This window comes from Nelumbo lutea, chromosome 4, assembly GCF_056320005.1.
Source record: "Nelumbo lutea isolate HS-2025 chromosome 4, American lotus-T2T, whole genome shotgun sequence".
Lineage (NCBI taxonomy): Eukaryota > Viridiplantae > Streptophyta > Magnoliopsida > Proteales > Nelumbonaceae > Nelumbo > Nelumbo lutea.
Window position 1 is genome coordinate 59,550,432 of NC_142687.1, and position 72,089 is coordinate 59,622,520.

General features: G+C 37.8%; 1 protein-coding gene and 1 long non-coding RNA gene across 3 annotated transcripts; both read right to left on the reverse strand.

Moving 5' to 3' along the window:
• Positions 1-440: 440 nt before the first annotated feature.
• Positions 441-4,096, reverse strand: LOC148860805 (uncharacterized). 2 transcript variants are annotated; one of them, XR_016112433.1, is made up of 4 exons: positions 3,728-4,096; positions 2,893-3,029; positions 2,617-2,759; positions 441-777 (listed from the first exon to the last, which is right to left on the reverse strand). It is a non-coding gene; the product is annotated as an uncharacterized LOC148860805 (long non-coding RNA). The 2 variants fall into 2 exon arrangements; XR_016112432.1 differs by lacking the exon at positions 441-777 and having other exon boundaries at positions 905-2,759.
• Positions 4,097-12,211: 8,115 nt separating this feature from the next.
• On the reverse strand, positions 12,212-35,298 carry LOC148860806 (protein PHOX1-like). Its single transcript, XM_088986557.1, has 3 exons — positions 32,392-35,298; positions 32,038-32,294; positions 12,212-12,660 (listed from the first exon to the last, which is right to left on the reverse strand). Exons 1-2 carry the CDS (start codon positions 34,325-34,327, stop codon positions 32,146-32,148), a joined length of 2,085 nt encoding a protein of 694 aa, XP_088842683.1. The 5' UTR covers positions 34,328-35,298; the 3' UTR covers positions 12,212-12,660; positions 32,038-32,145.
• Positions 35,299-72,089: the final 36,791 nt, after the last annotated feature.

Sequence of the window (72,089 nt, forward strand, 5' to 3'; positions counted from 1 at the left end):
ATATTTGGGTGACATCCAACTTCTCCCTTTGGGAGTAATAGAGGATATTGTAGGGGATCATAACATCCATAGTAATGCTTCACTCTATGCCTACTTCTTGAACATGCATGAACAACAATGTCTCTTTCTTCTTGACCGCTTCCATTGCTTCCCTCAATCCATATTGCTACAACTTTATCTGTTGATGGTGCATTATAAACCCTTTGATCTATCTTGACATCGCTTTTGATGCAAATATGATACTCTTCTAAAGAGTTAAGATCTTTGAGATTTCGAAAGAACTGGGAATATGTATTAATAGAAAGAAATTTGATGAGGTTCTCTATAGTTCCTCGATTTAATTCCTTGTCACCCACCTTACTCATTCTATTTTGGACTCCATTCTCTGTGTCATAGAAGTACAATTGCGAGAAGCATGGTCAATTATCTGAAGGTGTAAGTGATGGTAGATCATAGTATATTTGACCTTGAGCTCGAAATGTAAAAACACCTTTATTGGAAGTGGCCAATTCTTTATCAAGCTTTACACCAAATGATGTAAAGGAAAATATACTATTGTAAGCTCTGATATTTGACCGGAATTCAGCAGCATCATCATAATCTGAGGTGTATAACTTATATAATTCATCTGACACTAGATTGGATTCTAGAATAACTTGTCCATTGTAGCAGCAAAAAGTGGGAGGCTCATATTGGAATCCTTTGGCACCACAAAACTGACATGGACTGTCTTCAATTCAGGTATGGAAGATGTAGTTGAGAGATGATTAATTACACCTACATATTAGTTATTAAACATGAACATGCTTGTTGTATGTGTAAAAGTTTTAATGGAATATAAGATCATGAGTATAGAGAAATCAAGCTTTATACACTTCAAGAAGAGGAACCCAATGGGAGCAAGTTAGAAGCAAACAAAAATGGGGCTTGGTGTTTATTCTTTAAACAAATATGAACCACAATTTTTTGGGGCATCAATGTTAGGCTATCAATTTTTTTTTTTTTTTTCGGGGGGGGGGGGTGTATTACATATTAGAGTACAAAGGAATCAGGGTATAGCGTAGAGCAAGCCACAAGGTGCATGTGAAGCCCACTAGCCATACCATGGAGAGCCAGTTGTTTCATGGATTTGATCCCACACCAACTACTTTGAGGGCTGCCAAGTGACAATCTCAACAACTTGGAGGGATATTTTCATTTAAAATAGTAGTAAAATATGCAATTACACTACACCCAGCATATAGATAATAACTTTTCTATGGATAGACAAAAATATGGGAAATAAATAAACCTATAAATCCAAGAAAAACTATAGAACTTTGCAAGAGATTTGAATATGTCCATTCTTATAAAACCTAAACTACTATTGAAAATCCATCAAAACCCAAAAGAGAAAATATATATCCAGAAAAAAAAGCTAAGTTTCCTATCAACGAAGACACTTCAAACAACATCGCCGGAGTGAAAAATTATATCTTTCACTTTTCATAAACCTCAACAAATGAGATGAAACCCTTCACCATAATATGGTCCAAGGAATGGAATATCATCCTTAGACTGAATTGCATACTAGAAAGATCCTTCTTTCCTCCCTCCGCCCTTCTTTCCTCTGTTTTCTATTTCTTTTTCTTCTTTATTTTTGGGTGGGAGAGGGGAGGGTGGTTATTACTTATTGGGTGTATTCAAGAAAGCACAATCTGTAGTTAAATTTCCTACTTGGATTTCTGAGCCCTTTGGGCTATGGATTAAAAGCAAGGACTTATTATATATGGAGAACAATCAGGAGACAATCGGAGGAGGAATTTATGAACTTCATTGCTTTAACAATTTTCTGTATTACATAGAAGACATAGGACTCAGGCATGGAGATAGAGTAAGGTGCATGTGAAAGATACTTATCTTCAAAAAAATAAATAACGATGTCTGAAATGCCAACAAAGTGTATGGGTTTTTAACATAATTTCAAATTTTCTTTTCGGTGGTTAAGCTAGAAATAATATAGACATAACTAAATTCAGAAACCAGCACACAACCAAACACAAAGAACGAAGTACTTACCTTGCTATCTTGCTTATCTCTTCGATATTTCTTCATACACTTACCCTGCATCTTCAGTAACTATTTATGGATATAACCAAACAAATCAATTTGTATTTTTGTATTTAACCTGAACTTGAAGTCATCTACATGAACTCTTCCCAATTCCACATCCCTAACTTCATATTTTATTTTCTCCTTAAAACTTCTGTATAATGCCCACTTATGAAATATTCAACGATGATCAAGTTATAAAGGGACAATTTGCAATTAATATATTAATAATTCTATCAAATAACAAGTGATACACTTCTTCTTACTTCAGATACTTTGAACCAAGATTTTTTTAATCCTAAAAATGTATAATATAATATAATGAATAAATTAACATATAAATCATAACTTCTAGAATATGCCTTCTACCACTTCTCTGGTTTAAAGTGCATGTAAAAAGAATATGCCTTCTATTGATATATGTTGTAATGAAATCTATTGAGCTAGTTTTTCTCCTACCCAAAAAAAGGTTGGTTAATATAGATTAGAGTGGAAATCGAAAAGCCAGAAAAAAGAGATTCTCACTCAATAACATTGTGTCACTGCGAATAGAGAAGCTGCAAGACATCATTGGAGGAAGAGACATCAAGGGCTTCATAAGTTCATATTTTGCTTGGAAATGGTAGTGAAGCGTATGGATGTTGGTCAAGAGGAGACTAAGCAAGAGGCTGACATAGAGAAATGAACAAGGGGTGGAAAGTATTCTCAGAACTTCATTGAGTTAACCAACAACGCTAGAGAGAGAAATAAGTTATAGCAGTTCGAAAAGAGAGAGAAAGAAATAGAGAAATGGATTCTTACCTGAGGTTGTTGCTACCAATCGGTTTTAAGTTGGGATGTAAGCTCCAATCGAATGTAGAGTTGGCTTGAAGCTCAATATAAATGATCTGCTTTCGACTATTGCTTGAAGCATGACATAGATGGTGTCGGTGGAGCTTCTGAAAGGAGAAAAGAGGTTTGGCGTGGGAAATGAAAAGGAAAAAAAAGGTTGAAAATAGAGCTTAGCGGGAGAGAGAAAAGAGGAAAACTTTTAAATATATGAATTGACATTGGCTATTGCTACGTTTAACTAAAACTTGACCATGACAATCTCATTAGTGGTGCATATGAGTTGATTAATGGTTACAGACAACTAAAATCCGTGGCTGCAAACAGTTGTGTAGCCACATATCAAGTGCCCATAGCTAAGGATTACTTACTGAAATAAATTGTAGCCATGGACATAAAAAGTTTGTAGTTATATCTCATGTTTTAGCCACGGATTTTTATGTTCATAGCAAGATTGCAGTAGCTATATACCTATTTTCTTGTAGTGACTGAAATTATGAGATACCGGGATATGGAAATCCACCTTCGAAGCTATGTTGAAGTTCCAAACATGGATAGTGATCCTTTGGAGAGGTAGGTAGATGCAAAGGGGAGATGGTTTAGATTTAGAAGGGACTTCCATCTACAGGTGAGCACATACCGTCCCATTCAAGAATGATCTGATGTAAGTTAGGGCTTTAAAAGAGCTAAATGGTGAAAAAGAAAATCGCAAATTGAAGCAGGGGGAGATGCTTTAGCTTTAGGGCTGAAATGTAGCAAAGGATCAGCAAAAATATTGAATAGAATGGCAAAACAAGATTGTAGATACCTGGGGTATGACTCTTTTGAGTACCCGAAATCTCCTCTAGGCGACTCTGGGTTTGGCTCATCACCTCCAACATGAATGAACAGGAACTTACAACAACTGAAATCAATAAAGAGAATGTCAGCGGTTCAGCATCTCCGGCAATGGCTACTAGATGGACTAACAATGACAAATAATCATGTGAAAAAGCAAGGGACTTAAGAAAGCTTAAGAGTTTCAAAATTTATAGAAGAAATATATAACAACCCTTCAGTGCTAAAATCGAGAAAAAATGCTATAAAAAACTCAAAATGCTTAAACCCCTAAAACCCTAAACCATTGGTTACAAAGACAACCCTTCACTATGAAAAAATATTAACAAATGAGATACTTGAAAATAGGTAGAGTAACTTGCAAGTATTTAATAGCTTTGGATTGGGTGATGTATTTCGTGGCATTTCCTTCCTTTTTCTTTCCCTAAAATCCATAGAACAATAAGTGAGAGGCTTTATCTAAGAAGTTAAATGAAAGAAAAATATTACCACAGGAGGGAGGTATGTAAGGCTCTATTTGGTTTGTGGGATGCAGATGAGAAAAATGGAGTATTTCAAAAATATTCATTTTTCTTATATTTGTTTTGAAGGAAAGAGGGGGATGGGATGCGAGATCCCAAAATCATGGATTCGAGGTCGCACAAAAATAGTTCGACCTCGGTGAGAAAATTCGAGTTTCCATCTCCCTCCTCCCGTAAAGCGATCATGCCGAAGGTCCCACGTGCATTAACAAAGAAATCCGATAATACAATCCTATTCAATGGCACCAACGCAGGTGTCCGACACCAATGCCACCGCCAACATAGGGGAATCGACACAATGACCAAAATCCAAAGCAATCAGATAGAAGAAGTTGACACTGAATGGAAACTTACAAAGGAATCTGTTGGTACGCCACAACCGCTCTCATAATTTCTGGTTCGGTGGTGCCAGAGTAGTGGAGATGAAAAACGAAGAAGAAAAAGAAGCAAAAGAAGAAGATGAGAGAAAAAGAGAGATTATAGAGGGGATGCGTAGATCTACTGCCGCTGCAACTTGTAGCAGCGGTGACGAAATGAAGCCAAAGAGAAAATGGGGGAAGAAGGGAAGAAGAAGAAGAGAGAAGAAGGTCAGGGGGAGAGAGCGGGAGAGGGAAGCCGGAGATGGGTTCAGATCCGCCACTTCTCTTCTAGTCGCCGCTCTGTTCGATGGAGAGGAGGACGAGGGTGAATAGTGGGTTCCTTCTTAAACTTCTCCCCCTTTTTACATTTTCCCATCCCATCCCATCCCACCCAAATCTTCCCACAAACCAAATGGAGCCTAATGCTTCGACATCTTTAGAGAGAGACTAGCTCCAAGGGAGCAACAGCTCGCAACTCAGAGAGGGAAAGAGGCCTTTTAGCAACTTTTTCCAAATTCCTGCAATACAAGATAAGTAACTGTGCTAGAATAGAAGAAGAAGAAGAAAGAACACTACTTGTTTGTTTGATTATTTGGCTACACTAGAAGAATTCTTGTGCGGGACAAGAGAGATTCGTGGTTTTAAGAAAATGAAAGGATTTTCGAGCATGGGAGATGAACCTTTTTCATGAGTTCTCTTTCATTAAATCTTAATCGTTTGTTGTCATTTGATCATCTCTGTTAAAAGAAAATCTTAATGTATTAAATAAAAAATGTCTACAACAACGAATAGAAAACTGCCGCTGTAACCAATACACACTCTTGCAGTGGTTTTGGAGAATCCTACTTAAAAAGGGTTATATAGCGATGTTGTCTCTTGTGCTTCTAAGAAATCCATTGGTATTTGCCCATGTTGTTGTAGTGCTTTTTTGAGAATCTACCCTAATTTTCTAGAATGGAGCCCTCACCTACTATTCCTCTTCATTCTAATTTGGGTGATGTTTTTATTCCACTTTCAACCATTAAGGAGCCTCTTTGACCATTGATTCATAGAGTGTATTCTGGACGAGATCGAAAGTCCGCATAAGTTTCTATACTAGGTCCAACTCTAGCTTTTGATCATCTGCTGATGTTTTCACTATTGTGAGATCCCCTTAGTCAAACCTTTATCTTTCCATTGCTCTTTGTAATGGCAAGTGTACTTTCAATAATCATCCTATTTCACATTATGTTTACTTGGTTCATTTATCCCTTGCCCATCAGAAATTTGTTTCTCTCCTATATTTTGTTTCCATTCCCCATTCTATCTAGGAAGCTCTTGCCTCCCTTGACTAAAAGCATGCAATGGATGAAGAATTCCAACCATACTTGGAACTTTACATCCTTGCCCCATGGGAAATGAACAATTTCATTGTCAGTGGGTATATACAATCAAGCATCGATAAGATGGTAGTATTAAGAGGTTTAAAGCCCGATTGCTGTCCAAGGGCTATACGTACTACATAGACATATGGTGTTGACTACTCAAAAACTCTTACCCTTATTGCCAAAATAGGCCAAGTCCGGGTGCTTATCTCCTTGGCTGCTTATTTTGATTGGCCACTTTTTCAACTTGACGTCAAGAATGCCTTCCTCAATGGTGATCTACAAGAGGAAGTGTACATGAAGCAACCTCTTGGGTATGTTGCTCAAGGGGAGGTAGGAAATGTGTGTAAACTACGAAAAGCTATCTATGGGCTAAAACAATTTCTACAAGTTAGGTTTGGCCACTTTAGTAATGTGGTAAAGAAATTTGGCTTTAAAAATTGTAGTGTTGATTGTTCTATTTTTAGTAGAATTACTCCATTTGGGAAGATTCTAGTTGTGTATGTTAATGATATTGTTCTTGCAGGTAGTGATATACAAAGATTATTGAATTGAAAAGTTTTTTGTAACAACATTTTCAAATCAAGGATCTAGGTTCCTAGAAGTACTTCTTGGGTATTAAAGTTGCCCATTCAAAGTGGGGAATCTCTCTATTACAAAAGATGAGTTATATTTGTAACATGCTTGAGCTTTATGATATATATATTCTCCAGGTTGAAAGGGAGTGTTAAAGTCCAACAATAAGGGTATTTTTTTCTCTTCCTTATTTCTAATCTATTTGGTGCATGCAACTTATGGAGGGCATTTTTGTAAATTTTTATTCTTATTAGAAGTCTAATATACTTGGTTGACATGAGGGAAAAGTTTAGTTTTGAATATACGATCTTAGATGACTCTTTTCTTACTTTTCTTCTTCCGTCTCCTCTAGCTTCAAGCTTAACAGAACTAATTTCTTCATCTTTTTTCTTATGTATGTATGTATGTATGTATGTATGTATGTATGTATATATAATAATTGTGAAATACACCTCTAATAATTTAGACAATATAGAAAAGAGAAGAAAAGAAAAGAAGAAAGAGAAGTTTCAATAGAAGTTTGAAGGAGATGAGAGAAAAGAAGAAGGGACGAGAAAAGATAAGAGTTTGGTTTCTTTTTCTCTAGCCCCTATAGATCTCTTTTATTTCTTTTAATTCTAATCTAAGTACAATTCCATGAGTGCCCTTAGTGGGGTGGGAACAACAAGATGTAAGAAAAATGTTTGGAAATACAATGGGTTGTACATTGCCACTTACCCTTTTTACAACAATGGGAAGGCCAAGGTCTGGAAAAGGGGATGTTGGTGGTGGTGATGTTAGACTTGTCCTCACTTCAGTGATTGGAAGCACATGAAACTCAACTAAAGATGTGGGAACAACCTGTGTTTTCCTTAGTCTTTGTCGTTGGTACCACTTTTGGAGAATATGATGAGTGGTAAAAATAGGACTAATAAGAGGAGTGGGAGGAATAAGAATAAGAGACTTAAAAGGAAAGAAGCCCTCTATGGGAGTGGAAATAACTATGGAAGGCTCAATACAAGACTCGAGAACTTACAAAGGAAGGGATAAAGAAAACAGTTTAGGAGGATTCTCTCCCTCAAAATGATGACTGTAAAAGGGAATTGACTTTGTAAAGGTAACATCCATGGAATCAAATTGGGTGCCATTAATGGGATCAAAACAATGGTACCCTTTTTGTGTAGAGGCATAGTCAAGGATGATACATTTCTGAGCCTTGGGTTCAAACTTATGTTTCTTAGAACTGGGAATGTGAACATAGTAAATGCAACCAAAGACATGTAAAGTAATGGAAAAAACCTCAACACCAAGAAAGAATGTATCAAAAGGAGACTTTAACCCCAAGACTCGAAAAGGCATATGGTTAATAAGATAAGTGGATTTTAAAACTACATGACCCCAAAATTTTATAGGAACATGGGTAGCAAAAAGAATATTCTTTGTAACTCCCACAATATGTCTATTTTCCCTCTCGGCTACTCCATTTTACTGTAGAGTAAAGGCACAAGAACTCTGATAAACAATCCCAAAATTTTCAAGGTAGGAAGTACGATCACTCTCAAAGTATTCCTTAACATTGTTTGATCAAAATATTTTTATGTAGGTGTCAAACTGAGTGAGTATATATTCATAGAACTATTGCATAAGTTTAGGCATTTCAGGACGAGAGTGCATAAGGTAGATCCAAGTATATTATGAAAAGTTATCAATAAACAAGATAAAATACTTATAATCACCCATACAAGGTAAATGGTAAGACCCCCCCACACATTAAAGTGAACAATATTAGAAGGAATAGTCGATCTTTTATTACTTGCGGGATAAGTGTTCTGACAATGCTTTGAAAACTCACGAGACTCAGTGTAGAGTCGATGGACTTATTCCTTTAAATAGTTTTGAAAATAACTGACTAAATGAAGAAAAAGGCAAATGACTGAAATGACAATGACATAACATAATACAACTAATGGACTCTAAAACAAAAGCAGTTCTTTGAAGTAGTACTTGGCTCTACTTAGGCTACTCTCAATTACCTTTAATAGATATATTCGCTTCATGGCTACTCTCAATCACCTTCTAAGATTTCATGTCCTAAAAAACATAGTATAATATGAAAAAAATCACACTATAATTTAGGAATTTAGTTAAATTATTAATTGAAAGCAATTTGGTATTAAGTTTAGGTATACAAAGAACAAACGATAAGGTCAAGGCATGTGAGATTTTAATATCTCCCTTCCTGTGATAGTAGCAAGAAAGCCATCAACAAAAAATATTTTGTCTTGGCCAAAAAGGAGTTGGTAAGAGGTGAATAAGTATAAAACATAATTCATGTGATTAGAAGTATCAGAATCAATTATCCAAGGGATTTTATGAGTACCTAAAATAGTAGCATTTGTAGTGGCATGGATACTTGAATGTGCATATGCAGAGGAAGGAAATGTCTCTGATGAAGTAGATGTTGTACTAGTAGGCTTCAAATGATTGATTACTCGGCCATACATCTCATACTTAGCCATGGTGGCTGCAAGTTGCTTTTTCATTAATTTCTCATCACTTTGTCCATGTTCACTCTATGAAGAGGTGGTACATTTGCATTTCTACTTGTCTTAGATTATTCACATCATTCTTTAATTTATAAGCCCGAGAAACATTCAACTTTTGGGAATAACTAATTTTTCATATTAGTTAATGGAAATTGAATCGATACCTTCGGTTTTTTCAAAAATACCAAATTGATTGGTTTGATTAAACAATTTTTTTTGGTTCGGTTTCATCGGTTCAATTCGATTTTTGATGAACACCCCTATCAAGAATGAAGAGAGAAGGATGAAGGTTCTTTTTTTCCATCATTTCATTGAACTCTTATAAAACCTTAAGACAAATTAAGAATTCTATTTACCCTATTGGCTTTCTATTTTACTCTTTTTTTATTTAACCCACAATTACCAAAGTAGTTTTCCATATGTTTTAAGCTTTAATTATTTATTCTTGAGATTTATGTCTTTCTACACCTTATGCCTTGATGCTTGAGTCTTATGCCTCTTTCTAACAAAGTTATGAGGCTTAATCCTTGAGGCAAAATTTGTGTGCCTCGTTGCAAGGTATAAGCCTTTTAAAACCATGTCTAAAGGTGTCAATTAGAAAATGACCTAATAATTGAGATGGTCACTTAGCACCCCTTTGAATATGAAGGTGTGGGATCAAACCCACAAAGTTGCATGCTCTTTTGTTGTAAGACTAATGGACGTTGCACCCCTTTTTATCTCTACCTATTAATACCCTATAATGTGTATTATGCAATACGAAGAATTATGTATCGCCATTGTCTTTGGTTCACTTCCATCATGGTTGGGGGTTGTGGTTTGTAGGATAGGCTACTCCATTTTGTGGAATGATAGGGCCTATTAATTTTTTGATAAGACATTTACCACGCTTTTCAATTATTTTTACCCATAAAATGCAATTATTATAAAAGGCAATTTTGTCCTACAATGTCTTGTCACCTTTTTTCCCATGTGGGAAAGTTATTTACCCATTTGGGAGGTGGTTTCCCGGTAAGTGGTACTCATGAAAAAGTAACTTACCACAACACCCACAATTTACTTAATAGTGAAACACCAAAAAGTTGGTCAATGGGGACCATTTTCCCATTGGCCCACTTTCCCCTCCCATTTACTTAAAAAAGGGTCCTTAAAGGCAAAGAAAGAAAATTTTCATCTAGTGAAGTGGGATTAGGTATGCATGGACAAAATATATGGGGAGCTTTGGGATAAGGAGAGGAAGGCTAGGCATTGTTGGGAAAGTGGTTTTGGAGATATGAAATGCAAAGAAATTCTTTTTGGAAGAAAATAGTTGCTTGTAAGTATTGTGTGGTGAATTTTGGGTGGGACTCAAAAGAAGTAAGATCATCATAAGAGGCGTGTGTGTGGAAAGGAATAATGAATTTTTGGTTAGCATTTTTAAGTTCTCTTTCAAAGTTGGGGATGAAGCAAATATATGGTTTTGGGAAGATAATTGGTTGGGCATTGGCAAATTTTGTGAATTGTATCGAAGACTATGTATCTTGATTGGGAATAAAAAATTCAGAAGAACACTATTTGATTGGGAGGTTTAAGAGTGTGTGGATCTTTTAAAAAAATAACAATTGGAGTTGCAAGTAGAGAGAAAATGAGAAATAATGTGAAATGGTGGAAAGAAAGTTGGGGGTAAGTCCACAAATTATTATTATTAAGAAAAATTATTCAAAATGAACTGAAACTTCTCTTTTATTTTACAAAAAAGATTTAAACATGCTTTTTTAAATACAAACAGAAATGTGTAACAACAAAAGAAAAACCTTCTTACTCCTACAAGTAGATTGAACCAAACTAGCAATGTCAAAAACTGCCTTCTTGTACGCTAGAGAAAATACTTCCTTTCTCCTACAAGATCATCACCCTTTAGAGCCAAGCCATAAAAGTTTTGCAATGTTTGGGAGTGCTTATTGGGATAAGCACTTATCCCGAAAAGCAGCTAAAAAAGCTTGATTTGGTGTTTGGTAAATACTTCAAAGAACTTTCCCTCAACTTTCTGCTTCTCTATTTATTTCTATCACACCAAACTCATTAGGTCCTTTAGGCTGTGTTTAGGTTGATAGAAAATAAGCAGCAGAAAGTTGAGGGGAAGCTCACAAGGATCTTCTGAAAAATACTTCAACTTTCCCTCAACTTTACGTTTCTCTCTTCATTTTTATCAAACCAAACACATTATTCTCAAGATTTGAAGCCTATTTTGCTAAAGCGTGATAAGTGGGTTGTGATCAACCACTTTGTGCAGAAATTAAAGCTTATATGAAGGTTAGGCAGATCTACAAGAAAGGCTATTACTCATATACATACATAGATACATATACCTATCTATCTATTTATCTATTATATGCACGCACGACACACACACACACTACTAGGGATGTTCAGATTTGGTTTAAGTCAATTTGGTTCTGTTTATTTGGTTTTTGTTTTGGTAATTTTTAAAATACCACTTTTTGCATTTTAGGTTAGGTTTGAGAAAAGATTTCAACCGAATTAACCAAAACAAATAAATATATTTATATTAGTATATATAGTTTAATAGTAAATATTAATATAAGCATAGCATACATTTATATTTTAATAAACATAATTAACCAATTTAAAACCAAACTGAACCGTTTTCAATTCAATTCAGTTTTAAAGCCTAATGCAGTTCGATTCGGTTCGTTTCAGTTATGTTCCATTTCTAAACCGAACTGAACCAACCGAATGAACATGGGATCCACTTTTGCAGATGGTGTTAACCGTTGGGAGAAGTGGTTGTCCTTTGTTGTTTTTTTTCCTCTGGATCTAGTAACACTATAACAGGTATAAAATTTCTGTGAACCATCATCATCCAAACGTAATCATAAGAACAAGCGCCTCCAACATGGCCTTCGCTCAATGCATTGTTGCAACGGGTCCCAGAAAAAAGATGAGAGGGGGGGGGGGGGGGATCAAACTGTTGAACAAGCCATATATCAATGCAAGTATTGTTTTAAAAACAAATACAATCCAATCTTTTCTTTCTTCTGAATAGATAATAAAAACCTGTCAAAAATGGAAAAAAAAGTACAAAAAGAAAAGAATCATAGACCATTAAATAGGTCAAAACCCATTGAACAAGCCATATATCAATGCAAGTATTGTTTTAAAAACAAATACAATCCAATCTTTTCTTTCTTCTGAATAGATAATAAAAACTCTGTCAAAAATGGAAAAAAAAAAGTACAAAAAGAAAAGAACCATAGACCATTAAATAGGTCAAAACCCATCAGATATTATAATAAATAAAAAAATACAAAGAAACCCCCAAAGACTCTGGAAGAACTAAAAACCAATCTTTACCTACTGTTTGAAACTCTGTATGAAACTAAGGTAGATGCAGAAACCAGCAAAAGAAAATTCTTTATATGATCCTTACGGAATATAAAATAATTCAAATAACAATTCCTCAGCTCAACACAGAAAACTCTACTGCCAAACAGAAGACCCACGCTTCTTTATCTCCTTTGGTAAGTACAAAAATATGCAACCCACGTAGCACACAAACCTGCAGGCAGTAAACACAAAAATATCTTACCAAGGAAATACTTCCCAAGATGAAGTTGACATTCTAGTTTAGATAACAAGGATAAAACTTCAAATGGAACAAAATCAAGAATAACTGATTGTTATCCTTTAGTCCCAAAATGGATGGGTGTGCAATGGTATAAATTAGAAATTTTTATGATCAGCAATATAGATTTTAACTGTTGAAGAACATCAAAGAAAGAAGCAAAATAATGCTGAGAGAGATTCTAAACAAGGATTAAGAATATATGGAGCACCAAAGGACATGAAATACTGAATAGTAATCAAGAAATGTTCTGGCTTCTCAATGCAAGAGGTGAGAATGACTAATTTATTAGGGGCATCCAAAATCAACTTCATGCAAGGAAATCAAGAATATGATCAATGGCGTTGAAGCATTCAGATTCCAAGTTAACAAATTTCCATAAATTAAAAAGAAAAGCAGATGAGAACTATGCACCTGTTCCAAGTGTACCTTTTCCAAAACTACAACCAAGTATCAAATAATGAATTCTTAACTTGCATTAAATCCTCAATTATCTATTGACTAATATAAAAAAAATATGTTCTTAAAATACTTGCACAAAACCTAGAGAGAATGAATGTTACTGTGCTGACCTAAAAAGATGAAAGAAAAAGAGAGGGAAGAAGAGAGAAGAGAAGGATAGGAAGCAAAGAGAGAAGAAAAGGGAGAACAGTCAAGAAACGTCAAACTAGACTCACCTCACTGTCAACCAGTATGTATTACTACTAATCATTGACAGCTGAAATTATAACAATGCCCCCGAACAAGTAAAACTGATATAGGATAGAAAATAAAACTAGAAAATGACAAGTATACCCCTATTGACTAATTCTAACACTCCCCCTCAAGCTGGAGCATATATGTAATAAAGTTCCAGCTTGTTAGAAATATAATGCATCCTTGGATGACCCAAACTTTTGGTAAAAGATATTAGCCAGTTGGTCTTCTGACTTAACATAAGGAATAATAATATCTCCACTTGTCACTTCCTCTTTCACAAAATGACAATCAACTTCAATATGATTAGTTCTTTCATGAAACACTGGGTTGGAGGCAATTTGCATTGCAGCTTGATTGTCACAAAACAACTTAATGGGCTGACGAACTAAGATGCTTATTTCTTGAAGAAGATGTTTCAGCCAAACCAACTCATAGGTAGCATGGGCCATTGCTCTGTATTCAGCATCAGCACTATTCCTAGAAACCGCACTTTGCTTCTTGCTCTTCCAAATGACAAGGTTCCCACACAAGAAGGTATAGTAACCTGTAGTAGACCTCCTATCCATTAGAAACCCTGCCCAATTTGCATCTAAAAACCCTTCAAGGGACAAATCTCCCCTTTTCTTACAGCAACCCACGACTAGGAGAACCCTTTAGATACTTAAACACCCTCATAAGAACATGGTATTAGAATAGAGCAGAAACCTTGCTCTGATACCATTACGCTCTAATGTATCTTAAACACCCTTCTAGGGACAAATCTCCACACTAGAAACCCTACTCTGATACCACATAAGTGGTAATATACACACTTGTGGCGGAAAATTATTCTTGTTCTTTTCTCATGATGGATGTTTGATTTAGGACCGGAACACTGGGATGGTGAAAGGGAAGGGGCGTAGGTTGGGCCGTCTGTTTGCATTGGAGTTCGAGAAGTCACAAACAGTAGCATCATAAGCTTATTTCAGTTCTTCCACTAGTAGTTCCTTTCTGAGTCATAGAAATAATGTTTGGGACTTATGGCATAAACGTTTGGGTCATATACATGCTGAGAAATTATAATTTTTGTTTGATTCAAGTCTTATTAAGAATAGAGTTCCTTCCTTGCAGACCTTTGATACATCTTGTGTTTCCTGCTGTTTAAGTAAGAGTCGTACTTTACCTTTTCCTCACATGTCTGAGCATGCTACCTCTCCCTTTGAGCTTATACATAGTGATGTCTGGACTACATCCGTCACTTCTTGACTTGGATACAAATAATTTGTGTCGTTCATTGACGAATGTACCATGTACACGTGGATATACTTTCTCTACCACAAGTCAGAGGTGTTCCCAACATTTAAGTTGTTCTATGCTATGGTACGAGTTTAGTTTTAATCACAAGTGCGTGTTTTCTATTCGGATTCAGGGGGAGAATACACTGATGGAGACTTTATCCTATTTGAAGAATCATGAAAAACAAGTGCAACGAAATTGTCTAGATACTCCTCAGTAGAATGGTGTGGCCGAGCACAAGAATGGACATATCCTTAGTGTTGTGAGGACATTATTGCAAGAGTCCCATACTCCACCTTTTTGGGTAGAGGTAGCCAATACAATTGTGTTTTTTATCAACTATATTCTTTCCTCTATTCTTGGTAATATGTATCCCTTTCAAAAGTTGTTTGGTCATTCTCCAGACTTATCTATGTTTCATGTTTTTGGATGTGTGCGTTTTGTTCATCTTCCCTATTGTGAACATTCTAAATTGTCTGCACAGTTTGTCATGTGTGCCTTTATGGGTTACAGTCTTGACCACAAAGGATTTCTTTGTTATAATCTCTCTATTCATCGCATTCTTATATCACGTAATGTTGTTTTCCTTGAGCACATTTCCTTTTTTGTCAGTTGCTAGACTGTCTACGCCGCATATTTCCGTTTTGCCAAACTTTTATTCATAGGATGCTCCACCTCCTTCTACTGAGAAGGATCTTCTTGTCTTCTCTCGCAAGTGGTTACGTGCTCCAGTCACTGTGCCTGCAACTCTCCTTCCTCCCGGTTCAGATCATCATCTTACCACTGCTCCTGTAAGTGATACCTCTATTCCAGACATGGTTTCAAATGTCGCGAAATGTCGCTAATGTTGCCTGACATATGTCGATGTCAAGGCTCGCCAACATGAAAATGGATGGTAATATAAAAATTACATTATATCGGTCAACATTTCCTATATTTCGGAAATGTCGACCAAATTGGTCCAAATAACCAAAAAAGAAAGTTTTTCCTATTATGTCGATAGGATGTTGATAATGTCGACTAATGTACATTAATAATATAATATATTAGTATATTATATTATTATAATATAGTATATTAATATAAATTATTCCATTAATAATTTCTATTTAATATTTCAAATAAAATATTTATAAAAATAATTAACAAAATATAAAAACAAAGGAATAAATTAATTACTTCATAATATAAACCATAAAACATTTTTCAAGTAATAAAATATTAACTAGTTAGTATTTTTTAAAATATTTATTATAATCAGAAAATGTTTATTAAATTTTATAATAAATCATATTCTACATTAATATAAAAAAAAAGAATAAATTTATTAAATTTTATACTAAATCATAATTTATTATTTATAAGTTTACACTTTAGTATTAAAAATCATAATAAATTCATTAAGTTTTATAAGAAATCAGAATTTATCATAATCTTAATACTACAAAAAGGAGAATCAGTTTATTAAATTTATAATAAAACATAATGTATTATAACTTTAATATTTAAAAAATCAGAATAAATGTATTTTTATTTACTAGTGTGAAATAAATATATTAGAATTTATAATAAATCAGAATTAAAAATAAGAAAAGAAAATATCAAATAACCTTGTAAAAACATCAAGATGCATAATAAATCAGTAAATCGTCATTTACTAATTTGTTATTGATCTTAGTTTCTTAGCTTTATATAATGGTTGGGAATAAGATAATAGTCTAGAAATATATATTAATGCTTCTTTTATCATTTTACAAAATATCATTGCATATTTCCACATACTTCATAATATTTCCACAATGTCTCTAATTTTTACAATATTTCCCCTTGACATTTCCAACATTTCCGACATATGTCCTATATTTTGGTAAGTGACATTTCCATTGACATCGACATTTTAAACCTTGATTCCAGATACTCATACTTCTGTTCCTCTTCGTCGTTCTATTCATATCTAGACCTCCTGACTGCTATGGTTTTCCTTTAAACCATAGCTCTTTGTCTGATGTCCTATCTTCCACAGATATTCCTCACTCCTACCAGGAAGCCAGTAGTAGCCCTCATTGGAAGGAAGCCATGGATGCAGAGATTCATGCTTTACATGAGAATGACACTTGGGACCTTGTGTCTGCTCCTCCAGATGCATCTATTGTTGGGAGTCATTGGGTTTATAACATTAAGCTGAAATCTTATGGATCTCTTGATTGATACAAAGCAAGTTTAGTTTCCCAAGGATATAGTCAAGAGTATAGTATCGACTACTGAGAAACCTTTGCTCCTGTTGCAAAGATCACCATAGTCCATGTTCTTTTAGCATTGTTTGATGCTTAATCTTAGACCATATGCTAGCTTGATGTGAAGAATGCCTTTCTCCATGGTTAGTTGAAGTAAACGGTCTACATGAAGCCTCCTCCTAGATATTGCAGTGATACTTCTTTAGTATGTCACCTCAAAAAATCTCTATATGGTCTAAAACAAGCTCCACGGGCATGGTTTGAACACTTACGAGATGATGTTGTTGCTGGATATAGCCAGAGTTACTTCTAATCACTCTCTTTGTTAGGCAACAACCTCAAGGCATTACCATTTTCCTGCTCTATGTTGATGACATGTTGATTGTGAATGATGTTGAGGGTATTTGTGAATTGAAATTGTAACTTCAGAATTCCTTTTACATGAAGGACTTGGGCCCTCTCACCTATTTCCTAGGATTGGAAGTTCATCATAGTGATCAGGGTATTTTGTTTGTTAGCTGAAATATGCCTCTAACCTTGTTAAACTTGCTGGTCTTAATGATGAGAAGCATGTTGATACACCTATGAAGCTAAGTCATAAGCTATCTAAATCTGGAGGTCCATTACTTCTCGATGCTACATTGTACCACTAGCTTGTGGGGTCCCTCATTTATCTCACTATGACTCGGCCTGATATTTCTCATGTTGTTCAGGTTGTTAGTCAATTTGTTTCTGCTCCTCATCAGCCTCATATCACTATTGTTCATCGCATCATTTGATATGTTAGAAGCACAGCTTCTCAGGGACTGTTCTCCTCTTCGTCTCCTATTCAGTTGAGAGCATATGAAGATGCAAATTGGGTTGGTTGTCCTGACACTCGTAGGTCCACTTCTGGGTGGTGTGCCTTTATGGGTGATTCACTCATCTCTTGGAAGTGTAAGAAACAACAAATAGTCTCCAAGTCTTCCATTGAAGCAGAGTATAGGGCCATGTCTTTTGTTTGTAGTGAGATTGTTTGGTTACGATCTCTCTCTATGGATCTTGGCATTCAACTTCCTACTCCTATTCCTTTTTTTTTTTATCAATAACAGTGAAATTTTATTAATGATATAAAATCAGGATTACAAAGGGAGGGAGCCAAAAAGTCTTGACTCCAGCTACCCAAGAAACTTTCTGACCATGCAGTGATTACAAAACAGCCCAAAATAATCTCAGTTTACCCCTTGCCTAGCTAGACCGTTAGCCAATGCATTTGTACTTCTCTTTATCCATGCACATTGAATTTTTAGCCACTTAAACTTCCTCTTTTCATTGTTGTATTTCCACATCATAGCACTGTCCTCTTTTAGCCATTTCACCACAGTTTCAGATTCACCTTCTATAAGCACCTTTTTAATATTCATTTCCTTGACCCTTTGTATCCCTTCAATAGCTCCTAAAATCTCAGCCCTCAATGAGTCTCGCACCCCAATCGGCCTAGAGTACTGAGTACATGGATAACAAGTTCCCTGTTTCATCCCTTATCACACCACCAATTCCAGAAGGCCCTGGGTTACCTATGCTACTGCCATTAAAGTTCAGTTTGGTGAACCCAAGAGGTGGAGGAGTCCAGCAAGCTTTCAAACTCTTTCTACTTAAGCCTGAATCTACAATCTCCTTCCAATTCCTTAACAGCTCATCAACTGAGAACACTTTGAACAGTTCCAAAGTTCTCAACCATTGTACCATCCTAATGTGGATGATCTCCATGATTTCTTCCACACTTCTCTCTTTATTTGAGAAAATCCTTGAATTCCTCTCCTCCCACACTGTCCAACAAAGTGCAGCTCTACCACACCTCCACATGATCTTAACCCTTTTAGTTGGCCAATTAGGCATGGAGGTAAATAAGCTAGGAACATTCAAAGAGGGGATCCACCTGCATCCAAACAGAGAAGTAAACCATACCCAAATAGCTTTAACAACCTGACAAGATATTAGTCCTCTCTATACAGACAATACAAGTGCTATCAAGATTGCATCTAACCCTATCTTCCATGAGAGGACCAAGCACATTGAGGTGGGCTGCCACTTTATCGGTTTATCCAAGACCTTTTCACTATTGGGTCTATATCGGTTCCTCATGTAGCCTCAGACATGCAGATTGCCGATATCTTCACCAAAGCTATTACTAGAGTTCGGCATCTCTTTCTTATAGACAAACTGATGCTTATGTCTAGGCATCGGTTTGAAGGGGAGTGTGGAGACTCTATGACTTGATGTATCTTATTAGTATAGTCCCTAATGTATATTACTTATGTATCTTATTCTTTTTTTTTCTCTTTCATCCCTATCTGGGCATTCTTGTAATTGAATATATCTTTTAATATATAAGAGACTCTTTGAGGTGGGGGTCAATTTATTCTTGACACCTCAAAAATTGTTCTTGTTCTTTTCTCTGTTCAGTCGAGAGTGTTGACAAGTTGGTCTTCTGACTTTAGATAAGGAATAATAATATCTCCACTTGTCACTTCCTCTTTCACAAAATGGCAATCAACTTCAATATGATAGTTCTTTCATGAAACACTGGGTTGGAGGCAATTTGCATTGCAACTTGATTGTCACAGAACAACTTAATGGGTTGATGAACTAAGATGTTTATATCTTGAAGAAGATGCTTCAGCCAAACCAATTCACAGGTAGCATGGGCCATTGCTCTATTCAGCATCAGCACTATTCCTAGCAATTGCACTCTGCTTGTTGCACTTCAAAATGACAAGGTTCCCACACAAGAAGGTATAGTAACCTGTAGTAGACCTCCTATCCATTAGAAACCCTGCCCAATTTGCATCTAAAAACCCTTCTAGGGACAAATCTCCCCTTTTCTTATACAGCAACCCACGACTAGGAGAATTAGATACTTAAACACCCTCATAAATTGACGGAGGACTCTAACACTAAAGGAGATACTCGGCCTAGTGATAGTGAGATAGATCAGCTTGCCTACTAGTCTTCTATATCTTGTAGGGTCTTCTAATAGCTCCCTTTGACTATCTTTACATTGAAATCCATAGGAGTTTCCATTGGCTTGGATCCCAATAACCTAATTTCATCTAACATGTCAAAAACATAATTCCATTGAGACAGAGATTCCCCACTTCGATCTCCATTGCCTTCTGCAATCCAAATACCGCTGTTGTCAGTTCAGCTGTAATCGAATCCCCCTTTCCACATGGACCTGAAAACATTCCGACCACTTTCCTCGTTTCATTTCTGAACACCCCTCCTATACCAGATGGGCCTAGGTTACCAAAGCTGCTTCCATTGAAATTCATTTTAACAGTCCCACTTTACGGGGAAGTCCATTCCCTTATAGTTTTCTTCTTAGAAGAGGGCAGTGCTGCAATAGTTCTCTATATCCTTATCAGATCATTATATGTAAAATCAGAGAAGAGTTTCAAGGATTTAATCCAGAAAACCACTTTGGCTGTAATTCCATCTATCAATGCTTCTTTTCTCCTTTTTCTTCAAATATCCTCAAATTTCTTTCCTCCCACAGGGACCAGAGCACAGCTGCCCTTGTGCATCTCCACAATATCCTACCCCTCTTTCCTGGCCATCTGAAAGTAGAAGCATCAAACTTGTCCAAACTTTCTAGGGTATTCCACCCGCATCCAAAAAGAGAGAAAACCACTCCCAAACACAGTTAGCATAAAGACAAGAAATCAGCATATGATAGGCAAGCTCACCATTTGACTCACACAGATAGCACCAATTCGGGGACAGACATCCCAGGTCTCTTTCTCTGTAACACATTGCATGTGTTAATTGCACTATGAAAGACTTCCCAACAGAATGCACTCACTTTAGGAGGGATAGGACAACACCACACTTCTTTAACTGGAAAGGAATAGTGAACAGAATCAGAGGATACCAGAACTTTAAAGAAGGAAGCACAGCAGAAAGCACTGGACGGGGAGAGGACCAGATTCTACAATCTTGTTTGCTCTCATCTAGAAAGACCCCATCAAGCAATTGCACAAGGTTTGATACCAAATCCAACTGAGAATCCCTAACATTTCCGCAAAAGGCCAAGTTACACCCATACCCAAATAGAGAAGGGGAGGGGATTAAGAAATCTGAGAACTTGGAACACTAGGGAAGCTCCACAAACTTACCACCAAGTTATCACCACACCATAGGCCACCAGTATCACCACACATTTGGTATTAACCATAGCACCGTTCACAATATCACAAACTACCCCTCTTCGAACTACCGAGTAGAGGGAGCTTAGAAAACAACCACCAACTCACAAACTACTGTAACACAAGGCATTAAGCCCTTTTTTCCTAAGGGGCGATCAGTCCTTTTATGTTCCTTTTCCTTCTTACACTGAATAGAGTGTTCTCTGTTCCTTTTTGATAAGTAAATAACGAGAATTTTATTAAAAGAAAAGAAGTTACAAAAAGGAGACCGAATCTGCTCCTCACACCTGGCACCTCACACGCACATCCTATCATGCATTGGGAACATCTCCTGTACTTATTGGTTATTATTCATGGGAGGTGTTCCCAATGCATGGTGGATGTGCCTGTGAGGCACCCATTTGTGAGGAGCAGATCCCGTCACTACAAAAAGAGGGTGATAAGACAGAACCCGAGAATAAAGAAAACCAAACAAAACAAAAGAGCCATCTAACAAACTAGAAAACAGGCTCTGCATTACATATTTGATATCCCAGGACTTCTCCTAACCCACTCCCAAAATCCTCGTTTAATTGACTGAATTCAGGGAGAATCAACACCCATTCAACCACTGATCTGCCTACACACTCAACCATCTTCTCCATGTTACAAACCTTGTCTTTGAAAATCCTCCTGATTCTTTCCTTCCATATGTTCCACACTACCACCATACCCCCTGACAAACCCACTACATCCACCTCAGCCCATTCTCCTCTACCTGACCCCCATATCTCATTTTTTAACCCTAAATCAAAAGATTCCAATTTTGTTTCTTGCAACAAAACAGCATCTGGATTGTGTTTTCAAAGAAGATTCTTGATCAACTCTCTCTTCTTCCCATCTCTTAGACCCCTTACATTCCAAGATAGAAGCTTCATTTCCACAGTTCCCCACTCCCCCTCTCTCTACCCTTCTATTCCTCTTCCGTCAGCCCTGCATTCTTCAGCAGTTCCCCCGTTATCTCTTCCTTCTTGTTTCTCCCTTCTAGACCTCTCGTACTGGCCCAAGGCTTTACCTACATCTATCTGTCTTTCTGCTAGCTCTTCGATACCCATTGATGTCTTCTTCCTCTCTACCACCTTCTCTTTTTCTTCCTGATCGTTTTCTGCCTCGTCCCTCAGGTCCTCTACTCCATCTCCCTCCTTCCCTTGCTTCCTTTCCCCAAGCTTCTATGTTTTTTCCTTCCTATTATAGACTCTACTTGTTTCCTCCACCCCCCACCCCTTTTTCTTTTTGTACCAGACTTCCTGCTCCCTGACACGGATACAGTGTTCCCTACCCCATCGGAAACAGCCCCAGTATTACTCCAAAACAGAGGTGGGGCAGAGACCGAAGATGCTCCAGGGGAGAAGAACGACAAGGGAAAGAACTGGGGGATAGGCCTTCCTCGTTGAGCCCACTCACCTCCTTCCGACTAAAAACATCTCCAAATCTGCCTGTAACTGCCTCGATCTCTACCAAAGGCGGAGCTTTGTCGTTCGAAGTTATGGCCGCCTCCACTCTTTGCCTGTCTACTGTCTCCACCCCAACTTCTTCTTCCCTTACTCCAGAAACAGTTGTAACCTTTGTTACGATTGTCTCTGGAGCATGATTGTCATTCACTAGAGACTTCTTTCTTCCTGGTGCTGCTGAGATCTCTCCCTCTTCACTCTCGTCTGTGTCTGTCTGAAGGAGCTTCAGTTTCTTTCCCTCCCTCCCAAACCCCAATCTTCTCATCCCCTTAGTATCTCATAACGACCCAGATCCAACCTTCACTGTTGGACAGTTTCCGCTTCCTGCTTTGAGAGTCTGTTGAAACCTGTTCTCCCTTCCTCGAAGACGAAAGGGAAGTTCCCGTAAGACCCCTCAAATTCTGGCTTTTTTTTGCTCCCTCCTCTTCTTTTACACTCCACCAAAAACATGCTAAAGCGGTTGCCCTTTCTCCTTCTTGATTGACACAACCATCTGTAACTGGTCCCTCTCTCCCCTTCTTCCCTTGCCCCACTCAAGATTCCCATTCAAGAATCGGGTCCACCTCCATCTTGTCCACTTGTCCCCCCTCTGCGGCGTTTCTGACCGCCCCTTTGCCCATGTGTGTCTTCCCATATGAGCTTGAATCTGAATCAGCATCAACCTCCTCCCCCACTCGGGCGGAGACAGGAATTTTTTATAAGGGGGACCAAACTTATGGATGGGCCATGGGGGGGCCAACCATTGGGTGGAAAGTGGGGGGAGGGAAGAAACTAGCATGAAAAAATGTACTATGTGTGGACATTTCTGGACCATAGGGGGGGCCATGGCTCCCCTGGGTCCCCCCTTGGCTCCGCCCCTGCCCCCACTCATCTTTTCGGCTCCCTCTCAGTGTCTCCCTCCTCCCTCACCCGATTCTTTGGTTCCCTTCCTGTCTCCTACCTTTCCCCTGTTTTCGCCTCTGCGCTCCCCTGAGCTTCTGAGTACCCTATCTCTCCCTCCGGCCTCCCCTTCTCTCTGTACTTTTGGTGTGTTCTCTCCTCTTTACGAAAAGACTCATCAACCCCTTCTACCAACAGTCTCAGCTCATACTCCTCCCCTGCAAATTCCAGAGTCAGCTTCTTAGGAACCTCTGTTGGATTCTCGACCTCAACCAGAATCCGCTAAGTCCATCTTTTCCCACGTTCTATTGCAGTCGTTGAACTTAAGGAATCTGCTGCATGCTGCACCCACTTTTTCAAAGTAAGTATGCTCCATGCATGGAGGGGTATCCCTGCAACTCCAATCCAATTCGTGTAACTCGCTCTTCCTTTCTTTAGCTCTCCAACTGCCGGGAACCACCAGCCCAACCTGAGGTCTATGGCCCTCTCCTTTTCCTGCTCCCTTTTCAAAACCTCTTCTGTGGCTTCCTTGGACTGAAACATGAATAACCACAGTTCTCTATTCCTAGGGCACAAAAGAGAAAGAAAGAAAAAGAGCGGGAGAAAGAGAGAAGAGAAGAGAAGCATAAGAAGCAAAGAGAGAAGAAGAAAAGGGAGAGCAGTCAAGAGAAGTCAAACTAGACTCCCCTTAATGTTGACCCAGTATGTATTACTATTCATTAACAGCTGAAATTACAACAATGAACCCGAACAAGTAAAACTGAAATAGGAGAGAAAATAAAAGTAAAAAATGATAAGTATACCCCTATCGACTAATTCTAACAATAACAATGCATTCCAATCTTATCATGTTATTTCTAAATAATATTCTTTTATCTTTTACAACCAAAAAATCCTAAATAGTCCACCTTGCAATGAGACTAAGATTACCCAATACAACAAGAACTGCTTATATTATTTAAAAAAGAAAAGTTACAGCTATATAGGTAAATTACTAGTTTGCTTTTATAGGTTGGATAGAAGTATTGACTTCAAGGGTGCAAGGTGCAACTTATTTTACAATGAACAAAGTAATGGATATTCTTTGGCAATATGTGTCCTATATAATGCTTTTGTTGTATATTTTCTGTTTCACCTATCCTATGTCAGGTGTTGGATCATCTCAACTACAGAGGACTACAGAAACCAAATGGAAGTTCATGTAGGGGTGTCTAGATATTTTATCTATTAACTTCCATTAATTTCTTAGTGTTATGCAAACTAATTGATAGATTGATATCAACAGAGGACATAATATAAGTACTCAAAAGGGATAAGGAAAATTTTAACCAAATCTTTTACTGAAGCCTACTGCCTGTCATATTGAAGTCAATGAGGTAAATTTCAAATCACTGACCAGACCAAGCAGGTTACAACTTACAATCATCTTATGCAACTTGATCAAGATGGATTCAAAGGCATCAAGATACACACACAGATATATATATATATATATATATATATATATATATATATATATATATATAACACAAACAAAAAAAGTACTGAAGTGCATACAAGAGAAAGTGAAATAAAAAAAAATGCTAATATCAATTAGTAAAAGAAATCTACCAAATTTACTTAAAAAAAATAGAACACACATACTGTTAGGAAAGTGAGCTTTATCTGTTCTTTGTTTTTCCCTATCATTTTTCCATCACCGAGCAGCAGTTTTCATCTTGATTTGTTTTGTTTCATGTTTATATCACCAGGTTTCCCTCCAACCTGTTCTTATTCTTTGAAACAGTTTTCCTCCTTACAATTACAAAATACAACTAGTAGCAGAATGCAGGGCCCAAAATCTTAGTATTTACTTCCAAACAAAACACTCATAACTGTATCCATGAATCCATCCATGTATCAGTCAAAAATCACTTTAAGCAAGGAAACGCACTCATCCCTCAAAATTCCACAATGTCTAAGTTTCAGAACTTCAATTAAAATATCCTATTTTACCACATAAATCCTAAGAGGCCAGAAGTAGTGGATATTCTGTGGTAGAAAACATCCTACTTAATGCTTCTTTTCAAGAAAATGGAAGTTATTAATTTTTGCTGCATATGTGCTGCTCCGGAGATGCTGATTCATCTATAATGTCCATGACTCTAGATAACAAAAGGAGACTTTTGTGTAGTCTTCTTCCAATTTTATTTGTCATTGTTTCTTGCTTTTTTATATTTCTCGTAATGAATCTTAAAAATAGTAAAATGAATGACAGAAAAATATCAACAGAATGGAAAGCAAAATGCTGAAGGGAAAAAAATGAGAACTGAAGAACTCTAAAATACAATCTGGTAGATCAGAAAAAAGGTTAGGAATGATGGAACGTAGACAACTGGGAGGATCAATGTTATCTGAATGCTTACTGCATATCATACTCAAGTTAACAGGGCAACCAGGATAAACAGGTTACCACATGCAAGCTGCAAATAAGATGGGCATAGATGCTGGTTTATGGCCACGCTCATTATTGGAGTTTAACTCGAAAAGGAGAACAAGCCAACTGTACCATGCAAAAGTGGAGTGGACAAATATTGAATGGAAAATTGAAGTTGTAAATTTTACTTTAAATATCACAAGAATATTAATACTGAAACAGAAAAGCAAATTTTCACTTTCTAAAACACAAACTGAAAACACTTGTCTTCTAGCTCATGTAATAAAAAACAAAATAAGGCAAAGGCTACCGAGAGGTCAAACAAAAGAACATGTAAGAATAACAAGATTAAATATTTAAAAGCTAAAACACTCAGCACTGATGAAAAGGTGAAACATAGCTGTTATTTTCTTGTATTACTGTCATCCAGTGGTTGCTTTCCTAGGTCTATCTCAATAATTTAAAACAAGACACAATTAATTTTTGGTCGCATATTGCCTATCCCCTTCTTGAAAACAAATGTTGTTCCACTTTTTTCATTGAGCACCCAACTTTTGACATTTGTATTCTTTATAAAGTTATTATTTATGGCCACCAGTTATTAATTATAGTTGCCAGGTAACTCATTTCTTACATGAATATAAATTACTCATTAAACCTGCTTAGGATCTCCCTTTCTGTTTAGGCTGTATAAATAGTATTTCCATTTATCTTTTCAACCATTAGTATCCCATTTTGGAAATTATCAACTGGGAGAGCAGCCAAGAAGGGACTGATAATTTGGACGATACTGTAGACATGGACGATGGTAGTTGATTTAGTTATAAGGCTTGTTACAAAGTTCCTATTGGTAAAATTGGGTCTTGACTTGGGATGCAGACTGCAGAGGGATCATGGAGTATGGACTGGTGAATGCTAAGGATGGTAATGTCAGCAAAGGGATTTCAAAATTTAAAAATGGAGATGATTCAATGAAAGAGAGAGATGTTAGTATTGGTAAATGTTTAAAGGGTGCATAAAACTATCCATTGGTTCATCATCATCATCCAAGCCTTATCCCAACTATATGGGGTCAGCTACATGAATCCTCCGTCTCGTCATTCTAGGATATAATGCAAAGCTCACTGACTTTGGACTAACCAAAAATGGTCCTGAAGGAGATAAGACTCATGTTTCTACTTGAGTAATGGGAATATGGCTATGCATCACTAGAGTATGTGATGACGGGGCATCTAACATTTAAGAGCAATGTATACATTTTTGGGGTGGTTTTACTAGAAATGTTGACTGGTCAAAGATCCATGGATAAGAACCAACCAAATGAGGAGAATAACTTGGTGGAATGGGCACAACCTCATCTTGGTAAGAAGAAAGGGTTTTACAATGCAGACAAAGCTGCATAGCTGGCTCATCGTTGTCTTAGCTGGGACCCAAAAGCCAGACCTTTGATGAGTGAAGTTGTAGAAGCCCCAAGGCCTCTACAAAACCTGAGGGACATGGCTAGCTCCTCCTGCTACTACTAGACAATGCTAGCAGAGAGAACTGAGTCCAACCTAACTAGAAATTGCCTTAGGACACTGGGGTCCCTATTGAGGAATGGGCAACCAACAAGGAGCCTCTTGTCTCTCGATACCAAATGGTTTGCATGCTTCTCCATGCCACCATCACCACCAGCAACCCCACCAATCACCTTAACCCAATGGTAAACAGGCATAATGTTCAGTTTCTATCATCAAGGTGGACTTGATCAAAGTGCTTAGAAAGTTTTATATGAGGGGAATAATTAATTCTGGAATGAATTCCACTTTTATTACCTTGGTACCAAAAAAGTTTAATGTTAGCCATCCAAAGAATTTCAAACCCATTAGCTTGGTTACTAGCATTTATAAAATAATTGTTCAAGTGTTGTCTCTAAGGATAAAGAAAGTGCTTCCTTCAATTATATCTCAATACCAAGGGACTTTTATTCAATACAGGCAAATTGTGGATCAAATTCTTATCGTGAATGAATATATAGAGGCTCAAAAGAGATCTAGGAAAAAGGGAGTGGCAATTAAGTTGGACTTGGAGAAAACTTATGATCTTTGTGGATTGGAAATTATTAATTAACACTATGAGAAATTGTGGTTTGGGAGAATTGTGGTCTAAATGGATCAAGGGTTGCTTACAAATTAGCCATTTTTCAATGGTTGTAAATGAGATGGTGATAGATTTTTCTGAAGTCATTAGAGGTCTTAGACAAGGTGACCCCCTTTCCCCTTTCCTCTTCACTTAAGTGGTAGAGGTTCTGAACAGGTTGATATCCAGGGCTAGTTACTTGCAATTATATAAAGGATGGATGGTGGGGAGGGATATAGTGATGGCCGCCCATCTTCAATTTGTGGATGACATTGATTTTTTGTGATGGAGAGAATAGAGATGGATTTGAAATTTGGAATTGGTGGTGAGTCTCTTCATAAGAATGTCTAATCTAAAAGTTAATTGTGGAGCAAGAGTGTGGTAGTTAATATAAACGTTGAAGTAGCAAAATTAAGCTCCATGATTGAGAGTTTGAGGCATGAGAGAGGGGAATGGCCCTCAAAATATTAAGGGTTACCTCTAGGTGGTAACCTGAGATCTACTAGTTTGTGGAGCCTGGTGGTGCAAGAATAGAGAAAAGATTGGTTGGGTGGAAAAGGAACTCTATCTCTTTGGGTAGGAGAATCACTTTGACAAAATCCACATTGGCTAACCTCCCTATTTATTTCATGTTTGTCTTCAGGATGCCTCAAGCAGTTGCAAAAAGAGTGGAGAACTTGATGAGGGATTTCCTTTGGGAACTGGGAGATAAGAAAAAGGATCATTTAGCAAGGTGAGAGAAGCAATGGTCAAAAGGAAGGAGAAGGGTAGGTTGGGTTTGAGAAACGTCAACTTGAAAAACTTGGCTTTCTTAGGTAAGTGGTTGTGGCATTAAGTGATTTCAAGTATCCCAGGTCATTTAGGCTGTAAAGGAATGCATTTTGAATAGGGCAATCCATTGGTTGAGAACTCTGGACTCCTTTCACACCTTTTCTTTTGACGATATTTGAAGGAACTGGATAGTTTGGCTAACAGTCATACCAGGAAGGACAGGATACCGGCAGTATGGGTGCCTCCTGAAAAGGTTGGGTAAAACTGAATTTTGACGGTAGTAGCCAAGGCAATCCAGGTCCTTCGGGGATAGGAGGAGTGCTAAGAGATAAGGACAACAACATTTTTGCTTTGTCCTCAGGCCCTGTGGGAATAGAAGACTCTAACAGAGCTGAGTTATTAGCGCTGTACAAGGTATTCAGGTTGCAGACCAACTAGGAGCTCAGAATATGGTAATTGAAGGAGACTCCAGAGTTGTTGTGGGATGGTTGACAAATCCAGGCTCAGTTATATAGTGCTACAGGGACCTTTTGAGGAAAGTTAATTGGTTTTCAAGGAGCATGAATATTACCTCACATTGGGTGGGCAGAACAGTAAATACCTTAGCAGATTGGTTAGGTAAGCAAGGGGCCTCAAGGGAACAATTATTTTGGGCAGCTCTGTAACCTTTTGTTTTAGTTTGATGTCATACTCTTTTTCTGTTTTTAGGAGAGGTAACAGATCATGCCTCTCCATGGGTAGCCTGTAATGATTTAACCTCTTGATCTTTTCATTAATCAAAAAAAAAAAATTAAGTGATTTCAAGTATTCATGGCCTTTCAAGGAATGGATGTGATGCTATTATTTTGTGCAGAGCTAATCTAATTGCAATGTGGAAAGAAGTGCATGGTATTCTCCCTAATTTCTTGAGCATGTCAGGTAAGATTTGACTTCTAGTAATAAAATTAGATATTAGGAAGATGTTGGGTTGGGGAGCTTCCCCTGGGTTGAACTGGATCTTAAGGCTAGTGAGGAACCTTAGAGAGTCTAAGATGTCTTCAGTATCCTGCCTGTTAAATATTTTGGATAACTTAGACTTTGAAGAATTTGTGAATGATAGTCGGGTATAGTCCCTTAGTCCTTCTACTGGTGTTTAATTACTTGTAAATCCCTTTTTTCTTCTCTCGTGGCCACTACTTCTTCTGCCCGTCCTTCCAGAGGAGCACTGAGAAAAGAGGCAGAATTTTATGGGGATGCACAAGGGCAGCGATAATTTGGACAATTTGGGAGCCGAGGACCTCAAGAATTTTTTTAGGAAAAAGAAAGAATAAACAGGCAATTATTAAGATTGTTACAGTAAGGGTAGCACACTAGATGAAGACTTTGAATTTTTTTTTTTTTTTTCAAATTTTACAGTGGAAGAATTCTTCAGAAGTTTGGGGTCAAAGCTAACTCCTCTAGGAAGCAAAAAATCCTTGAGGTTTGGTCACCTCCAAATGGAGGATGGATGAAATTAAACTTTTTTTTTTAATGGAAGTAGTTTGGGCAACCCAGGACCTTAAGGAACTGAAGGAGTGATCCAGGATAAGGGTGGAAACATATGCGGACTGTTTTCAGGACCAATTGGACAGGGTGATTCAGTTAAGGCAGAATTAATGACTTCTGTTTTTCGGGTACAAAAAGCTAAGGAGATGAGAACTGCAAGGTTGATTGTGGAAGGGGATCCAAAGATAGTAATCGAGTGGTTGAAGAAAGGAGTGGGTGATTTGGCAATATAGAAATGATCTCAAGCAGTTCAAAATGTTGTCAAAATTTATGAACATCCAGGTAAGATGGGTAAGAAGATCCACTAATGGTTTAGCGGATAGATTAGATAAGTAAGAGTACTGTTGAGGATTTTTCTGTTATTTGTTTGTATTTTGTTTAGTTAGCATGTTGGGACCACAGTCCATTAGTTAGAGGTCCCTAAACAGTAGTTAGTTTTATTTTTTAAATTGTTAACAGTAGTCGCCCTATCAAGGGTAAAGCTAATGGGAGAGGGCGACCAGAATTGTTGACTTCTCTTCCTTTTCTCTCATCTTTCTCTTTCTTCTCTCTCAAACTCTTTTCTTCTTCCCTTTTCTCTGCAATTTTATTTTTTCTGCCATTTTCTACTAGTACATAGAAATCATATGTATTGGGCTCAATTGTAATAGGATGGTGGGATTCTTTTGATGTAAAGGAAGTGTACATTTAACAACCTCTTGTTGTAACCCTTTTTCTTTTGAAGTATTAATAAAATTTGTGTTACTGACAAAAAAACAGTGGAAATGTTTATATGATGCTTTAATATGGAAGGTTGTTAAGTAGGCGATTTGAAGGATCACTGATAAATAATAGGCTGTTTGCAGACATGTAGATCAGGGTATATATATATATATATATATATATATATATATATATATATATATATCGAAGAGGTAATGTTAAATATTGTATTAGATTCAAAAGTATAAGGTCCTGTAGAATGAGTCTGTACAAGCGTGACCAGAACTAGACCTCCCCAAAAAAGTCCACCCTCCAAAAAGAACCAGAACTATAAACATTTCTACAAACATCGGAAAGAGATAACCAGCTCCTAAGCTCTTCTATTATGAAGTTAATAACCCCAACCTCAGTTTTAGCCTTTTGCTCAAAAACCCTACTGTTTCTTTCCAACCAGATAACTCATAACACTGTAGATGGAATGACAGACCACACTTGTTTCCCTTCTTCTTTAGATATGCTGGGGACACTCCATCCAGCTAGAACCAGAAGAGAATGACTCTGGCCAGCACCAACTCAGATTAATGGCCCTAAGAAAATGCTGCCTAACTCATGTCAAGAACTTGCAGTTAATAAAGAGATGACTTGAATATTCAACTTTCCGGTTGCACAAAGGACAAAGGAAGTCCGGTAATGAGTGAAAATTTTGTATTTGGAAAGTTGGGTTTCTTGTATTGGGGTATGGATAGGTATATAAGTTGGATTACAATTTATTGGTTTTGTAGGGTGGGGTAACGAGTGAGAATTTTTCTTCTTCTCGACAATTTCTAATCACCAATCCTTGTATTCTCTTTTTTTTTTTGTTTTTAATGAATTTTTCACTTACTATGAAAATAAAAACATGGATCTGTGCTACACCATGGATGATAGCGTTTTAGACTAGCTTCCCCAAAATCACTAGTGGTGATAGCTAAGATATAGTCTATTTAAGAAGAAAATATGGGCAAAATGAATTTTACCTAAATCCACCAGTGCAGCTTCTGAGCAATGGAGAATGAATCTGTATTTTCCAGTGTTTTGCAGAATTCATTTTAGATCCTAACCTTGATAAGTCAAGGGTGTACACCTCATGAATTCTCCAAGACATGATGAAGTTTTGAAACCTTCCGTCGAAATAATGGTTCTAATCGGAAAGATGGAATGTTACTCTGCCATCTTTTAGCATCATACATCTCATTCCATGCTTGTACTATCTCATCAATTTTGAAGCCTAAACCTGTAATTAGAAAACAAAATGTCAAAAAATAGACTAACTTTTTAAATAAATGTCAAGGTATGGGACATTTGTCTTCCAGCGGGTATTCTTGTTTTACCTTGTGATGCAGTTTGATTAGAACAATGGTTCTTTATCATAACAGCAATATCAGTTGAAGAAGCTCCTGCAAGTTCAAATTTTTCAACTGCAACCTCCAAACACTCTTCCCAACCAGGCAGCCCTAGTTTGAATTCTACAAGAGATCGCTCATACAGCATGGTGCCCCACAGAAGATGTATCTGAGATCTCATGTTTGCAGACTGCTCTGCAGCTTCTTCTGCTGATATGTCTTTAAACAGTCCATCCAACCCTTCTTTCTGCAGTTTCTCTTTAAGCTTGTTTGTTTTTGAATATTCAGTCAGACGCTTTACCTCTGTCTGCTCCCACATCTGGATTCCCTTCTCCATGTTCTCCTCAGAATTGTTGTAAAGCTCTATAACCTCCGAAGAAGGCCATGCATTCAAATCAACTTTATTCCCAATTGCATAGTACCAAGAAAGTTTTGCTTGCTCAAACTGCTGCTGAGCAAGTCCAAGAAAACCCTCGTAGAAGTCTGGTTTGATCTTTAGAGATTCTTCATATCTCTTTCCCGCTTTCAAATACTCCTTTTGCGCCCAGTCATATGCATCTTTTACCTGGGCAAGCACAGATTCTATTGAAGCATCTTCAGTGAAGAACACCCTCTTCCTTGCTCTAGACATGTGAACATTTCCCCAATTAAACAAGGCTAGAGCAGACATCTCCTGGAACTTCTCTGCTGCAATGTTGAAGACATCTTGTGCTTCTTCGCTTGTAAGAGTGTCTTCCAAAGCTTCTGAATAGAGCTTCATCCCAAGCTCATGAAGATCCAAGTATTCATCTGAAGTGAACCCAACATGGTTCTTAAACAACAGAGCAAATTGGAATATCCAGTCATCAATATAAGAGGATCCTTCTCTGATTTCCCCACTTTGTCCTGCATTTCCATTCTCTATGATGCTCTGTTCGTTTTTCTCAATCTCATGAACAACAGGAACATACTTTACACCATCAAGTAATGGCTCCATCTCAGGATTAACTTCTACAATGTACAGCCTGAGAGACCCCTGTGGTTCAGCTGATGTTTCTGCCCACCTAAGCTCTTCTGTAGTGGTGATTGTAACCAAATCACCTTCTTTATCTTTGTATTTTATAAGGACAGCATTTAAGCTCAGAAATCGATTTTGGATTACCTCTCTCATCTGCAGAATGGTGCAGTTAACTGGTACATTTGCCCATCTTATGTCCTCTCCAAAAACCAATTTGACAGTCCTTTTAGCTTCTTTTTCTTCCTTTTCAGGATTACTAACCTTCTCCTCCACAACCACCTTATCTTCTGCTTTCTTCTCTTCAATCTTGCTGCTCTTCTTTTTCCTTTTCTCTTTTGCTAGTCTGGATGGAGGTGAACCACTAGGAGGGTCAGTGCATTCAGGAGACAAGGTAATATCTGTATCTTCCACCTTGACACCTTTTATCTCAAGCATACTTTTCACTCTTTCATAAGTTTCTAATGCTGCAAGGTTATTTGGCTCTGTGTTCAGAACAGTCCTAACATCTCTGAAGGCCAAGTCCAGCCTATTCAGAGACTCATAACATTTTGCTCTTCTCAAGAGAGCTTTACTGTACTTGGGGGACACTTCAAGAGCCAAATTGCACTCATTGATCGCCCTAGGGTACTCTCCAAGACCCATCTGCATATAGCAAGCAGCCATGTTACTCCGAAGATAGGCAACATCTATATGGTTTCTAGGAAGCAACTTGAGGGCCTTCTCATACTTGAGCATGGCTCCTTCAGGATCCCTCTTCTGAAACAACTTATTCCCCTCATCCTTCAATTCCTGAGACATTGCAATGAAGACATCTGTGTCTTTGTCAAAGGTTTTTGGGTTCGGTTCCCCTGATTTGTCATGCTTTACATTTGCACCCCCAGATTTCCCTCCTACCTGATTCTTTTTCTTCCCAACGGGCTTCCCCATTGCAAACACAGAAACAACAAAAACAATATAAAGCCCACAACCTTAGTTTCACTTCCAAACCAAACCCTTGCACAACTGTATCGATCCAACACAATCAACCAAAGGAGATCGGCCTCTCTTTTTCTTGGGCCTAACTTCTTTGCAAAACAATCAATCCGAAACCAGAAAACCCAAATTCCTTTTTGCTCCAAAAGAAAACCTTCAACACCCTGAATTTCACCTTTAAAGCCCAATATCTATAATAACAAAAAACGCAAAAAAAATCCAAAACCCCAGATTCAAATAAAAAATCCCCACTTTTCAATCCTCTCCGGATCAGAATCCCTACCCACAAATCCAAAGAGAACCGAATCCAAATTCAACAGTTAACAAACATTCAAAAATAAAAAAATCCTACTTTTCTTCACAAAAAAAATCACTATATCGGATCAGGAAACTTATCAGGGTGATGAATTGTCCTCAACGAGCTTCCAACCAGAGCAACTCCAGATTCGGACGAGATTCTACACAGACCCTCAATCGAGTCTTGGGTTGCTACAGAAATGGAATGAAGACCTACCATTCTTGTTCTGCTTGTAGCCGCGCCCTTTTTGTGTGTTTAATTGCCTGTAGTAAAATTCCTTGTGGGTCCCTCCATTTCCGTGAAACGAAATCGGCAATCCAAGCTTCTTGGCTTGGGACCTTATTATTTAGGGAGAATGGCATCGACGCCATCAGCCCTTGACCTTTCTCCCCTCCCTCTCCTCTCTCTCAGACGCGACGCTGAGAACTCAAGAGAGAGGAGAGGGAAGATTTCAATCTGACGATAGAGTGCCACCACATCACACGCTCTGTAGTCACTTGTCAGAAGAATCCGTTGGATTACCTTGCCCTCCCACCCTAGGATTAGAATCAATAAGGTGTGGGGTTAGGGCTGTGGAAGTCAATGGTTGTTGGGATTTTGACTTCTTTTTCAAATTCTAGGGAGCCTGGAGTATCGAATATTCCTCAACATCCATACATAGTAGACAAGACTATGGGAAAGTGGGAAGGAGTGAAGGACATGATTTCTGTGGGTCCCACAAACCATCTGTAGTTGGGCAGTTCCAGATCATGCAAGCACGAGGACAACTAGATTGGACCTTTTATGTGGGGCCTCACGTAGTTATGACTTATGATGGGTGGACAGGTCAAACCCTAAAATTTGTAAGCGAGGGATATCCGCATCACGAGATGCATGCTGTATAATTAAGAACCATACCATGCAATTATGTAATTTCTATTTTATTTTAGGATCATTTAACAAGATAACCTTATAGTTTTACGTTATTTATAAACACCTATCCTATAATTTTCAACTTTGCTTCTTGTTAAAACATAAAATAATAAACTAAATTAGAAATAAGGAAAGACAATAGAAAAAATAAAAATTGCTTATTTTATTTTTATTTTTATTATCTTTTTATATTAATTCTTTGAATAAAATAATGTAGAAAAGGGTTTGTTTCTTAAAAAAGTGATAGGATACTTTCTAGATGTCCCATACCATTGATAAAATACATGGGTCCACACATAGAGGTTGAACGGTTTGTGGGCTCCATGTATTTTATGACTAAAGTGGAATGTTATAATTAGTTCCACAGCCTACTACTGAAGAGTTCAAATCAGCCCCCCACAACATCCCACTGCACATCTCCATTGTATATTGGGAACATTTCCCGATGATAGTATTAAAGATGATGAGGCATTACCGGGAGATATTCCCAATACGAGAATGTGTTGTGGGATGTTGTGGGGAATTATCTTGTAAGGGGCTAATTTCAATTCACTACTGAACAATTATTGTGTTCATCTAATTTCATCTCAACTTTTTATGGGTTCTTTCAAAATAAAAAAATCATCTTTCTATGTACAAACACTCCTAATGGATGATGTATTAAATAAAACCGTTGCAAAGCAGAGATCTTACACACACAAATTATAGGGTATGTTAGTATTTACACGAAATTATAAGGGTGTTTAAAAAATCACCTTTTAATTTATTTTATTTCTTTGTTTGGTAGATGTGGAGTATGGTGGAATGTGTGGATTAGTTGTGGTTTATATTGTAAATTTATGATATTTATAAAAGGCATTGTCTAGAAGAAAATGAACGAAAACAGTTAGGTGCCACGGTTGTTTTCTTCAACTGTTCTATTAATAAGAACCGTCCATCGCACCCTTAGCATGTCATCTGAGTGTCATCTTGTGTGTCTTAGGTGAGGTTATGTATGCATTTTGTATGTGGGGGATTGTTAATGGCATTACTATAATTATTAGTATGATTTTTCACCATTTTGTTGTATCATTTTGTTAGTCAGAAGAGAACAAAGTGTAAAGGTTAAGCACAAGGGCCCCTTGATACAAAAACTATGTGCCTGTAATTACTTTGCTATGCAATATAAATTGCCTTTTTACTAATTCGGGTGCCTTCTTGTTGCCTTTTTATGTGTTTTTACTTGCTTTAATAGGCTTACTAACCCCCTTTCAAGTGCAACATGAGGCCTTGATGACTAGCCTTGTGACAATTGGTATCAAAGTAGGTTGCTCATTAACACATACATCTCTTGAGTAGCGACATCAATGGTGGAAAAATGAAGCATGATCATGATGTTGCAGACAAGATATTATATGGGCTTTCCCAAGTCTACGAGATCAATGAAGAACTAGATGACAAAACCATTAAAGACAAAGCCTCTAAAGGGCCACACATCCAAATCAAACAAGCACAAAAAGTCAATTGACAAGCTTGCTACTTTGATACATACGTCCTCCAATGCAAGGTGACAATTGGGGAGATGTGTGATTGAGTGGAAGAGATCCACCTCAATGTTGAAGCAATCGAGAATTTGGTAGTAAAAATAAAGCCCTCTTAAATGACATCCTAAATGATGTTCATGATGTCTTGAATGGCACCCTAAAGGAAGTTCTTGACGAGTCTAGATTTGTTGACCACGACACATTATATATATATATATATATATATATATATATATGTATACAAACAATGTTTTTGATGTGCAGCTAGATGAACATGGCTAACAATGTGTTGTGGTTAGCAGATTTGAACTCATTCTTGCAATACCTCTCTTCAGTAAGAAGGAGCTCTTCCCGATCCACCATACAAGACCAAGTCGATAAGATGAGACTTGAATAGGAAAAATAGATGAGAGCCATGTCCACTCTCACTTCTATTCAAGTGCAGGTAGAAGAAATAAAGAGAGAATCGATGGCCATGAAAGTTTCCATGGCCACTTTCACCAATGTCCTAGCATTACTTGATGAGATGAGAGGGGAAATGATAATCTTGAAGAAAGTAATGGCCAAAACTCCTAGTCCCTTAACAACACTAGCCCTTACCCGCATAAAGATTTGAGAGCCTCCCCTTTATGCCAGCAACTGAGATGATTGAGAGCTTGACAACTCCCTATGGTAAATGGAACAATACTATATTGCCATTGGCATTGACAATGATAGGACTCAAGTTCATACTGTTAAGGGTGTCAATGGACTAGTTTTGGGTTGGACAGACTAGCATAACATATTGAATGGGACCAATCAAGACTTAATGGTCCAAAGTATTTATTGAATTGGATTGGACCTAGTCCCTCTTTAATGGATTTATATTGGATTGAGCCAATATCTAGTCCATTAATATAAGATAAGAATATAGTTGTCAATGGACCTAGTTTGGGTTGGTACCAATCTAAATTAAAATGAATTTGAACAAACTAGATGGTCCAGACATTGAATTGGACCGGTCCACAATGGTCTAAAATATTCATTGGATTGGATTGGACCTAGTCCATTTGTAATGTACTCAAATTGGACTTGATTGGATTGGACCAAATCTAGTCCAATTGACACCTTTATGTACTGCATCTATGTATTTGACTAGCATTTCTATGTTATGGTGGCATAGATAATGTCAATACATTGCTTAGGGCATACGCACCATTGGCACATGGGCCGATTTCAAGCAAAAACTAAAGTGACAATTTTATGCAGAGAAAATAGAGTACCTAGTCTAAAGAAAAATGAAAGGACTCAAGCATGGGGATTCACTCCATGAATATGCCAAAGAACTTTCAACCTTGACATTGGAGATCACAGATATGTTTGACAAGGATTTGTTATTCAACTTCATGGACAGACTACAACATTTGCGTCGAATTAGAACTTTAATGCAACAATGTACAAGACCTTACTACAGCAATGGTAGTGGTAGATCTAACTTATTGAGATGGGACTATCAAATGATGAAGCTCATAGACCATTTATCAAATGCACCTGAACTTGAGTGGGTGAGTGAATCAATCACATCCATCTCAAGACAGCTCCAACTTCAACAAGCCAATAAAACATTATGCTAGGAAGAAGCCACAAGGAGAAAAGGCTCTCAATACAAGTACAAGTTGAAAGCAATTGGTCCTCCACATTCTAGTTTTATTTGTGGGGACAAGCATTTTCTTTGTGACTGCCCAATGAAGAAGAAAATTAATGCCCTCATCACTCAACTTAGTGATGACAAGCAAAGCGACAAGGAGGAAGTCATTGCAGACACCAAGGGTGAGTATCCTACAATTCTTCAATGCTAATGTGAAGAAAGAGGCCAATCCTAAATGGCCCAATAAAGCCCAGAAGGGGCTGAATTATGTAGACATCATCCTCAATGGGAAGTCAACTCAGGCTCTACTTGACACAAGATCCTCACAAAACTTTATTTCAATCACTAAAGCGAGGCAAGTTAACCTAAACATTACCAAGGAGATAGGGTGGCTTAAGGCCATGAACTCTAGCACTAAGGTTATAAAAAATGTGGCATGTGGGCTTGATCTCCAAGTTGGGCGTTGAACTAGAAAGATCAATTTGTCAGATGTACCCCTAGATGATTTTCAAGTTGTAATAGGAATGGATTTCTTAATGCAAGTAGAAGTGGCACTCATGCCTCACATCAACTTGCTATGTAAACTAGACGAGAACTCTCCTTGCATAGTACCAGTTATGATCTCTACCAAGGTCCATAGAAAGCAAGTATCATCACTGCAACTCTTCCATGATGATGCCTTGTCCAAAGCAATCAGAAAGCATGCGATAGAAAAGACACCCACTCACATTGCAGCAATGAACAACTTTAGGATAGATCTGGACACTAGCATGAAGCAACTGCTCAACAAGTAGCCCTTAGCATTCCAACCATAGCAGTCACCCTACCGTCCAATAGTCAACAATTTCAATAAAATTTCCAAGGCCATCTCCAACAACCATGTTTATTACCACACATATTGGGGAGAGCAAGTGCAACCCAAACCAAAAAGGGGTCACTTCCATTCATTGCCTCAAACCAACCATTGCAGTCACCTTGTGAGGAGCCATCCTTGGGGAAAAATTTATGGGAACTAATGCCCTAATAATCCAAAACATCCTTTTGACCAAACTTGGCCTCAACTTTCCCTACAAACAAACCATAAAATCCAATACATTTAAGCAGTTAGGAAATGACTTAAACTACGACTTAGCCATAGGATTCCTCAACCTAGAGAGTAACTTCAAGCCTACCACCCAAGTATATACCCAAGCCTTGGAAGAGTCAAAGTTCATGGAGTGGCTGAGAATTCCTCCTTCATCACCAACAAAAATATGGATTGAGTTGAAGTTGATCTCCAAGGTCATAGATCAAATTGAGTAGGGGAGACTATCATGGTTGTTTTCTTTAACCACACCACCACCATCATTCACCATTGTGAGCTCCAGGAAGCTCATGGTTGGCTCAAAGAAGAGGAGTCGTCACCCATTTTTAGAGGAAATGGATCATCGCTTTCAACTTTAAAAATCGATTTTACTTTCTTGATAGTGACTCCACCCACCACTGAAAAGGCACTCAACTAAAGAGATTCTAAATTCAAAAGGATTGGGAAAGGGTAGGGGTTAAGCACCCCTCTTTCCAAGCTGCTATAGCAGCCCAATATAGGAATTCTTTAGGCTCAATTTCTAATGAAAACCAACAGAATGATTGCTTAAAATTCTAAAATCTAGAGAAAATGCTTCCAATTTTTCACAAAACTGATTTGAGGTGATGTTAATGGGTCTTAGGTACCAATTTTCCTAAGACCCTTGCCTCTGTACCTTTTCATCTCAGTTCAAAATAAGCCAAGAATGCAAGTTTCCCATGGTTTCAAGACTTTAAGCAACCCAAAGATTACAAACTCAAGTTAAAAGATGGAATGGGAAACTTACCTCCTATATATAACCTTGTCAATGAAATTCTGGAAGTTAAACTGAGTGAAAGAGTGCTTGAATGAGCTTAAGAGAGGTCTGAAACTACAAAAGGGCTTAGAAATTTCATGCAAATCTTAGATCTAAAACATGGTAGGCAGATTGAAGTATAAGGTTCAAATGCTTGGAGGTATCTCACGAATGGGAGCTCTATATAGGTTTGGAATGCTTCTTAGGTTTCTCCCCTACTTCTTCATTCTAAATATCTGCCCTTAGAACTTAAATTGGGTCTTTATTTACAAATAAAAGAAGGGGAATAGGTTTGAAATTTGCCCAATTAGAGAGTCTAGTCTTTAAGAGAGCTTTTCTTCATGAAAAAGGCTAAAGATTTTCAAAGAAAATGGTGCTTAGACAACATTTTTTTCTTAGTGAAATAATTCTCCTTGATTTGGGGTTGATTTTCACATGCTTTGTGCGTCCAATGAGGTTTTCGGGCATGCCTGTCATTCCAATCTCATATTTGGGGTTACTAGTGACATAAAATATAAATTTCACTTAAGCACAAATGTTATTTTGTCTTTTCTTGACTTAAGTGGAGGTATCTTTGGATTTTTGGAGTTTTTAAGTCTACTAGGCCTAATTTTATTGGTCTAGGTATTTTAACAGATCAAGTAAGGGGCTGACGTTAGACCCACCCTCTTAAGGTGAACAGTTGATGTAGTGATTAATCCAGTGAATCGAAATAGAATCTTTCTAGTTTAACGATCAAATGGGTGAATTAGGTTGTGAAATTTGACGTACAAGAGTGTTTTGGGTATAGAAAAATGGTAACATGGTCTCATTAGTCAAATGAAGCTTTGACGATGGAGATTTATGGCTAGTATACTCCAATCAATAATATTTGTTAAAATAAAATCTTTGCTTAATATAGGGTTAAACAAGGTAATTTTTGGGTGAAATTTGGTGGGTAGGAATTTTTGGACATCCTAAATTTGATATAAGTGGTGGATATTTGATCATAGGTGTAGATTGGAAGATTTAGTGTAGATCAAGGTTTTAACTTATGGTTTATCGAACGATAAAAATACCCAAAACGGAATATCACTTTTTAACAATCAAATAGAGGGGTTTGGTCATGAAATTTGACACATTGGGTTTTTTTGGGTTTATCGGCACAATGATGAGGTATGATTGGTCAAATAAGGCTTGGATGGTGGAGATCTACAGTTGGTATACTCTAATCAATGAGATTTGTTGATATAGAATCTTTGCTTAATAGATGATTAAAAGAGAGAGTATTGGGATGAAATTTGGTGGGTAAGTACTTTTGGATGTCTTGAATTTGAAGGAAGTGATGGATCTTTGATTAGAGGTATGGATTGAAGGATTTGGTTTAGGTTAAGGGTTCAACTTATAGCTGGTTAACCAATGAGAAGGTCTAAAGTGGAATCTTGCTTGTTTTGGAATGAAATAAAGGAATTTAAGGTTGAATCTTTTGGGTTGTTTAGTTTGAGGATTTTGGACTTAGGATACAGACCGATACATTGTGTTTCGTTTAAGATCCGATACACGAATTCTATATGTTTCGTTTATTTTCGTTAGTATCAGTTTGATACAGGCCCGTATTAGGTCTGTATCAACTGATACAATTCCGATAGATGCACTATATGTATTCGACCGATACAACTCAAACTTCAAAATTGAATTTAATGACCTTAATTCAAATTTATTTTCCCTCATCTTTTAATATTAGTAACTTTTTAAATTCAAATTTAATGACTCTTAATTAATTACTGCTACTAACTTGAATTTAGTGATCTTAATTCAAATTTATTTTACCTCCTCTCTTAATATTAGTAACTTTTTAAATTCAAATTTAATGACTCTTAATTAATTATTACATTTAATAACACATTATTAAAGGCAAATTGAATAGTGCATTTAAGGCAATGTTCAAATTCGAATTTGAATTTGACATGCCACTAACTTGCCTATTAAAAATCACAAATAGAAGACAAAGGGATTCAAACCCTAGTCATTTGTTTGTAATGACTACAAGTCACTGCTATGCCATACCAATAAAAGCTAAAATTTATTATTAAAATATATAATAAATATCAATGTTTAGAGAACTGGGCTAGACATCAACTCGAAAAAGGGAGAAGTTCATAGGTTAACGGTTCAACTGAGGTCAAATTGTGAAGACATAATATATTATGTATATTATATATTAGATATACTATATTATATATATATATATATTATATATATATATTATATTATAATATATATCATATATATATATATTATGTAATATATATTATTATACATATATACAATATTATAAATTGTACATTGGATTCTAATATATTCAAATTATATAATTGTGTTCTTTTATAATATACATTTTTATTTTAATTTCAATTTTTTTATAAGGCACCTATATCAAAAAATTACCCAAAATAAAAAATGTCACCACAATAGGACATCTCAGCAAAAAGTTATGGCCTTTAGAAGTTTGCATTAATGTGTTAAAACAATTTAAAAAATCGGTTGTTTTTCTAAAACCAGGACTAATTCACTAGTTTTCGAGTTTGACTAGTCGGGTTGACAATTTTGGTGAATTTTTAACCCAACCTAGTCATGGTCCAACTGGTTCAATAGGCCAATCAGTCCTATTTTCTAACAAATGGTAAATGTTAATACAAGTTATATTGATTCTTTAAATATTATGGTATGTATGCATACACAAACATTTTAATTATTTCATCATTTCTTCACAGTTTCCAATTATGTTTCAATATTTCACACTTTGTATAAATCACTAAATTATGGATTTTTATGTTTAAATAGCTTATTTATAGTGATATAAAACTCATATTTATTGTAATTAACATAGGTTTTTAGGATTTAAGAGTTTCTTAGTGTATCCATGCATATCTTAGTTTTTCATCCATATCCATGCGTATGTTAAGCATATCTCAATACACCTCTCAAAATTGTCTCTCCAATACACATTGTGTTTCCAATCTATAAACCTTGATTGGAATGTTTGTTAATCGAATGGTCAATTAAGGGAATTTTGAGTTGAAATTTGGCGTATGGACATGGATTGAGATGGGGAGTTAAATGGACAATTCAGATATGAGAAAGACTTTTTTTTTTTTTTTTTTATCTTGGTTGTCTTGTTCTACTCATTTTTTGGGTCATTGAAATAAAACCTTGGCATTTTCATAGTTGATTATTGTAGATTTGAGGTATAACTTGGGGGTTATCGTATCTTAGTGTTATTGGGTCAATGAATATGCCAAATTTGGATTTGTGGAGTCAAGGTTTAAATAACGTGTAGAGTGGGACTATTAGAGAAGAGGTTGGTGTGATAAACAGTGGATCTTTGGAGGTTGGTAATGAAATTTAACATGCAATTAACTTTTCACCAAAAACCATTGGCTTAGGCAACAAACTATTGATACAAACAATTGAATTGAATGACCCATTTAGTGGGCAGTTGTTTGAATCTCAAATTACTTTTTTCATTCCATATTTTAGGTTAAAATTTTTTGAAAATAACCTTCATGTCTCAAATTTAGCCTCACTCCCTTTTCCTTTTATTTCTTCCTCTATTTGTTCTTTCACTTATGGCAGCCATAGAACTTGTTTTATGACTTTAATCATTAACTTGCATACTTGAAATTCAAACTTTGAATTTCATTTTCAAAGTATGAATTTCACCCCCACATTTATTTTAGTTGATGATTGATGAATGCATAAATTAGAAAGATTAATGATATGACAAGTAGTGAATGACTGAATGTTAGATGATTGATGATTAATGATTGCATGACATAGAAAGATTATGTTAGGTGGTTTGCAAACTTAATTTTCATCTTCAATTTTTATTCTTTTCTCCACTTTTAGGTGGTGATTGATGGTTGCATAACTTAAAAAGATTATTGATATGTCAAATAATGAATGTTAGATTGTTTGCAATTTTTTGAATTCTTTGCATTTTTTGCTATTTATAATTTCATATCATTTTTTGGATATTTATACAAGTTTTATTCATTTATATATACACTATATACATACATACATGCATAAATACATACATACATACATATATATCTGAGTGTGTAATATATTATTTTTAATATTTTTAATTGTGATGTGTTCGAACTAGACAGTTGAATCGGTGACCTGCGATCTAGAGGTAAAAATGGGTCGACCTTTATGTTGATTTTTAAAACATTATTTGAGTGTCATCTTATGTGTCTTGGGTGGGGTTATGCATGCATTTTGTATGTGGGGTATTGCCAATGACATTATTATAAATACTAGTATGATGTTTTATCATTTTGATGTGTTCTTCTGTCAGAACCCCATAAGCTTAACATCCTCTTTAAGGGGAGGTACATAGTTAGAAGGTAACTGATGAAGTGTAAATGTTAAGCATGAGGGCCCCTTGACACATAAACTATGTGCTTTTACTTACCTTTCTATGAAATATAAAGTGTCATTTTACAAATTTGTGTGCCTTATTGTTGCCTTTTGTATGTTGTTACTTTCTTTTATAGGCTTACTCTATCCCTTTTGAGTGCTGCACAAGGCCTTGATGACTAGCCTTGTGACATGGGGGAAAAGTTTCCAAAATAAAGGACAAAATAGGAGGTTGTTAAATCCTATTAAAAAAAGAGAGGAGGGTGTTAGAGGAGGATAGTTGGGTCCCATCTTTTTTTGCATCAAAACCATTAGACTAGAATCTTTTCTCTCTTATTTAAATGATTGAAATTTTTTTTGTTGTAAAAGTATAGTACTTGTAAAGGGACAAAGCATTATATTATGTGTTGTCTAAGGATTGGGAAGCTTCAACTAGGTTTTTTTACAACTCAATAAATCCCCCCTCACGGTCTCCCATTAAGAGGGCTCAAACATGGTATCTTCTCACTTTTTTAGGTGCTTTGCACGTGGAAATTTTTGTTGTTGATGATGATAATTAATAAATAATATGTTTCCATTTTTTGTATTTCTATGTCTATAAAAATTATTCTTATTTATCACACTTAATACGACAAATATATGATATTAAGGATATGCTCAAATGTTTTTGTACTTTTTTTTTTTGTAATTTGTATACTTTGTGTTTTCATTTTTTTTTTAATTTTTAGTATTGTTTAACTATGACATCAAGGGTTGATACACTATGACCCAAAAGGTTGAATTGCTGATTTGCCACCAAATAGGAAAACAACTCCATTTTTTTTCTGTTGCGTTTAAATTTGTATTTTATTTCTATCATCAATAAAAACACAATTATTCTTTGTTACATTTATTGTTTCTTTAATATGCTTGATTAATATAGGATTCAATGAAAAAGAATAGAAATTAATACCCTAATTATAAGACTTAATAAGGCAGAATTGAATGGAGAGAAATGTAATAGTTCAAATTACATTTTGTGCCCTCACAATTAAAGAGGGACCAAATTAAAAAATAGTGGTATTTGAGTCAGTAATAGGATTCAATGAGTACTAATTGGAGTTAATACCTTAAATATAAGACTTAGGTGGTGTTTGATAAATCTAAAAATTCAGACCTGAAAAGTTAAAAAGATATTAAAAGTGTCTGAAATATGAAAAAAGGCATAGATGCATTTCTACTTTTTAGATGATTTGAATACATAATTTTATTTGTGTTGAATTCAATTTGCATCATCTCATAAAAATAATTTTCAACCGCAAAGTAATATTGAAGCAATACAAATAAAAAATAATAAATTAATAATTACTAATTAATAAATGAAATGATAAAAATTTTAAAAATAATTAATGACTATAAAAATATTAAAATAATTAATAATTTACACAAATAAAAATTATAATTAAAATAATTTTAAAAAATTAATAAAATAATTTAAAAAAATTAATAAAATAATTAAAAAGTTACTAGTTAATAAAAGTAATTAATAATTAATAAATAACACAAGTAATTAAAAAAATTAATGTTTAATAAAAAATATTAAAATAATTAATGATTAATAAAAATATTAAAATAATTAATAATTAATAAAAATATTATTAATAAATAATTAATGTTGTAGCGGCGGTGGCGGTGGTGGTGGTGGGAAGATAGGGGAGAGAGAGAGAGTGAGAGAATGAGAGCGAGAGAGAGAAGACAGGGGGAGAGAGAGCCGTCTCTACAACTTGCAGCGGCTATGGCGGTGGTGGGACGGTAGGAGAGAGAGAGTCACCATTGCAAGTTGCAACAGCGGTGGTGGAAAGATAGGGGAAGAGAGAGAGAGGGAGAGAGAGAGAGCGAGAACGAGAGTCGCCGTTGCGAGTTGTAGCAACAATGGTGGAAAGACAGGGCGAAGAGAGAGAGAGAGCGATAGCGAGAGTGAGAAAGGGAGAGAGAGCGAGGGTGAGAGAAGACAAGGGGAGAGAGAGAGAGCCTCTAGCAGTGGTGGGAAGACAAGAGAAGAGAGAGAGAGAGAGTGAGAGAGCAAGAGAGCGAGAGAGAGAAGACATGGGAGAGAGAGAGCGGGAGAGAAAGAGATGTCGAATGGGGAGGGGTAGTTTTGACTTTTGATCACATTTGAAATGCATCTGAACGCGTTAAGTGACTGGCCTTAGTCTAAAAATTTTGGATCTGAAAATAGTTTTAAGACCCTATTTCAGATGCAACACCAAACAAAGGTAGCGTCTAAAAAGCAACATTTTTAGATTCAGACATCTGAAAAGTGCAATCAAATGCCACCTTAATAAAAGAGATTTGAATGAGAAGAAAAGTAATTTCAAATTATATTTATGTCCTTACAATTAGAAAGGGACCAAATTCAAAAATTTGGGCACTTTAGTTAAACAAAAGTTTCATACTTTTAATAGTAGTATAGATTTTCACTTTAGTGATTGTTAGCACCCGGTTTTTGCTCAGTCCCTTCCTTGACCTATCTCCTACATTTCGAATGCCTGATCGAACCATGCCAATTGCTTTAAAATATGCCAAAACCCTAAGAAACCAAAATTTAGCCCAAATGCCCATAAATCCACCATTAAATCTACATGATTCCCTCTCAATGATCTTAATTATGCCACATCACCATACTTGATCCCCAACCAAACTCCATCACGTGAAACAAAATCCCCAAAAAAACAATCACATAAGATTTCAACCCTAAATTCTTAGACTTAGCCATCATCCATCAAATATTCTATTTTGATGCATTTAATACTATGATGTTAAAACCCATGATCTGTACACGATTGAACCATTCCAAAAGCCTCATAAGCCCAATCCATACCTACCCACCAAATTTTATCCCAAAATTCCCTTGTTTAACCTTGATTTCGTTTTGATGAATCTTATTGATCAAAAGCTCACATGTCACAAATCTCTATCATCCAAGCCTTATTTAACCATTCATACCCTGCCACCATGTTCAAAAAGCAAGATTCCATTCTGGGCCCTCTTGTTGATTGGAAAACCATAAGCTAAGACCTTGATCTGAACTAAATTAGTCAATCTATGCCTCTAATTAAAGATCCATCACTTCCATCAGATTTGGGATGTTCAAAAATGCCTACCCATCAAATTTCATCCCAAAATTCCCCCGTTTGACCATTCATCAAACAATTATTCTATTTTAGCAAATCTTATTAATTCAAATTTGTCTGCCTTAGATCCCAATCATCTCAACCCTATTTGTCTAATCAGACCTCACTATTGTGTTCAGAGACCCAAAAAAACCCCAGCACGCCAAATTTCATTATTAGATTCATCTATTTGATCGTTAAACTAGAAAGATACCTTTTTGACACATTAGATTGAACCTCCACATCAACTTTCCAACTAGGATCTTAAGTGGGTGGGGACTGATTTTAACTCCTCACTTAACCCCATTAAAACACCTGGACCAATGAATTTGAGCCTAATAGGCTTAAAGATATCAAAATACCAAACAAGCCTCCACTTGAAACTAAGAAAGGACAAAACCTCATTTAAAAGTTCATCAAATTTATGTTTTTTGCCACTGTCAGCCCCAAATACGGGGCTGCAACGTCTGACACGCCCCAATCCCTCATTGGACACACAACCTCGTGAGGTTGAAACAAAATCAAACCCTGATGACTTTGTGAGATTCAAAAACCTAAAGACCTCATGAACACTTCTAACCTTGTAAAACTTTAGTAGTTGAAAATTGCTCTGAGAACAACAAATGCATGAATGTTGTTCTAGACCTGGTACTAACACACATCACTTTTTGAGAAGGCCTCAAGAACATGCTCTAACAATCATTGTAGTCCTTAGGGGCACATTTGGTTAGGAGAGAGAAAAGAGAGATCGACTTCCGTAGCAATAGTTGGAACTGAGAATATCCCAACTCTTGAATTGCCATGCATGTAGCTTGCCTCTTGGGTTCTATAAATAGGTAAGCAAGCAAGACATAAGGGAGTCATTCGGACATCTCATTCCCTTATTTTGTTCACTTCTAATCCTAGATTTAGTCATTTTCTAGTCCTTTCACTGACCTACTCATCTCACCCTAAGTCATTTACCAATCTGCCTATAAGAATCTTAAAGTATTTATTTACTTGTTGGCTTACATCAAGAATCTTTGGTTTGCACAATGTTCAGGCATTACACAAAATCTTAGAACCTTATAAAGCTTCAACTCTAACAACATAAGGTCCAATGCCTCGTAGAGCTCTGATTCTAGTAACATAAGGCCTAGTGCCTCATAAGGCTCTGACTCTAGTAACATAAGGCCTAGTGCCTCGCAAAGCTTCGACTCTAGAAACATAAGGCCTAGCACCTCATAGAGCTTCAGCTTCTATCATATAATCAGGCTAAATGCCTCACCAGTTACTTTGGGGGATTTAGCTTAATGGTAATCTTAACTGACCAATAACTATGTCTCGATGGTAATCCTAGCTTTGTCTACAACATAATAAGCTTGGTACCTCATAGAACTTTATCTCCAACCATAAAAACTCAGCATTCATATTACAAAAAGGCTTCATGCCTTGCTAATACAAGATTATTTCATGCCTCGCATAATATAGGCACAAGATCCAATAACCTCGTGGGATATTCTCAATTTTCTAATACTACAAAACATTATGGTATTCATACATACCTAACAACCAAAGAGCGTATGAACCCAAGAACCCCGTGGCCTTACGCATAATGCCCAACTTTGTTATAAAAACTCAAGTTCAAAGACCTTTTTGCCTTGCACATAAAGCCCAAAGTCTAAGTTCCAAGACCTCACGGTCACGCACACATAACCTAATCTTACTATAAAGAGCATGACTTTAAGAATCTTAAATTTCAAATACATGATTATGGATAGCTTTACTAAGAAAGACAATGACCTCTAGTATCCCAAGGATAGTGGCCTCACAATTTCACAAGGTATCTCAGACTTGTCTCATCACAATTTTATAGCCTCGCTAACAGAGTGTGTTACTTACACATTTGATTACTAGCAATATCTCACAAGTGATATCTATACTATACTTAGATTTTTTTTTTTAAGATATGTTTGCTATATTTAGCATTCCTAGCATCTTATTATCTCACAAAACATATTTGTACTCAAATTATATTTAAGATTCTTACTAAAAAAAGTCTTACAGTTTTTTATAAGAATTATGAAGATATACACATAAATTATTTGAAGAAAATGATTTTACATTAAACAAATTCTCGAGAATAAACACTTTTGCAATAGAAAAATCACAACTACAAAACATTTATACAAAAATACATGCGGTCACTCTAGATTCTGATCATTAAAGGCTCCTTACTTCTCAATCATATCTTGCTTGGCACTCAATAGATTAGTGGCATCAAGTATAACACCGACCTTTATTCAAATTTGAGATTTTTAGTAGACAATTCTCCAAACTCCTTCCTCAAATCTTCCAATATCGATGACCTATGGCCTCACTTCGTGCTTCAATATTCCTACCAGTCTCCAATAGTTCACAACACTCCTTATTAATGCTTGATATCAAAGACATATAACCAATTCTCTCTATCAAACCATCAATAGGGAACCCTGTCTCCAGCAAACCATCATAGCTAGCCAACCACTTTATGTAGTCTCCCTTCGATTCTAAACACATTGCTTTGTACACAGGTGGCAATAGTGCTAAGCAGAGTACTCATTGCCAATGAGGATGGATCTTCTTGCTCAATAGTCTCTTCACCTCAAATTCAAGATCACGAGGAATAGAAAATGGTGTAATGGAACTCTTTATGATACACATCCTTGCAATCTTCTAAAGGAACCTTTATCACACCCATCCCTTGGTAATGCAACGACCTTGTAGCTTTTCCAACCACTTCAACACCAAAGCAACAATATCCTCCTCTTGAAAGACCTCACCCATAGCCTTAATAGTCTCGAATCTCATAATTGGGGGCTGGATACCATCATGAGCCAAAACATTAGAAACAGGTTCATCAATAGATTAACATTCAACACCAACCTTCAATGGTGAAGAATCGAGAATGACAATAGCTCTACCATGGTCAGCGACCTTATTAACTTCAATGGTGAAGAATCTAGAATGATAATGTCCCTAGGTAGTAGCCTCCCTCTTAATAGCTTTAGAATTTATAATAACCTTATTCTATTCAGTAACTTTGCTGAGTTCATTTGTATCGACCAACGGAATCTCATCCTTTACATATGCAACAATAACTTTATTTTCTACAGTAGTAGCCTTGTTATTCTTTATACCTTCATTTACAACCTTATTCTCAGCCCTATCTGCGGAAGAATCAAATTAATGAGAGCTTCCTCCCATAGCTTATTTCTTAAACATTCTTCACAAATGACCCAACAATATCCCCTGTTTCCTACACACTTATGACACCAAGTAGCAACTCCCAACCTTCAATAACTAGTTCAGACTTCACCTCACAACCTTGTCCTCACTTGTACGTACAAAATACCTGCTTAGTCTCAAAGAATAGGGAGTTTTTAGAACCTATACCATAGTGCCAATCTTATCGAAACGCACCCCAACACCCTCTAAACTGCAAACTAATTCACTCACAACTAGGCAACCAAGACCTATGGTATTTCGATATGCTTTTCCCTTAAGACTAAGAGGTTCATTTATACCCTACAAGTGTCTACCCAACCCTTGACCAGGCCTATACCCCTTTAACCGCATAAGATGAGCAATTGTAACTTTAGATAACCTAACTGTAGTAGCAACTTCCCTACCCTCTTCCTTAACATCAATGACAACACTAGTGGCCAAACTTTTCATAATCTCTTTAACATCTTTCAAAGCTTCATCATAACTATAGAAATCAACAAGGAACGAGTCTATACTAGTTAGTTTGAAGTGTTTGAGAAGCTACGATAGGAACGTTCTTGGCAGCCTCGCCACCATTATCGAGAATGGCTTCGTTAACAAGAGGTGGTAGAGAATTAGTAAAATTAAAATTCAAAGCTCGCTTTATAGCCTTGGTGGCTCACTTCGTATCATCCAAAACGACATTTACAATTTTAGTGGGAGACATTGTGGGATCATCAGTAATATCTTCTATAGTGCGCAACCACACAAGAACCAAGGGTGTCACACGGAAGGTTCAAAATTTTGATATGATATGCCTGATATGGGGTGTATTGTATCATATCTTTCAAGTTAAGATACATGATACAGTATAAAATCGAATGTCACGTCCTTTTTATACCATACCGCAAAAGTATCATACCAAAATGGGGCTATGTTGAGCGTATTGATGCCATATCGGGTGATGCACTATTGATACAGTGCAAAAAAGAAATAATGCAGAACTTAAAATGAAATGTTGGGGGAAAGAAGACTTATTTCTCCTCAAAAGAGCCTTCTTTCCCCCCAAAAGACTCCAGAACTTGTAGAGCCATTCCAAGATTGTTGGATCTGAAAGAATGGAAGGATCCATCGTATGGACGCCAAAAGGGTTGCAAAATGGGAGGGCGAATTTCAAAAAAAATTTCCTACCTTCTTCCAACTGGGAATCATATTTTCTAAATTTAGAATACAATATTCAAGGATCCTACTTGAACCATAATCGAACCAAATTTGAACCAAAAGTCAAGGGATGAATTATACCTGAACCAGAGAAGCGGTATCTCCCAAAGTTGGTGTTCACGCCCAAAGAGGACACCAAGATCCACTCCTACTGAAGATGACACAGCAATGTGTGGAACGAAACCGGCAGAGTGTGTCCTACACACTGAATCCTTCCCAAGAATCCTCTGGAAACACTGAGCACCGAATCTTTTCAGTTCTTTTTGCAAAACTGATATCAAGAACTGATTTTTTTTATTTCTTTTCTTCAAAGATTAAATCTTTTCAGAGAATGGTGGCGGCTGGAGGAGAACTCCTGAGATGAAGATGGCGAAGATTGCTTCTCTTCTCTCTAGAGTGTATGAGATCCTATCTCAATTCGCAGTAAGTTTTCTTGCTCAAAATCCTAGGTTCGAATTCTATTAATCCTCTTAAGATTTATCCTCTTTTTTCTTGATTAAGAAATCTCCTAATCCCATTAGGAGTTATCCCTATCCAAATCAGTATCTGGATAGGGGATGATCTTAATCCTATCTGCAGATTAAGTCAGCTTACTCCTGATCTTATCAGGAGATTACCATATTCAAATCTGATTCAAATTTAGTCTCCTGGAGTGGATTAGGTTAAAGGCCCAATCCTTTTACTAGCCTTAATCTCAGATCCACCCTTTAAGTGGATGATCATATCAGCCCAGTCTGAAATGGGCTTTTGGCCCATTTAATAATCAATGCTCAATTGGTTTCCAATCTGCTACCCAATTGGGCTTCTTTGTATGTAGTGCGACCCAAGCATTGATCTACATGCCAGCCACATGGGTTCGGCCCAGCCTTTATTACAAGGCCTAACCGAATTCACTGAGTAGCCCAGTGAACCCCTGAGCCCATCACATGGACCCTATGGGCCCAACACTTACACTAAGTGGTTCCCGAGCCAAGCCATCTTATAAAAACCAAGGGACTATGGGCAAGTGCAAGATTAACCCATCAGGTATTATCCTAAATGGCCTTATACTTAACCTCTCAGCCCATAATGATTAAGCATTGCCCGATAAGAGAGGACCTCTCCCTCGGTTGCAAGGAACAATGCTGCACTCTCTACTCACATGGATCCTGGGAATTAAAACCATTTGCAAATATTTTGAAAGCATACTTAAATATTTATCATATATATAAATTTTGCAAAACAAAATTCCAACGATTGAAATCAAATGGCAATAGTTTGGTTTCCATCAGAGAGAGTGCATTCCCGATCATTACCTTTGTCCGACAAAGGGGTTGATCCTGTCACTATGATCGCTCACTTAGATGAATTCTCAGACTATCCCAACATGCCCAGGTTTTGACCCCCCGCTAAGGATCTCACTGATTAGCATATCAAAGACAGCCCAATCCGACATCTAGTGAAGTATCATAATCGAGTGTAGGGGTCATGTGTAACTTTCTAGTTTTGCCCATCTACCTCTATGGTCCAGGGCAATATTGGTAATCTGGTCCAATTCAAGGATTCGAGTAATCCCATACTGTACGTGCCTTGGGTCTTACCCTGGTGGCCAAGATAGGCCATCCCAACACTTGGTGGCACACCAGTATCTACCTTGGCAGGATAAATCTCCCCAGACTTATCCAATGATTGTGAACATTTAAAACTAACATGAATCTCATTAAGTGTCCAGTTTTAGGGTCTTACACAGAATCATACCAAACAAAATGAATCAAAGATACACTTTATCTATTTACACTAAATATCAAAAGCACATCATATCAGATTGAAGCTAAGGGCATACAAAACTGTCTAACAGCTCCCACTTGCACTTAGGTCCAATATGGTACAAGTCGGAATCCCATACTTTCCACATGTTTCTCAAACACCTTCTCTGTCAGTGGCTTAGTCAATGGGTTTGCCACATTATCCGCTGATGCTACCTTCTGAATTAGGACATCCCCTCTATGAATCATCTCCCGCAGTACGTGGTACTTTCTCTCGATGTGCTTTGACTTCGAGTGGGCCCGAGGTTCTTTAGCCTGGGCGATCGCTCCATTGTTGTCACACTACAACGGGATGGGTTATGAGCTGGATGGAATCACTCCCAATTCATGAACAGATTTCTTCATCCACACGGCTTCCTTGGCAGCTTCACTTGCGGAAATGTACTCGACATCGGTTGTGAAATCTGTAGTGGACCCCTGTTTGCTACTTTTCCAACAAACAACACACAACCCTATCGTGAAAACATACCCAGATGTAGACTTTCTATCATCTGGATCCGGCTAAAAATTGGCATCAGTATACCCTAGAATTTGTAGTGAACTACCATCGAATACCAGACAAAACTCTTTTGTCCTTCGAAGGTATTTGAGTATGTTCTTCATAGCAGTCCAATGCTCCTGCCCTGGGTTGGCTTGGAATCTGCTTACCACACTCACCGCCTGAGCAATGTCAGGGCGAGTGGATCTTCTAGGTTTGTTACTACCTAGAACTTGTGGGACATCTCCCACTGCTCCTGAGCTCTCTTCATCAAGGACTATTTCTTGACGAGGGTGTCCAGGATGTAATCTGTCTCTAAGAACTGGGCGTTTCGACTATAGAACACTTTCTGCTCACTTGGGTCATAGAATAGATATCCCACCGAATCTTTTGGGTAGCCTATAAATAGGCAACGACTGGTCTTGGATTCCAACTTGTCTGTACTCATTCTTTTAATGTGTGCAGGACAACTCCAAATCTTCAAGTGTCTTACACTTGGCTTTCTTCCGGTCCAGAGTTCATATGGAGTTTGTGGAACTGATTTGGTTGGAACCGATTCAGCACATAGATAGTAGTCTCTAGTGCATATCCCCCCAACAAGGTCCTATTCCTCCTTTCTGAAACACCGTTAAGTTGAGGTGTAGCAGGAGGAGCTAATTGTGACACTATCCCATTGACTTTTAGGTAGTCCCTGAATTTGTCAGAGAGATACTCGCCTCCTCGATCCGATCGAAGGGCCTTAATTTCTCTCCCTAACTGTTTCTCAACTTCCTATCAATACTCTTTGAACTTTTCAAAGGATTCAAAATTATGTCTCATCAAGTACACGTAACCATACTAAGAATATTCATCGGTAAATGTAATGAAATACACGTGTTGGTTATGAGTCCTAACACTCAGAGGACCACATACATCAGTATGTATCAGGTCAAGTGTGCCTTCAGATCTTTCAGGCTTACCGTCAAATGGCCGCTTAGACATCTTACCTTGAAGGCAATGTTCACAAGTGGGAAGATTTTCTACGGTTAGAAAATCCAAAGGACCATCCTTTACCAGCCTTGTGATTCGGTCAATACCGATATGGCCAAGTCGGTAATGCCAGAGGCATGTGGGACATACTGTATCACGATTCCTTTTCTTGGGATTTTCGACCGACGTATTTTCGGTTAAGTTAGTTTCCAGAGAAGGATGTAGAACATAGAGACTGTTCTTTAGTTCCCCGCATGCGATGAATTTATTATTCCGTTTAACAGTAATCATATTACTAAAATAAATAGTATATCCATCAGCACACAGTTTAGAAACAGAAATTAAATTTCTTCTCAATTTCTGTACATAAAGACAATCTTTAAGTACAAGTATTCATTCTCTAAAGACTAATTCTCTAAAGATTAATTCTATGGTTCCTATTGCCGTAGCTGCAACACTTGCAGTCATTCCTAAAAATAGTGTCACTTCTCCTTCACTCAATCATCTGCTAACTTTGAACCCCTGCAGTGAGTTACACGCATGAGTTGAAACCTCGGAGTCAACACACCAGGACACAGAAGTCACTAACATATTAGTTTCTATGACACAAGTTTTGAAGTTACCTTTCTTAGATTCTAGGTAGGCAGGACAGTTCCTCTTCCAGTGGCCGGTCTGCTTGCAGAAGTGGTAGGCATTAGATGCCTTGTTCTTCTTCTGCTTCTTGGGCTTGGCGGCTTTCTTCTGGGGCTTCTTTGCCTTTCTCTTCTTCTTGCCCAATTTGTTAGCTTCAACAAGCATAACCACAGGCTCAGCCTTCTTAAGCTTGTTCATGTTATAGTTCATTGTGAATGCATTGAAGGAAGAGGGCAAAGAATTCAGGATGGCATTTACTTGTGTGCCAAGATCTAGCCCGGATCCAAGGGCTTCGAGTTCGTTAACGTAGCCCATCATCCAAAGACAATCGTCATGAACTTTCTACCCTTCGGACATCTGTGCGGTAATGAACAGTTTCAAGATCTTCTGTCGAGTAGAACGACTCTGCTCTTCATACATTGTCTTTACTGTCCAATATGTCCTTGGCTAGTTTGATTTGATCGAACTGCCTCTGTATTGAGTTGTCTAGTGAGGCAATGACAAAGCAGCGAGCTAGAGAGTTCTTATGAAAGAATGGTAGGATCCATCTAATGGACGCCATAAAGGTTGCGGAATGGGTGGGCAAATTTCAAAAAATTTCCTACCTTCTCCCAATTGGGAATCATATTCCCTAAATTTAGAATACAATATTCAATGATCCTACTTGAACCACAATCAAACCAGATCTGTACCAAAAGACAAATGGGAGGAATGTACATGATCCGGAGAAGCACTATCTCCCAAAGTTGGTGTTCACGCCAAAAGAGTGCTCTAAGATCCGTTCCTGCTGAAGATGACACAGCTGTGGATGAAACAGAACCAGCAGGGTGCTCCTACACACTGGATCCTTCACAAGAATCCTCTAGAAGTACTAAACACTGAATCTTTTTCAGTCTTTCTTTCAAGACTGATATCAAGAACAGATTTCTTGACTTTCTTTTTCTGCAAAGATCTAATCTTGCAAAAACAGATGGCGGCGGCAGGAGGAGAACTCCAAAGGCGAAAAAGCTTAACTGCTTCTTCTTTCTTTTTCTGGAGTATGAGATCTGATCTCAATTCGCAGGAACCTTTCTTGCGATTTCTCTTGGTTCGAAATCTGTTGTATTTTTCTCCTTTTTGGTTAGGGTTTCTCCTCCTTTCTTCTTGATTAAGAATCCTCCTAATTAGGAGTTATGCCAATCCAAATCAGTATTTGGATAGGGGATAATCTTAATCCTATCTGCAGATAAAATTAGCTTACTCCTGATCTTATCAGGAGGTTACTAGATTCAAATTTAATTTGAATTTGGTCTCCAAGAGTGGATTCGCCCCAAGGATGGGTGATCATATCAGCCCACCTCGAAATGGGCTTCTGGCCCATTAAGTGTTCAGTGTCTAATTACTTTCCAATCTGCTGCCCAGTTGGGCTTTTTGTATGGCGTGGGACCCAAGCATTGATCTACACACCAGCCACATGGGTTCGGCCCAGCCTTTAATACAAGGCCCAGCCGAATTCACTGAAAAACTCAATGAACCTCTTGAGTCCATCATATGGACCCAATGGGCCCAACACTTACATTAAGTGGTCCTTGGGCCAAGCCATCTTATAAAAACCCAGGGACTGTGGGCAGGTGCAAGATTAGCCCATCAGGTATTATCCTCAATGGTCTTACACTTAACCTCTCAGCCCTTAATGATCAAGCACTGCCCGACAAGAGAGGACCTCTCCCTCGGCTGCAAGGAACAGTGCCGCACTCTCCTCTCACATGGATCCCAGGAATTAAAACCATTTGCAAACAATTTGAAACCGTACATATATATAAATATATTAATTTTGCAAAACAAAATTCCAACGATTGAAATCAACTGCCGGCAGTTTGGTTTCCATCAGAGAGAGTGCATTCCCGATCATTACCCTTTGTCCGACAAAGTGGTTGATTCTGTCACTATGATCACCCACTCAGATGAATTCTCAAACTGCTCCAACATACCCAGGTTTTGATCCCCGCTAAGGATCTCACTGATTGGCATATCAAAGGCAGCCTGATCCAACACCTAGTGAAGTGTCATAATCGAGTCTAGGGGTCAGGTGTAACTTTCCAGTTTTGCCCATCTATCTCCAAGGTCCAGGGCAAGACTGGAAATCTGGTCCGGTTCAAGGATCCAAGTAATCCCATACTGCATGTGCCTCGGGTCTTACCCCGGTGGCTGAGACAGGCCATCCCAACACTTGGTGGCACACTAGTATCAGCCTTGGCAGGATAAATCTCCCCAGAATTATCCAACGGCTGTGAACATTTAAAAGTAACACGAGTCTCTATAAATGTCTAGTTTTAGGGTTTTACACAGAATTAAACCAAGCAACATGAATCAAACATTAACTTTATTTATTTCCACTAAATAACAAAAGTACATCAAATCAGATTGAAGCTAAGGGCATACATAAACTGTCTAACAGCTCCCACTTGCACTTAGGTCCAATCTGGTACAAGTTAGAGTCCCATACTTTCCACGTGTTTCTCAAACACTTTCTGTGTCAGTGGCTTAGCCAATGGGTCTGCCACATTATCCGCTGATGCTACCTTCTGAATCAGGACATGCCCTCAACCAACGATCTCCTGCAGTACATGGTACTTTCTCTCGATGTGCTTTGACTTCGAGTGAGCCCGAGGCTCTTTAGCTTGGGCGATCGCTCCATTGTTGTCACACAACAACGGGATGGGAGATGTGCTGGATGGAATCGCTCCCAATTCGTGTATGAACTTCTTCATCCACACGGCTTCCTTGGCAGCTTCACTTGCGGCAATGTACTCGGCCTCGGTTGTGGAGTCTCCAGTGGACCCCTGTTTGCTGCTTTTCCAGCAAACAGCACACGATCCTAACGTGAAAACATACCCAGATGTAGACTTTCTATCATCTGGATCCGACTGGAAATCGGCATCGGTATACCCTAGAACTTGCAGTGAACTACCATCGAATACCAGACAAAACTCTTTTGTCCTTCGAAGGTATTTGAGTATGTTCTTCACAGCAGTCCAATGCTCCTGCCCTGGGTTTGCCTGGAATCTGCTTACCACACTCACCACCTGAGCAATGTCCGGGCGAGTGCACAACATGGCATACATGATGCTCCCTACGGCTGAGGCATAGGGAATGTCTCTCATGCTCTCAATCTCCTTAGAAGTCTTGGGAGACATCTTCTTGGAGAGAGTGACTCCGTGCCTGAAAGGAACGTTTCCTTTCTTGGAGTTCTCCATGCTGTACCTCTTGACAATTTTGTCAATATAAGCAGCCTGGGATAATCCAATTATCCGCTTCGATCTATCTCTATAGAGTCGAAGACCCAGTATGTATGAAGCTTCTCCAAGATCTTTCATGGAGAACTGCTGTGATAGCCATACCTTGACCGAAGTCAACATTCCTACATCATTCCCAATGAGTAGGATATCGTCCACGTATAACACCAAAAAGGTGATCTTATCCCCACTGGACTTCCTGTAAACACAGGGCTCATCCAGATTCTGCTCAAAGTCAAACATTTTGACTGCAGAATCAAAACGGATGTTCCAACTCCTAGAAGCCTGCTTAAGTCCATATATGGATCTATTAAGTTTACATACCATGTGTTCCTGACCAGCAGCAATGAAGCCTTGCGGCTGCTGCATGTAGATATCTTCACTAAGATCTCCATTCAGGAACGCGGTTTTGACATCCATTTGCCAAATCTCGTGGTCATGGTACGCTGCTACAGCTAGTAGGATCCTAATGGATTTAAGCATGGCCACGGGCGAAAAGGTTTCCTCATAGTCGATACCTTCTTTCTGAGTATACCCTTTCGCCACCAAACGAGCTTTAAAGGTCTCAATCCTGCCATCGGGGCCCTTCTTCCTCTTGTAGATCCATTTGCAACCAATTGCTTTTACCCCGGAGGGCGGATCCACTAGAGTCCAGACTCCATTGGTCTCCATTGAGTCCATTTCAGTTCTCATGGCCTCCACCCACTTCTGGGAGTCTATGTCTAACATAGCTTCCGCGTAAGTCACGGGATCCTCTTCACTAGTCATGGTTTCCACTAGGTAACTATCCTGGTCATAACCATATCGGACTGGTGGTCTGGATACCCGGGTGGTTCTTCTAGGTTGGTCATTACCTGGAATTTGTGGGACATCTCCCACTGCTCCTGAGCTCTCCGCATCAAGAACTATTTCCTGACGATGGGTGTCCAGGATGTAATTGGATTCTAAGAATTGGGCGTTTTGACTGCAGAACACTTTCTGCTCACTCGGGTCATAGAATAGATAACCCACCGAATCCTTTGGGTAGCTTATAAACAGGCAACGGCTGGTTTTAGATTCCAACTTGTCCGCACTTGTTCTTTTAACGTGTGCAGGACAACCCCAAATCTTCAAGTGTCTTACACTTGACTTCCTTCCGGTCCAAAGTTCATATGGAGTTTTCGGAACTGATTTTGTTGGAACCCGATTCAGCACATAGATAGCAGTCTCTAATGCGTATTCCCAAAAGGATGTGGGTAATTGTGAGCGTACGAGAAGTGACCGGACCATGTCCAACAAGGTCCTATTCCTCCTCTCTGAAACACCGTTGAGTTGAGGTGTAGCAGGAGGAGCTAATTGTGACACTATCCCATTGGCCTTTAAGTAGTCCCTGAATTCGTCAGAGAGATACTCGCCACCTCGATCTGATCGAAGGGTCTTAATTTCTCTCCCTAATTGTTTCTCGACTTCCTGTCTGAACTCTTTGAACTTTTCAAATGATTCAGACTTATGTCTCATTAGGTACACGTAACCATATCGTGAAAAATCATCTGTAAAGGTGATGAAGTACACGTGTTGATTCCGTGTCCTAACACTCAGGGGACCACATACATCAGTATGTATCAGGTCAAGTGTGCCTTCAAATCTTTCAGGCTTACCGTCAAATGGCCGCTTAGACATCTTACCTTGAAGGCAAGGTTCACAAGTGGGAAGATTTTCTACGGTTAGAAAATCCAAAGGACCATCCTTTACCAGCCTTGTGATTCGGTCAATACCGATATGGCCAAGTCGGTAATACCAGAGGCACGTGGGACTTACTGTATCACGATTCCTTTTCTTGGGATTTTCGACCGACGTATTTTCAGTTAAGTTAGTTTCCAGAGAAGGATGTAGAACATAGAGACTGTTCTTTAGTTCCCCGCATGCGATGAATTTATTATTCCGTTTAACAGTAATCATATTACTAAAATAAATAGTATATCCATCAGCACACAGTTTAGAAACAGAAATTAAATTTCTTCTCAATTTCTGTACATAAAGACAATCTTTAAGTACAAGTATTCCTTCTCTAAAAACTAATTCTCTAAAGATTAATTCTATGGTTCCTATTGCCGCCACTGCAACACTTGCAGTTGTTCCCAAGAATAGTGTCACTTCAACTTCAATCAACCTTCTGCTAACTTTGAACCCCTGCAGTGAGTTACACGCATGAGTTGAAGCCCCAGAGTCAATACACCAGGACACAAAAGTAACTAACATGTTAGTTTCTATGACACAAGTTTCGGTGTTACCTTTCTTAGATCCAGGTAGGCAGGACAATTCCTCTTCCAGTGGCCGGTCTGCTTGCAGAAGTGACAGACATCAGATGCCTTGTTCTTCTTCTGCTTCTTAGGTTTGGCAGCCTTCTTCTGAGGCTTCTTTGCCTTTCTCTTTTTCTTGCCCGATTTGTTAGCTTCAGCAAGCATAACCACAGGCTCATCCTTCATGAGTAGATCCTCGGCTCTCTGCAACATATTGCTGAGTTCCTGGACGCTGACATTCAGCTTATTCATATTGTAGTTCATTGTGAACGCATTGAAGGAAGAGGGCAAAGAATTGAGGATGGCATCCAGTTGCGTGCCAAGATCTAGCCTGGATCCAAGAGCTTCAAGTTCGTTAATGTATCCCATCATCCAAAGACAATGGTCATGAACTTTCTGCCCTTTGGTCATCTGCGCGGTCATGAACAATTTCAGGACCTTCTGTCGAGTAGAACGATTCTGCTCTTCATACATTGTTCTTAGACTGTCCAATATGTCCTTGGCTAGTTTGATCTAATCGAACTGCCTCTGTATTGAGTTGTCTAATGAGGCAATGATAAAGCAGTGGGCTAGGGATTTCTTATCCTCCCACTCTTGGTAGTCCCTCCTACGGGCCTCAGAAGCCCTATCACCCGGACGTTCCGGGGCAGGATTTTTCACCACCTTGTCTTCCTTTTCGAAAGTTAGGACCAGCATAAGATTTCTGTACTAGTCGGCATGGTTTGGGCCCTTAAGCTTGTTATCGTCTAGAAGCTTTGCAAATTGACCGTTTGCCATTTTTTGATAAAATAGAAAAATCATTAGTCCACAACCTTAGTTTGATTCATGTTACCTACATAGATATGGCTTTTAATCTATGTTCCATTCCCATTTGTTCATCTCTGAGATTTTCCTCATTTCTCAGTGACGGAGACGACGAAATGTCTCTGGAAATGTGGGAAATCACATGGGGTGCGTGAAGCCAACTGTTTCGGCTGCATAACCTCACCACCTTTCTGTGACAGATCATATCCACTCATCAAATGAGTTTCCCTTTGGCCTCTGTCAGACAAGGTTCAGAGCCATTTTCAGGTAAACCTTTCTGTCCAGTGAGTGCTTACCCATCATATTCAGGTTACGCCAAGGTACCGTGAGAGAGTTCCCATTTTCTGGTGAAGCCCCTCCCACATCGGTCTATGACGCCCCTATCATCTTATGAAACACTCTAATAGATCCATCAGCAAATGGATAGCCCAATTTTATGGTGCGTTTCCTCATTACTGAAGGACCCATCATTGTGCTAATGACGGAAGGCCTTTAGAGAGTCCATCATATGGGTCTCCCTATCACATGCATTCATATTTGCTGGAGGGAACAAAATTACGCCCTAGTTTTAATTTAGGTCAAACCAGAGTGGCTCCCACTGACTTTCATAAAGTCAGATTTCTGGTGGGCCTTAATTGGCTTAGGGTTCTATACGCATCCCTTTTCAGGGTTGTGGGGCCCACCAAGCAAAGAGGGGTCATCCAATGACCTTGAAGGACACCATGGCAATGATGTGCATTCAGCCATGGTGTGCGCAAGAGCCACTAACGAGTCTTCATGGGCCAAGTACTTATGGCCCATGGTCGCAGCACATCAAACATCCAAACATCACATGTAAAGGAGGAATTGATCCAATCAATTAACTACTGTAAAGCCCATTGAATAGCCCATTTAAAATCTAAGTCATTAACAATTAATGTCTACTAGGTGTATGGGCTGAATCGCAGATCACAGTTCGGCCCATACAGCTTATCTCACAGTAATGGGCCTTTTGCAGTTTTAACCCTTTAAAACTGGGCTTTACAGGTGGGTTGAATTAATCCCTGTAATTGAACATCAGATTTGGAACAACAAGTGTGAGAAATACAGACTGAAAACAGTCCCTATCAAACCCCAGATTCGGTCCAAACAGTTTTGGTCCAATCTAGTCCGAGAGGATCCAAAGCTGATTTTCAATTCAAGAATTAATTCATGAAAGATCTGAAATTAATAATTTTGATTTCAAACAATCACAAATCAAACTATGGACTGTTCGCACCACCTGCAAAACAGAGGTTAATCACAAGGGTTGCAGTTTCACAAACTGCAAATTGCAGAAAGCGATTTCTCCAACTGCAAATCTCCAGCGCCGCCTTCTTCTTCCTTCTTCTTTAATCAAGAAAGAAAACAGAAATCCTATTTCTATTAATTACATTCTTGATCAAATCCTATACATTCAGTCTAAAAAAATTTACAAACCGAATTAAATGAAATAATAAAATAGAAAGAAAAAGGGTGCGCAGACTATCTGCGCCAAATCTGCACTGCGATCTCCAGGTTCGAACAGTCCATTAAATCAAAATAAATAAAGAACAATTCTAAATAAATTTTGGATTTAATAAAAATTAATTTCAGATCAATCGCCCTTAACAAGAAACAGTTTCTTGAAAAAAAGAAAACAATCTGCGCAAATCTTGAAAGAACACCTTCTATCCATCTGCGCAGAGTCAGATCTGATTTTCTTTTGGTTCAAGATTCGAACCTGTGGCTCTGATACCACTGAAAGAATGGTAGGATCCATCTAATGGACGCCATAAAGGTTGCGGAATGGGTGGACGAATTTCAAAAAATTTCCTACCTTCTCCCAACTGGGAATCATATTCCTTAAATTTAGAATACAATATTCAAGGATCCTACTTGAACCATAATCAAACCAGATCTGTACCAAAAGACAAATGGGAGGAATATACCTGATCCGGAGAAGCACTATCTCCCAAAGTTGGTGTTCACGCCCAAAGAGTGCTCCAAGATCCGTTCCTGCTGAAGATGACACAGCTGTGGATGGAACAGAACCAGCAGGGTGCGTCCTACACACTGGATCCTTCATAAGAATCCTCTGGAAGTACTAAACACTGAATCTTTTTCAGTCTTTTTTGCAAGACTGATGTCAAGAACAAATTTCTTGACTTTCTTTTTCTGCAAAGATCTAATCTTGCAAAAACAGATGGCGGCGGCAGGAGGAGAACTCCAAAGGCGAAAAAGCTTAACTGCTTCTTCTTTCTTTTTCTGGAGTATGAGATCTGATCTCAATTCGTAGGAACCTTTCTTGCGATTTCTCTTGGTTCAAAATCTGTTGTATTTTTCTCCTTTTTGGTTAGGGTTTCTCCTCCTTTCTTCTTGATTAAGAATCCTCCTAATTAGGAGTTATCCCAATCCAAATCAGTATTTGGATAGGGGATAATCTTAATCCTATCTGCAGATAAAGTTAGCTTACTCCTGATCTTATCAGGAGATTACTAGATTCAAATTTAATTTGAATTTGGTCTCCAAGAGTGGATAAGGCTAAAGGCCCAATCCTTTTACTAACATTAATCTCAGATTCTCCCCAAGGATGGGTGATCATATCAGCCCACCTCGAAATGGGCTTCTGGCCCATTAAGTGTTCAGTGTCTAATTACTTTCCAATCTGCTGCCCAGTTGGGCTTTTTGTATGGCGTGGGACCCAAGCATTGATCTACACACCAGCCACATGGGTTCGGCCCAGCCTTTAATACAAGGCCCAGCCGAATTCACTGAAAAACTCAATGAACCCCTTGAGTCCATCATATGGACCCTATGGGCCCAACACTTACATTAAGTGGTCCCTGGGCCAAGCCATCTTATAAAAACCCAAGGACTGTGGGCAGGTGCAAGATTAGCCCATCAGGTATTATCCTCAATGGTCTTACACTTAACCTCTCAGCCCTTAATGATCAAGCACTGCCCGACAAGAGAGGACCTCTCCCTCGGCTGCAAGGAACAGTGCCGCACTCTCCTCTCACATGGATCCCGGGAATTAAAACCATTTGCAAACAATTTGAAATCGTACATATATATAAATATATTAATTTTGCAAAACAAAATTCCAACGATTGAAATCAACTGCCGGCAGTTTGGTTTCCATCAGAGAGAGTGCATTCCCGATCATTACCCTTTGTCCGACAAAGTGGTTGATTCTGTCACTATGATCACCCACTCAGATGAATTCTCAAACTGCCCCAACATACCCAGGTTTTGATCCCCGCTAAGGATCTCATTGATTGGCATATCAAAGGCAGCCTGATCCAACACCTAGTGAAGTGTCATAATCGAGTCTAGGGGTCAGGTGTAACTTTCCAGTTTTGCCCATCTATCTCCAAGGTCCAGGGCAAGACTGGAAATCTGGTCCGGTTCAAGGATCCAAGTAATCCCATACTGCATGTGCCTCGGGTCTTACCCTGGTGGCTGAGACAGGCCATCCCAACACTTAGTGGCACACCAGTATCAGCCTTGGCAGGATAAATCTCCCCAGACTTATCCAATGGCTGTGAACATTTAAAAGTAACACGAGTCTCTATAAATGTCTAGTTTTAGGGTTTTACACAGAATTAAACCAAACAACATGAATCAAACATGCACTTTATTTATTTCCACTAAATAACAAAAGTACATCAAATCAGATTGAAGTTAAGGGCATACATAAACTGTCTAACATCTTATCCTCCCAATCTTGGTACTCCCTCCTTCGGTCCTCAGAAGCCCTGTCACCCGGACGCTCTGGGGCAGGATTTTTCACCACCTTTTCTAACTTTTCGAAAGTTAGGACCAGCATAAGATTTCTGTACCAGTTGGCATATTTTGGGCCCTTAAGCTTTTTATCGTCTAGAAGCTTTGTGAATTGACTGTTTGCTATTTTCTGGTAAAACAATAAAGACTAATCCACAACCTTAGTTTGATTTATGTTACCTACATAGATATGGCTTTTAGTCTATGTTCCATTCCCATTTGTTCATCTCTGAGATTTCCCTCCTATCTAAGTGACGGAGATGGCGAAATGTCTTTGGAAATGTGGGAAATCACATAGAGTGCATGAAGCCAACCGTTTCAGCTACAATACCCCACCACCTTTCTGTGACGGATCATATCCACTCATCGTATGAGTTTCCCTTTGGCCTCTGTCAAACAAGGTTTAGAGCCATTTTCAGGTAAACCTTTCTATCCATTGAGTGCTCACCCATCATATTCAGGTTATGCCAAGGTACCGTGAGAGAGTTCCCATTTTCTGGTGAAGCCCCTCCCAAATCGGTCTATGACGCCCTATCATCTTATGAAACACTCTGACAGATGCAACAGCAAATGGATAGCCCAGTTTTATGGTGTGTTTCCTCATTACTGAAGGACCCATCATTGTGCTAATGACGGAAGGCCTTTAGAGAGTCCATCATATGGATCTCCTTATCACATGCACTCATATTTGCTGGAGGGAAGAAAATTATGCCCTAGTTCTAATTTAGGTCAAACCAAAGTGGCTCCCACTGACTTTCATAAAGTCAGATTTCTAGTGGGGCTTAATCGGCTAGAGTTTTCGCACGCATCCCCTTTCAGGGTTGTGGGGCCCACCAAGTAAGGAGGGGTCATCCAATGACCTTATGGGATACCATGGCAATGATGTGCGTTCAGCCATGGTGTGCCTAAGAGCCATTAACGAGTCATCATGGGTCAAGTGCTTATGGCCCATGGTTGCAACACATCCAACATCCACACATCGCATGATATGGAAGAGTTGATCCAATCAATTATCTACTATAAAGCCCATTAATTAGCCGAATTAAAAACCATAACATTAACAATTTACATCGTCTAGGTATATGGGCTGAATCGCAGTTGGCAGTTCGGCCCATATAGGTTTTCTCACAAGAGTGGGCTTTTGTAGTTTTAACCCTTTAAAACCGGGCTTTACAGGTGGGCTAAATTAATCCCTGCAATTGAACATCAGATTTGGAACAACAAGTGTGAGAAAAATGGACTGAAAACAGCCCCTTTCGAACCCTAGATTCACTCCAAAAAGTTTTGGTCCAATCTAGTCCGAAATTGTTCGAAACTGATTTTCAGTTCAAGAGTTAATTCATGAAAGATCTGAAATTAATAATTTGATTTTAGACAAACAAAAATCAAATATGGACTGTTTGCACCACCTGCAAAACAGAGGTTAATTACTAGGGTTGTAGTTTCACAAACGCAAATCGCAGAAAATGATCTCTCCATCTACAAATCTCTAGCGCCGCCTTCTTCTTCAATGAAGAAAATAAAAAATTACAGAAATCCTATTTCTATTAATTAATTACATTCTTGATCAAATCCTATACATTCAGTCTAGAAAAAAAATATTTTACAGACCGAATTGAATGAATAATAAAAAGAAGAATTGCGCAGACCATCTACGCCAAATCTGCACTTTGATCTCCAGGTTCGAACAATCCATTAAATCAAAATAAATAAAGAATGGTTCTAAATAAATTTTAGATTTAATAAAATTAATTTCAGATCAATCGCCCTCAAGAAGAAACAATTTCTTGGAAAAAGAAAATAATCTGCGCAAATCTTGGTAGAACAACTTCTGCCCATCTGCGCAGGTTCATATCTGATTTTCTTGGTTCCAGATTCGAACCTATGGCTCTGATACCACTGAAAGAATGGTAGGATCCATTGTATGGATGCCAAAAGGGTTGCAGAATGGGAGGGCGAATTTCAAAAAAATTTTCCTAACTTCTTTCAACTGGGAATCATATTCCCTAAATTTAGATTACAATATTCAAGGATCCTTCTTGTACCATAATCGAACAAGATCTGAACCAAAAGTCAAGGGAGAAATTATACCTGATCCAGAGAAGCAGTATCTCCCAAAATTGGTGTTCATGCCCAAAGAGGACACCAAGATCCGCTCATGCTGAAGATGACACAGCAATGTGTGGAACGAAACCAGCAGAGTGTGTCTTACACACTGAATCCTTCACAAGAATCCTCTGGAAACATTGAGCACCGAATCTTTTCAGTTCTTTATGCAAAACTGATATCAAGAACTGATTTCTTGATTTCTTTTCTTCAAAGATCGAATCTTTTCAGAGAATGGCGATGGCTGGAGGAGAACTCCTGAGATGAAGATGGCGAAGATTGCTTCTCTTCTCTCTAGGGTGTATGAGATCCTATCTCAATTCGCAGTAAGTTTTCTTTCTCAAAATCCTAGGTTCAAATTCTATTAATCCTCTTAAGATTTATCATCTTTTTTCTTGATTAAGAAATCTCCTAATCCCATTAGGAGTTATTCCAATCCAAATCAGTATCTGGATAGGGGATGATCTTAATCCTATCTGCAGATTAGGTCAGCTTACTCTTGATCTTATCAAGAGATTACCATATTCAAGTTTAATTTAAATTTGGTCTCCTGGAGTGGGTTAGGTTAAAGGCCCAATCCTTTTACTAACCTTAATCTCAGATCCACCCCTTAAGTGGGTGATCATATCAGCCCAGTCCGGAATGGGCTTTTGGCTCATTTAATAATCAGTGCTCAATTGGTTTCCAATTTACTGCCCAGTTGGGCTTCTTTGTATTTAGTGGGACCCTAGCATTGATCTACACACCGGTCAGATGGGTTCGGCCCAACCTTTATTACAAAGCCTAGCCAAATTTACTGAGAAGCCTAGGGAACCCCTGAGCCCATCACATGGACCCTATGGGCCCAACACTTACACTAAGTGGTTCCTGGGCCAAGCCATCTTATAAAAACCAAGGGACTATGGGCAGGTGCAAGATTAGCCCATCAGGTATTATCCTAAATGGCCTTACACTGAACCTCTCAACCTATAATGATCAAGCACTGCCCGACAAGAGAGGACCTCTCTCTCAGCTGTAAGGAACAGTGCTGCACTCTCTATTCACATGGATCCCGAGAATTAAAACCATTTGCAAATATTTTGAAAGCATACTTAAATATTTATCATATATATAAATTTTGCAAAACAAAATTTCAACGATTTAAATCAAATGGCGTCAGTTTGGTTTCCATCAGAGAGAGTGCATTCCCAATCATTACCTTTGTCCGACAAAGGGGCTGATCCTGTCACTATGATCGCCCTCTTAGATGAATTCTCAGACTGCCCCAACATGCCCAGGTTTTGACCCCCGCTAAGGATCTCACTGATTGGCATATCAAAGATAGCCCAATCCGACATCTAGTGAAGTATCATAATCGAGTCTAGGGGTCATGTTTAACTTTCCAGTTTTGCCCATCTATCTCTTAGATCTAGGCCAATACTAGAAATCTGGTCCGGTTGAAGCATTCGAGTAATCCCATAGTGTACGTGCCTTGGGTCTTACCCTGGTGGCCGAGACAGACCATCCCAACACTTGGCGGCACACCAGTGTTAGCCTTGGCAGGATAAATCTCCCCAAACTTATCCAATGGCTGTGAACATTTAAAACTAACACGAATCTCATTAAGTGTCCAGTTTTAGGGTCTTACACAGAATCATACCAAACAACATGAATCAAACATGCACTTTATCTATTTACACTAAATATCAAAAGTACATCATATTATATTGAAGCTAAGGGCATACAAAATTGTCTAATAGGATCTGCAGAAAACACAAGGTAAAGGTGTCAAACTTAAAGATTTGGGAAGTTTTCGAAAATATTGTGAAAATAGGTCAATTTTTTCAATTCTTTTTTATTAATCTTATGATTTTTTGTTTCTTTCTTGTTTGAATGCTTGGAAGTGTTTTAACCTTAGTGATCTATATTTCATATGTTGAAAATTTTAACAAAAAAATTAAAAATATGTTTCTTTTTTTTTTTTTTTTTGATTTACATGTAAGGATTTAAAATGTTAGAAATATGGATGATCTACCATATCCATATATCATTTGATTTTTTTTGTATAATATTTATTTTTTTGAATTTTGAAATTTAATAATAAATATTACTTGTTTATATTTTTTTTATGATTTGCCATAAGGATTGAATGGATTGTAGATCTATGGATGATCTATCATATTTATAGATTATTTAATATTTCTTCTTCAATTATTTTTTTATTATTTTATAATTTTTGGAATTAAAAAATAGATAATGTTAAAGTATCATAAGGATTGAATATATTGTAAATATATAAATGGTTGATCTATCATATATGGTAGATCATGTGATATTTCTTCTCCATCACAGCCACACTTAAGTAAGAGTAAAAGCGACTTTTTTTGAGCAAAAATTTTTAAATAAGCATTTAACATATAAATGTTTTGCTAAAGGATATGGATCGAAATACTAGGCTCAACCTTGTTATCAATAACTCTATACTAGGGAGCAATTTAATCATTTTAAATAAATATTATAATACCATACTCTAATAGATTGAATTGGGGTGAATATTGCTCTTTGGTTAGAAACAAACACAATGCAGATATAAATAATTATGAGCCTACAAAAAACTCCCTATGGTATTGAACTATTGATTGCCATCACTTGACTTGAGGTATATAAGTAAATAACTTATCAAATAATGAATTTTTATAATTTTTATTATGATTTTAGTGTTATATTTTTTAATTAATTTTAAATTGTATATTATATAGGTCATTAACGAACATCATCATTCATGATGGTATGTTTTACACTTCCATTGTTGAATGTATTTTTTTTCATTATTAGACATTAATATTTTGTGTTGAATTGAATTATTAGACATTGATGAGATTATAATTTTAATAAATATTGCCTAGATGTTCCTGTATGTTGACTATGATTTGTTTTCTTATAAACTCCATTTAAATATATTAATCTTATGTATATATATCGTATCTTAATTTTTCTTCGACACACATGCATATCTAAGGCGTATCTCCATATGCATCTTAAAATTGCCTTTCTGATGCATTATGCGTTTTCAATACTTTGAACCTTGGTCACAATTAAGGTAATGTTACTGATGCTTTTGTTAAACATATACCAGCCATGGATGACTCAATGCCTCTTAGTGGTGATGAATACCGTCAAAGTTGCAAAGGTATGCAATTAATGGATATTTTTGATTATGGTTCTCATGATTATGGAAGACCAAATGAGTGGAACCAAAATTATAGAAGATCTGTGTGTAGTAATGAGCATAGTTGTCAAGGCGACTAGGCGGTTTTTGAAGGTCACCTCGCCCAAACGCCATATGTTTTGCACACTAGGCGCCCGCCCATAGAATAGTGTA

Bases quoted from the DNA above. Each gene is read 5' to 3' on its own strand.
- LOC148860806 (XM_088986557.1), bottom strand. From the start codon at position 34,327: ATGGGGAAGCCCGTTGGGAAGAAAAAGAATCAGGTAGGAGGGAAATCT. The intron at 32,295-32,391 runs GTAAAACAAGAA...TTCTAATTACAG, and splicing joins TAATCAAACTGCATCACAAG to GTTTAGGCTTCAAAATTGAT.